Below are 72,089 nucleotides of genomic sequence, written 5' to 3'. Positions count from 1 at the left end.
AGTACACATTCAACAGAAAGTGTATTTCAAATTTTGAATTTTGATCTTTTCCTAAGCTAGCAAAATGCGATAGTCTTCTCTCATGATATTGGGCAGTAACAGCAAGCCAGTCACACAGTCAGGAGGGTCAACAACCAGTACACTTACAACCATTTAGTTTTTCACTTTCAGTATAATATTCAGTAAATTACATGAACTAGTCAATACTTTATTATAAAATAGGCTTTGTGCTAGATGACTTTGCCCAACTGTTTGGTAATGAAAGTGTTTTCTGAGCATGTTTAAGGTGGGTTAGGCTAGGCTATGATGTTCAGTAAGTTAGTCTATTAAATACATTTTTTTTTTAAGATTTTTATTTGAGAGAGAGAGTGCGCACAAGCAGGGAGGAGGGGCACAGGGAGAGGGAGAAGCAGGCTCCCCGCTGAGCAAGGAGCCCAATGCGGGGCTCCATCCCAGGAGCCTGGCTGGGATCATGACCCAAGCTGAAGGCAGATGCTTAACTGATGGAGCCACCCAGGCGCCCTATTAAATGCATTTTCAATTTATTTTCATCTTACCTGGGTTTACATAATTCCATCGTAGGTTGAGGAAGATCTGTATCCAAAATTGATTTATATATTGATTTGATTGCTGATATTTGATTATGTGTAGTAAAAGACAAGCAAATTTCAATTTAATTTTTAAGTCTAGTCAAATAATTAGGACTCTTCTACCCCTATGAACCTGAGGTGTTTTTTGTTTTCAGATTTTTCTATACCATTATTCTCACAAGTTTGCAATAGTGCTAAGAGACCATGGGATCAAAGAGAAGCCTGGCTGATCTGCAAACTAGATAATTCATTTCTGAATAGTAAGAATGAGACTTTTTTCAGTTGACAGTTTGTAGAACTAGGGTGTGATTATGAAGTGATCACCATAACTTTTTATAGAAGAGTCAACTAATACAAGGTCTTCAAGAAATTAGTTTTAAGTGAGAAGGGCTTGTGAAAGTAAAAGTCTGCCTTTGTTTTAGGTAAAGCTATTTAGATGGGACTCAGCTGCAAATATTTAATGTGTTTTTTGCATCATTAGTAAACTAGCTATTGTGTTTTTAGTGACTTAAAGTTGAATTGTTTTTAATCAGAATCCTTACTTTTAGGTTGTTACTAGAGAGTCCGATAGAAATTTGAGATTCCTAACAATACTGTGACAAGAATCATTGCAGATTTGGGCGCCTGGGTGGCTCACTCGTTAACGTCTGCGTTCGGCTCAGGTCATGATCCCAGGGTCCTGGGATCGAGCCCCGCTTCGGGCTCCCTGCTCGGCAGGAAGTCTGCTTCTCCCTCTTCTACTCCCCCTGCTTGTGTTCCCTCTCTCGCTGGGTCTCTGTCAAATAAATAAAATCTTTAAAAACAAACAAACAGTGTTCATTGAAGTCTCTCTTTAGTGCTTTAACCCAAAATTATCTCGAAATTCCATTTTAGTAAATCTTACATTGATGATTCGTTTGACACTTTAAAATCATATATCCTTTCATTTATATTTGCTAGCCTAATAATATCTTTCATTGAGGATATACTTTGGACTAATGATTTTATGTGTGCTATCTCATTAATTCCCATAACAAGTGTGAGAAGTTTTTCTATTTTATGATGAGGAATAAGAGACTCAAAAGCACTAATTACTCAAGATTAGGTAGAAGTGGTGGAGCCAGGATGAGAATCCAGTTTTTATCTGACTTGGAATTTCATATTCTGTCTATTATACCTGCAATTCTCAAATGGGAAGCATATCAGACTTACCCTTGTGCCATGTTTTTAACAAAATCACCATTACAACATCTCATTCTCCTGTATCTACTCCTGCCCATTCCCACCCTACATGTACACATTGGATTAAGATTTTACTGACAGGAATATGCTTTATGAAAACTTCTGTATCACACTATGTGCCTATCTAGATTTATAGGCTTTTATAGGGCAAACACTGTATTTTATACTTTGGTATATCCTCCACGTCCCCATGTACAACAGGGCTATATACCTTACACTGTATATGAGGGTTCAATAAATTCTTCGTTGACTTTGAATGAAATTTCCATGAATAATCCCATTAATTTAGAGAACTAACATGATAAAAGGAGTGGGAAAATAGAAAATAATTTTAAATTAAATCAAATTCTTTAATTTCAGCATTTATTCCATCCTATAATTACATATCTTAGCTGTAGTTAAATTATATTTTTTTAATAGACATTTCTCTTACCCAGTTCTCTGTATTTTCTTTTTTTCAGGTCAAGTTCCCTTTTCAATACTGGATTCCTCAAAAGAATGCTATTTGAATCTTTTCACCATAGTCTGGATGACATTCAGACCCTAATAAAGACATTAATCTTTGAATCAGAGTGTACTCCTCAAAGTCAGTTTTCAGTTCATGCACCTTCAAATCTCAACAAGCAAGGTGACTAATTTATATTCAGGGCCTGAATGAATTAACAATTTTATTAAGATACGTATATATGTATTTTTTCCCCTAACTTTAGTAGATTAAAAAAACTAAAAGTCTGTTGTGATTTTATTACCCTATATCTGCTTTCTAGAAAGAAAAACCTAGTGTGGCCAAAAATTTTCATAATATCCATTGAGACACGGAGGCTGTTTACACTTACTACTCATTAAAGCTGTTTTTTGTCCTTTATTTTCTTTAGTATAAATAGGCTTTTGTAGTTTTATCGGGCTACTGATACAAGGGTGGAACTATTAGACATTCTAGTATTCTCATAAGTCATTAGAAGCAGCAGTTATTGTTAGATAGTTAAAAAAAAATTCTTACAATCTTTTTACACAGAATCTCATATTTCATAAAAGCAATGTGGATAGAATTTATAGAATTTAATAAGCTTTTATTTAAACTTTGAATTGTTCTTAATGTTATCCTGTAAAATATTTTGTTATTCCCGTTTTATTTTAGAAGAATATGGTGTGTTTATTAAAACTACAGATGATACCACAACAGATAATTACACTGCACAAGGTATGTATGTGTGTGTATATATGTAAGTATGTATTTATCAGGGCAAAAACACAGGTAGTAAAAGGGTAGGAAGAGAAGAGGTTGCTTTGGTGGCCGACTCTAAAATGCTTTTTCATTATACAGAAAATATAATTAGAGTAAAACTTGTTTATCTGGCATTTGCACTGTTCACAATTTCTATTAACATGTATCTGTTCACATCTCTAATATATGATGATCCGCTTGAAAGAACTTTAAGACCTTGAAGAACCATGTGAACCAAATTAAAACCAAATTATATTCGATAGCTATAGATTGTTTTATTCTAATTCTTTAAACTTTCTCATCAGCATATGATTTATTATTTTTAATATTTTATTTATGTATTTAGTTGTTTGAGAGAACGAGCAGAGGGACAGAGAGAACAGCAGACTCCCTGCTGAGCAGGAAGCCTGATGCTGGGCTCGATCCCATGACCTGGAGATCATGACCTGAGCCGAAGGCAGACGCTTAACTGACTGAGCAAACCAAGTGTCCCTCAACATATGATTTATAATAATTCCATTAATTAACTAGACGACCCTGTTCCCTAGCCATAAGAATTTACTGTATGGCCTTATAATTTCAGATGTGTGCATGTACACTTTAAAATACGGTTATATTAGGCATTGCAAGTTTCCTTTCAAAAGGATTTTAAGATTTATATAAAATGTCAGTGCCTTAATGTCTAAGGTTTTGTTTCGCGCGTTTTTTTTTAAGTTATTTATTTATTTATTTGACAGAGAGACACAGTGAGAGAGGGAACACACAAGCCAGGGGAGTGGGAGAGAGGGAGAAGCAGGCCTCCCGCAGAGCAGGGAGCCCAACGTGGGGCTCGATCCCAGGACGCTGGGATCATGACCTGAGCCGAAGGCAGTCGCTTAATGACTGAGCCACCCAGGCACCCCATTTGTTTTGCTTTTTAAAAGACAACTTAGGGGGTGCCTGGGTGGCTCAGTCGTTAGGCGTCTGCCTTTGGCTCAGGTCATGATCCCAGGGTCCTGGGATTGAGCCCCGCGTTGGGCTCCCTGCTCAGCGGGAAGCCTGCTTCTCTCTCTCCCTCTCCTCCCTGCTTGTGTTCCCTCTCTCGCTGTGTCTGTCAAATCAGTAACATCTTAAAAAAATAAAAGACAACTTAGGGGCTTCTGGGTGGCACAGTCAGGCATCTGACTCTTGGTTTCAGCTGAGGTCATGATTTCAGGGTCATGAGATCAAGCGCCACGTCAGGCTCTGCACTCAGCATGAAGTCAACTTGAGCTTCTGTCTGTCTCTGCTCCTCCCGCTTGTGCAATCTCTCTAAAATAAGCAAATAAATTTTAAAAAATTATTAAAAGACAACTTGGACTTTAGTGGGGTTTTTTTTTAAGATTTTTTTATTTTTGGGGGGTCACAAGAGACATGGGGCTCCATCCCAAGACCCTGAAATCATGACCTGAGCCGAAGACAGACACTTAACCGACTGAGCCACCCAGGTACCCTCCAAATTGAAAGAGCAGAGGAATAGAATTATAAGCTGTAATTTTTAATAGTTGCTCAACATTTTAGAGTTGATATTCGAAGACAAGAAAACTTCAACTCCTTTTGATAGTATATGGTTTAGGGGCGCCAGGATGGCTCAGTGGTTTGAGTGTCTGACTCTTGGTTTCGGCTCAGGTCATCTCAGGGTCATGAGTTCGAGCCCCATGTCAGGCTCCACACTCAGCATGAAGTCTGCTTGAGATTCTCTCTCAGCCCTTCCCCCTGCTCTCTCTCTCCAATAAATCTTTAAAAAAATATATATGGTTTAATAACTACTATATGCTCTTTCCAAGAGTAATGTTCAATTGGCATCTTCAACTAGTTTTCTAACATTCAAATCACCTAAAATGGTTTCTTCTACTTAATTTCTCTGTTGGAGGGAAAAGGTTATGGTACATTGCAAAAAGCATTAGACTTAAGAGCATCATTTTACTTCTTTTTATTGTATAACTTCAGCCAGGCCACTCACCTTCAGCAAAGGTGTCTTAAATCCTTTTTAGAGTAAGGTAAAACATAAGTTTTAAAATCTTTAAAGTCTCTGAGCCTTTTTTATATATAGATTAATCTCTATGAATTGTTCTATAGCTCTAAAATTATTATTCTAAGACTGATCAACATTTAAACCTTTCATGATAAAAAATATCAGGCCAGGGGCGCCTGGGTGGCTCAGTCATTAAGCGTCTGCCTTCGGCTCAGGTCATCTCAGGGTCCTGGGATCGAGCCCCGCATCGGGCTCCCTGCTCAGCGGGGAGTCTGCTTCTCCCTCTCCCACTCTCCCTGCTTGTGTTCCCTCGCTCGCTGTGTCTCTGTCAAATAAATAAATAAAAATCTTAAAAAAAAAAAAAAATCAGGCCAAAAATAGTCATTATAAAGGTACTATATCTGATTTTGTGTATATGTGTATGTTTCAGGAAAGAGAAAAGGTAATGAAACAATCACAACTTTAGCCAAAAGGCAGAAGACTGATGTCAGTACTGAACATCCTCCCTTTTATTACAACATCCACAGACACAGCATTAAAGGAATGAATATGCCAAAGTAAGACAGCCAGTGAATGGCAAAATGTATATTTCATACTTTAATGACACTGTGATTTAAATAAGATGCAGAATCTAATTTTTTTTTTTCCTTTCCTTGCGGCAGGTTGAAAAAGTTTTTGTGCTATCTTTCTCAAGCAGGCTTTCGAGTAAGCCGGACTCATTTTGACCCAATGGGTGTTCGTACAGATGCACCTCTGATGCAGTTTAAGTCCATCCTTTTGAAGTACAGCACCCCTACCTATACTGGAGGACAGTCGGAGGGCCATGTCCAGTCAGCATCCGAAGATACAGTAGCTGACAGGGTTGAAATGTCAGTGAATGACAAAGCAGAAGCAAACAGTTGCAGAAGATGGTAAATGTAGAGAAGAGTTACTCAGATGTCTGTATAGATGGCCTAATCTCTATACCAACTGTAGTTTTTTCTATTCTTTCAATTCAGTGGTGTAAAAATAAAAAACAGTGCTGTTTTCATTCAGAAAATTAGCAGTCTCTAACTTAGTTTGGGAGCTATGCTTTCCAGGTTTTTCTTACTGTAAAGAAAACTTAAAATTTTAATGAAAACATTTCATATGAAGCCAAGTTTATGACTGAGATCACCCTACCATTTAGTAATGCAGAAAACCTTCACTTGCAAAGTGTTTGGAATTTTATGTCTGTTATGGAAGCCATCCTTTACTGTTCTTAATCACATGTCTACTTAAAGTGATTCATCTTTGTTTTTCTGTTTGTAGCACACAAAATGAAGCCAGAAGCCTTTCACTTATGAAATTACCCTGAATAGAACAATGTCCTTTCATATCACTAATGCTGTTTCACAATTACGAAGCTAAAATGTGTTCCCAATTTTAAGAAATCATACTTCTTTCCACATTCTAACTTACTACTAGCTTTTGAGAATTTAAATACTTGCCTGAGATAGAAATACATTTTTCTTTTAAGTTAGGTCTAGATGACTCAAGTCAGAGTAAGAGTTTGTCAACGTAAATTGAGACCACTGTTCTAATATAGTAATTGTTCATAAGCACTGAAATTCTGGAGAGTTTTTACTGTAAATTAAATTGGGTGATCTCAAGTGCCTCAGTTAATGCACGTACAATATTCATTTGCTTGGTTGTGCTACCTCTCAGAAGTAAAACTTATCAGCGTATGAGCTTTTGAAGTGAGGATTTTTGGGGGTGGGGGTGGGGAGGGATAGATTTGTTTTGTTTTCGGTGTGTGTATGTGCTCATTTTTTTTTTTGTATAAGTAGCCCAGGCTAACATGACTATGAAAATTAGTAGAAACTCCATTTAATAAATATTGTTCTTGCTTCATTTGAATGTAAGAGTTTGGATAAAAGGACTTGGTATAGAGTTTAGATTTTTCTCAAGGACTTAATCCCTATTTACCCTTAAGTATTTCTTAGAGGAAGTAACTTTTTACAAGTATTATTGGCTGGGGGGATGGAAGAGGGAGTTAGAACTGAAAGGTCTTAATAAACTATATAAGAAAAAAAGCAAGGACGCCTGGATGGCTCAGTCGGTTAAGCATCTGCCTTTGGCTCAGGTCGTGATCCCAGGGTCCTGGGGCCGAGCCCCACATCAGGCTCCCTGCTCAGCTGGGAACCTGCTTCTCCCTTTCCCTCTGCCTGCTGTCCTGCTCATGCTTGCTCACTCTTTGAGATAAATAAAATCTTAAAAACAAAAACACACCCATGACATACACAAAAATCCAGGGAGTGGGGCGCCTGGGTGGCTCAGTTGGTTGGGCGACTGCCTTCAGCTCAGGTCATGATCCTGGAGTCCCTGGCTCGAGTCCCGCCTCGGGCTCCCTGCTCGGCAGGTAGTCTGCTTCTCCCACTGACCCTCCCCCCTCTCATGTGCTCTCTCTCATTCTCTCTCAAATAAATAAATAAAATCTTAAAAAAAAATCCAGGGAGAGAGGTTAACATAGTATATTAGCAGAAATAAAAAAAAAAACTGTTATTACAGCATAGTTCTAGCAGGATATTTCTTCTTTTCTCCCATTAACAGAATCATGTTTTATTAAAGGAATAGGTGAAGCGCAAGTTAGTTTCTAGAATGACCATAAAAAAACTAATTCCTGCCCATTCAAATTATTACTCACAAATGAGCACAAAAAGAAAAGTTACTAGTTACTTTGGTTTATATAGTTAAAAATTACTATAAATCCAGAATTCAAACCACATGGACCATCTGATTTAATACATATTGTTAAATTGAATATCAGTCTCAAAGTTTGCTAAATGCTTATCAGCATAACATTTTGATCAGTGATAAAGTTGGGTTTTGTGCCAGGAGCCTAATTTGATATCAAAATGTATTAATTACTGTTATTTAAAATACATGTATTAATTTCACATACACAGGCAAATTTTCCAAAGAAGGTATGGTGGGAAGTAGTTAAGAACTCTGTTGAGGTAACGTATCAACCTACAGAGGAAATAATTTTAGAATTCCAAATAATGCCACATTAGCACCTTGTTCCTTTCCATAACAACTGTATTAGTTTGGGACACACAAATGTTGACTGCATTGTAAAGTAACATGAATGTATCCCTCCATTAAAATTTGATTAACACAAGAAACCAGTTTTTACTCTACCATCAGGAAACCAGTGTGTTGCTAGTTGCTTACATTACTACTCTAACCATACACTTGGGATATAGTAGGAGAAGGAAAGAAGAAATGGGTTTGGGAGCCAATGTGGTGGAATTGCATTAAAACTCCATTTATCACTTGAGTTCAGTCAGACTCCACTCTGAATAAATGTATGATGATGTTCTGGTTTCCAGAAAGCAGAAGTGGAGACCAGTTTAGTAATCCCAAAGGCCTAGGAATCTCTTTCCTCAGTGCATTATTGTTCTGGTAAATGGCCACAAGTTACTTTGGAGAAGGCTAAGAGGAAGATACATATTACATCTTTGTGATGTTATGGCAGGGTCCTTTACCAAAGTGCTCTGGGAATATGAATTAAATCAGGCCTGGGAATTGCTAAGGGATCATGACTAATATAATGGCTCCAGATGTCCATCGACAGATAAATGGATAAAGATGATGTGGTATGGGGACGCCTGGGTGGCTCAGTCAGTTAAGCGTCTGGCTTCGGCTCAGGTCATGATCCCAGCATCCTGTGATTAAGTCCAGCATCAGGCTCCTTGCTACACGGGGAGCCTGCTTCTCCCTCTGCCTGCCGCTCCCCCTGCTTGTGCTTGCTCTCTCTCCCACTCTCTGACAAATCTTAAAAAAAAAAAAAAAAAAAGATGTGGGATGTGTGTGTATGTGTATATATACACACACACAATGGAAGTGTATACACACACACACACAATGGACTACTACTCAGCCATCAAAAAAAATGAATCTTGCCATTTGCAATGACATGGATGGAAGTAGAGGGTATTATGCTAAGCAAAATAAGTCAATCAGAGAAAGACAATGATCATATGATCTCATGTGAAACTTAAGAAACAAAACAGCATCATAGGGAAAGAGAGGAAAAAATAAAACAAGACAAAATCAGGGAGATAAACCTTAAGAGACTCTTAATCATAGGAAACAAACTGAGGGTTGCTGGAGGGGGAGGTGGGGGGGATGGGGTAACTGGGTGATGACATTAAGGAGGGCACGTGATGTAATCACCACTGGGTATTACAAAAGACTGATGAATCACTGACCTCTACCTCTGAAACTAGTAATACATTATATTTTAATTGAATTTAAATATTTTTTTAAAATAATTTAAAAACATAGTGGCTCAGGTTAGACCTGTAGTTTTCAGTTATATAAATCAAATAGGATCACTGGCCCTTTGATTCACATAATCAATTAGCCAAGGCCAAAAAACTCCCTGTCGGACTATACTGATCATCCTGTCAGTCTTACTGCCTATTACAGTAACTAAAATTATGTCCACCTTTCTGGTCTAGCAGCTAAGGGAACTAGGTTTCTGACACAGTGCTGCCTGGGCAATGCCCACTGAATAAGGAGAGCCATTGCAACAGAAGCATCTTCTACAGCATCCCTGGCCAATCGACATCCTATAAAGCTTTTCAAGGATGCTCTGCTCACCACCGTATTTCCCAATGCCTATGTAAACAGTTGACCAGGCTCTCATAAGATCTATAGTGAGACTGTGGGTGAGCAGATCACCTAATAATACATCCTCTCCAACATTCCTCTAAGTCTTTGATTTCCTTTCTCTACATTGTATCAAAGAATTTCTAGCATCTTACCTTCAATTTAGATGAGCCAGTGCTGAGTTTTTCTTTCAACCAAGTAAACAGAGTGACATCCTGCTGTTCAAGCTGACAAATTCAGCCAAAATTTCTGGTACAAGTGTATTCATATCAATAATTTAACCCAATTTAAAATTACGTTCCTACAAGATCCAACATAACCTATTTACACAGGTATACTCCAAATATCATTAATATATTTGAACAAAACAGCATTTTTTTCAGGTCACACTCTGTACTTGTTCCCAAGGACATGCTGGGATCTGACTCTAATTATATCCTGCAGGCAGTAAAGGACTGTAAGGATACAGCAGATGGGTGCTTTTTCCAAGGGAACTCCATAAATTAGTGAAGTTAGAGGTCATCTGCCAAAGCAGCAGACATCCAAGGGCTTTCTTCCATTTTAAGTGAGGCTCAGTGGAGTTTAAGATTTAGGACAGTCATTCATCTAAACCTTTCCAAAATTCTTATTCCAATTTTCAAAGTACTCCTGTTTGGGGCACCTGGGTGGCTCAGCCAGTTAAGCGTCTGCCTTCGGCTCAGGTCATGATCCCGGGGTCCTGAGATGGAGCCCCACATTGGGTTCCCTGCTTCTCCCTCTCCCTCTGCTGTTCACCCTGCTTGTGCTCGCTCTCTCTCAAATAAAATCTTAAAAAAGAAAAGAAAGAATGCTCCTGTTTCCTGACCAGCGTCTCTACTCTTGCTTGAAAGACACAGCAACATAGCAAATTCAGCCAATTCACAAGAGCAAACTGTTTCCAGTATCTCAGCCTTAAAGCTACAGGGGAGGTTGAAAAGTGAACACCTCACAATTTTAGTCTCCACACAGACTGACTTTCCCTCATTAGGGAATTCACAAAGCCCACAAGAGGTTACAAAGGCTGAACATCTTTAAAAAAAAAAAAGTGTCTACATTTATACATTTATCTATAAGGCCTTGTCATCCACAGCCATATGAGCCCTTTCTTTGCTGCCACCCTTTCCCCACCCAGAAAAGAACCCCTCTTCTAGCCCAAAGATCCTTTACCAGCTCTGAAGAGACAAAACCGTTAACTTTAAAATGCGAGTAAACGTATATTTGAAATCCCCAAACTGCAAACCTCTTCAACCTACTTTATGCGATTGAAATGGGATGAGAATTTTAGATCATGTAGGCCAGAGAATAAAATTTGCCAAGTTATAACACTTCCTAGGTAGTGGCATATTAATTGCAATAACTTATTATTTGTATGAAACTTAGAACGACACAGTGTTGTTTTCACATAGATTATATCCTATAATTTATAGCAAGGCTAAGCAAGATCAATTTATCCAATGCCATTCTAAAACTGGCAAGTGAAAGAGCCAGGATCCAATATCAGGCTCACCTCAGTGCCCTTGCTTTTAGCCACTTGGTGATCTGTCTTTAGTAAAGGAAATACGTACATAAAAGTTTAGGGCGCCTGGGTGGCTCAGTCGGTTAAGCGGCTGCCTTCAGCTCAGGTCATGATCCCAGTGTCCTGGGATCGAGCCCCACATCAGGCTCTCTGCTCAGCAGGGAGTCTGCTTCTCCTTCTCCCTCTGCCCCTGCTCTAATAAATAAGTAAAATCTTTTAAAAAGAAGTTTAATTGTAAATTTGACCAAAGGCAGTCCCATAGGAAATTCTGGTACAGATTACAAAATTATGGTTAACCACTGGTCTACTGTACATTTTCTATCTGAAACCCTTTAAACCAGTATACTTTATACTCGATAATTATCTGTGCAGATGCAGAAAGCACTTCCAGCTTCATTTCCATTTTCTACCACCAAGAATTTCCCAGAACATAGTTTTTGATAGCAAAATCATCGCAAACTACACCACCAGCATTCTGGGGACTTTATGTTGAAAGGGACCAGTCATCTCACCATAATTATGGGGCCCCCTCTACTATGCCTGGTATCCCAAGTCTCACACAGCTCTGGTTCATTTTCTGTAGAAAACTTATTGCCCCTCTCCTGCTGGATCAGTGGATAGTGATCTGGTGGTAAGGGAATGTTTCTGTGGGTCCAAATACTCCTCAGACACACCATTAACCTATCTCATTTTCACAGCCATTTTACACACTTGTCTTTCCAGTAAGTCAAAGTCTCCAGTTGTTAAGCCTTTTGTGATGTTTGTTTTTGATCTTGTTTCATCCAGCTTAAATCAGTTACCATCGACTGTTCATCATCTGTGTGAAAACACCTAACTTCCCAAGGTGTTGACAACTAACATCTATTATCTATCTCAACAATCCTTGCCTTTGACCTGTCAAATTTATTCATTAAAAAAACAAAATTATTCCTTTGGCATCATCTTAATGGGGTTTGGTTTAAACTGGGCAGTTTACATTTTAATCCACAGTCTAAAGAGAAAGAATACATTTTTAGCAAATATCTTTTGCCAACTGAACAGTACCTCCTTCAGTGTATTTTTATTACTGGTCACCAAATAAAATTTAGCCATCTTATTTTTTGCTAAGAGATTAATTTAGTGTAACAGAGTAGTATACTTTCATCTTTACCTTGGGAATTGCCTAAATTGTGTCTAGGCCCATAATAGGTATTTTTGTTCCCCCAAAACTCATGTTTGAGTCCTACCCTGAGTACCTCAGAATGTGGCTGTATTTGGAAGTAGGGTATTTAAAGAGGTAATTTGAATTAAATGAGGTCACTGAGGTTGGGCCCTGATCTGATAGGACTGGTGTTCTCAGACACACACATGCTCAGGGGAACAACATGTGAACACAAAGGGAGAAAATGCCATCTACAAGCCAAGGACAGAGGCTTCTAAAGAAACACCACCACCTTTGATCTTGGATTTCCAGCCTCCAGAACTGTAAGAAAATAAATTTCTGTTGTTATGTGGTACTTGTTACGGCAGCTCTAGCAAACTAATACAGTCATCTAAAGTGGAAATAGGTAGTGAATGTTATATATATAATGAAAAAAAAAATCACTTAAGATTTTGAGGGGTTCAAAATTTAGTGTAACTTAACACTGAAAAGAACTCTCCAATTACAATCTGCTAAAATAACCATAGTTTAGCTATACAACTAATTTACTTCTGAAGTCAACTCCTAATTATAATTAGAAAAGGAAATTTGTGATTTCTAGCTTTAAATTTCCAAAAGTACAGCAACTTGGGGAGAATTTAATAGGAAGGAAATGTATAGCCATATTCAAAAAGGTCATAGTTTTACACCAAATAAATCATCTGTGATAAAAAGACATCTATTTATAAGCATTAGAATGCATCATTAAATGTTTAAGCTGGAAGCAACTTTAGACACTAATACTTATTGGGCCCAAAAGGCTAGGATGGTTAGACCAGAGTATGCTAAATGACAAAGTTTAACAGAACACCCATTTGTCTTCTACATTTTAAAAAATAACCTCATTGAGGGAGAGGGCACCTACCATAAAATGCACCCTTTTAAAGAATTAAGGAATGGTTTCTGAGATTTTAGAATATATAGAGTTGTGGAAGTACCACCACTCATTTTAGAATTACTAATTTTCATTACCCCAAAAAGAAACCCCATACCCATTAGCAACCAGTCACTCCCCATTCACTCCTTCCCTAACCCCTGGCAGTGACTACTTTCTGTAGCCTATTCGGGGAGAACACTACTCCATATTCCTGGAAGAAGTCCTACATTAACTTTTATGTTATTGGATTTGGCATGTTAGTGGGGTTTCTGTTTTTAGATGTAAAAATACAGAATACAGAATCTCTGTATTCACAAGAGATAATGATCTGTAGTTTTCTTGTGATGCTTTTGTCTGGTTTTGGTACCAGAGTAATACTAGCCTCATAAAATAAGCCTCAATTATTTCTTGGAAGAACTTATGAAGGGAAGGTTTTTAATTTTTCTGTAAACATTTGGTAGAATTCACCAGTATAATATTTGGGCTTGAGCATTTTTCTTTGTGGCAAGTCTTATTACTAATTCAATCTCTTATTTTAGGTCTATTCAGATTTTCAACTTGTTCTTGAGCCAGTTTCAGAGTTTGTGTCTTTCTAGGATTTTGTCCATTTGATCAAGATTATCTAATTTGTTGGCATATAGATATTCATGTTATTCCCTTATAATCATGTTTCCTATAATGTTGATAGTAATTACTCCTCATTCATGATTTTTAGTATTTGGTTTTTTGATCAGTCTAAAAGTTTGTCAATTTTATTGTTTTCAAAGAACCAGCTTTTATTTTCTCTATTGCTTTCCTATTACCCATTTCACCTTTTTTTTTTTTTAAGTCCTTGTTTGCTTTGTGGTTTGCTCTTCATGGTGTCTTAAGGTAGAAGGTTATGTTGAGATCTTCTGTTCATATACATATCCACAGCTATAAATTTCCATCTAAGCACTGCTTTAGCTTCATTCTGTAAATTCCAGAATGTCGCGTCATTTTCATTCACTTTGAAGTATTTTCTAGTTTACTTTTTCTGACATTATTTTTCTAGGTTTATTGTTTAATTTCATTTGTGAGTTAACCAAATTTCCTTCTATTGATTTCTAAATTCACTCCATTATACCCAGAGTCTGTATGCTGCTGTTTGTGTATGTCTGCATGTGTATTTTTTGAAGTTTACCAAGGCTTGTTTGATGTAAACCTGCCCACCCTGGAGATCATTCCATGTGTTCTGCTACTGTTGTGTAAAGTTTGCTACAGGTATGTTAGGTCTACTTGGTTTTACTGTGTGTTGTTCAAAAGTCTTCTATTTCCTTGCTGATATTCTGCCCAGTTGAACTGTCCCTTATGACAAGAGGTATTAACATCTTCAACTATCATTGTTGATTTCTCCCTTCAATTATGCCAGGTTTTGCCTCATCAATGTATCTTAAGGTCCTATTGTTTGAATACATGTTTATAATTATTACATTTTCCTGAACTCTTTGATCATTATAAAACATAATCTGTCTCCAACAATTTTTGTCTGAAAGTGTATTTTGTCTGATATTAGTATAGCTACTCTGGTTCTTTTGGTTACTGTTTTATGTTCTATCCTTTTACTTTCAACCAATTTGGTTCTCTGAAACTAAAGTATGCGTGTTTTTAATCTGCCATATCTGCCTTTTAATGGCAGTCTATTCACATCTAACATAGTTAAGGGTAACAAGACCTACAATCTGAGAGTTTGTTGTTATGTCTTATTTCTCTATTCTTCCACTACAGCCTTCTTTTGTGTTAAATGTTACTTTCTTTTATGCCATTTTGTTTCTTTTACTATTATTTTGGGGGGATTTATTTTCTTAGTGGTTGTGTCAGGGATGACATCTTAATTTGAAATATTCTAGTTCAGATTAATACCAGCTTAATTTCAATAGTCTAGAAAACCTTTGCTCCGATATTGCCCCATTCCCTCCTTGATGTTTTATGCCATACAAATTACAGCTTTATACATAAGGCATTCAACAGTTCTACATTTATTACTTTATACAGTTTTCTTTCTAAATCAGAGATGTAAACAAGCAGTTACAATTGAACGTCTGAATCCCTGTGAGCCCCAACCCTAATGTGGTAGTATTTGGAAGTTGGGCCTACGGAAGGTAATTTGTTTTAGATGGAATCATAAAGGTGGGCCTCCATGATGGAATTAGTGTCCTTGTAAGAACAGGAAGAAACCAGATCTCTCTTCCTCCCTCTACCATGTGAGGAAACAGTGAGAAGGCATCTGTCTGCAAGCCAGGTAGAGGGCCCTCACCTCCTGGAACCAACCTAACCTATCCACACCTTGTTCTTGGACTTCCTAGCCTTCAGAACTATGACAAAGTCTGATGTTTAAGCCATCCAAACCATGGTATTTTGTTATAGCAACCCAAGCTAATACATTTATACCTTCCTTTTTATTTAATTACGTAGTTAACTTTACCAGTTCTACTTACTTGTGTGGATTCATGTTACTATCTAATGTCCTTTCACTTTTGTCTAAGTGACTCCCTTTAGTACTTCTTAAAGAGCAGGTATGCTTAAGACAAATTTGTTGTTTTCATGTGGGAATATCTCAATTTCTTTCATTTCCAAAGGATAATTGTGCTGCATATAGATATTCTTGATTTTTTATTATTATTTGAGAGAGAGAAGGAGCAGAGGAAGGGGCAGAGGGAGAGAGAGAAGCAGACTCCCTGCTGAGTGGGGAGCCTGACCTCGGGCTCGATCCCAGAACTCTGGGATCATGAACGGAGCGAAGGCAGATGCTTAACCGACTGAGCCACCCAGGCACCCCCTTAGTTGACTTTGTCTTTCATGACTCTAAATGTCTGTCATTCACTACCTTCTAGCCTCTGTGACTTCACATAAGGAAGCTATTAATCGTATTAAAAATCCCTTGTATGTGATGAATTACTTTCCTCTTGCTGCTTCCAAGAGTCTTATTTATTTAGCATTTGTTGAGCTTCTTGGATGTGCAGGTTCATGTTTTTCATCAAATTTTGAAATTTTTTAGCAATTACTTCTTAAAATACTCTTTGAGCCCCTTTTCTTCCTCTCCTCTGGGACTCCCATTATGCAAGTTAATACACTTGATGGTGTCGCACAGGTCTCTGTAGCACTTTTTCCTTCATTTCTTTTTCTGACAGGATACTCTCAATTGAACTGTGTTCACATTTGTTGAATATTTCTACCAGTTCAAATCTGTTAGCCCCTCTATTTTTAATTTTTTTAAGTAAGCTCTATGCACAATGTGGGGCTTAAACTCACAAACCCGGTATCAAGATCACATGCTTTACTGGTTAAGCCAGCCAGGCATCCCAAGATTTCTTTTATGAATTTATTTCACTGTACTGTTTCAATCCAGTTCTACATGGTTCTTTTACCATAATTTCTACCTCTTTAATGTTATTCTCTATTTGGTGAAAAATTGTTCTCATATTTAGTTTTTAAGATATGGTTTCTTTTAGTTCTTTGGACACAATTTTAGAAGATAACAAAGTCTTTGTTTAGTTAAGTCCAACATGTGGGTATCTTCACACTTCCCTGCTTCTTCACATGTATTGTAAATTTTTGTTGAAACTAGACATTTAGGGCGCCTGGGTGGCTCAGTTGGTTAAACGACTGCCTTCAGCTCGGGTCACGATCCCAGGGTCCTAGGATCGAGTCCCGCATCGGGCTCCCTGCTCTGTGGGGAGCCTGCTTCTCCCTCTCCCACTCCCCCTGCTTGTGTTCCCTCTCACGCTGTGTCTCTGTCAAATAAATAAATAAAATCTTTAAAAAAAAAAAAAAAAGAAACTAGACATTTAGAACAATACAGGCAACTCTGGACAACAGAACCCTTTCACGTCCTCAAGGTCTACTGTGTTTGTGGTTTGTTGAGTGACCTTCCTGGACTAATTCTAGTAAGACACTGCATTCTTTGCCATGTGTGACCACTATATTCTACTTCATTAACTTAGAGGTCAGCTAATGCTAATGCTTAAATGCCTTGAAACAATGACATAATTCCCTCGGCCTTGTTGAAGTACTCTGTAAATGTGCTGGGATAGGCCTTCAACACCACAACATGTAGTTTTTTGTTTTGTTTTGTTTTCAACTCTACCTTAGCCTTCACTTCCTGCTTGCAGAGGCTCACATTGTGCCACAGGTGCGATTAGTGACTTCCTGTTTTTTTCCCCTTGGGAACACATATAGCCTTGCACATGCATGTAGCCTTCGATATTCACAGGAATATGCTGACGCTTTTCAAATCCTACACGGACATGTCATTCCTCAGCTTTTCCTTTTATTTTTTGGCCACCTTCTTTTTAGTCCCAATTGGTATCATTGCCTCAAAAAAACCCTGCTACGTTAAAAACTGAAGCTGTTTTTAACAAAAAGGCTGTAGATAGGGCTCTATACACATGGGCAGAGTCAGATCAAGTAAAGACAAGTTCTGGGAATAGAGCTATTCAGTGAAGGACCAGACAAGTCAAATGGTGATGATGATTCTCTGGGATGGGCTTTTTAGGGAGCTTTAAGCCCCTTCCAGTGGTTACAAGGCTGCTGATTTTCACTGCTGCCATAATTTCAAGGCTATTCCTTTTCAAGGCTACCCAGGAACTAGGGGGAAGGGGGTAGGGCAATCTATAATGCTATGGAACTTGTATTATAGTTTTTATTACTGATAAATATTTAGATTATTGAAAGCCTTTAGTTCAGTTTTAGAGTTTTGAAAAACTTGATTTTGACTTTTACAGTGTTCTCATCACTTTTATGGAAGAACAGATTTTCAGCGGTCCTTACTCTTTCAGAAGCATTCTCAAGGAAGTAATTTTTATAGTGACAACAACTGCACACAAATATTCCTTTCTTAGAAATATGCTTCTATTTTTAGAAAAGTGTTTCTAAATAGAAATGTGAGGGGATTTTAAAAAGACACCTTTTCTCATCTAGCATTTCAATTATTTCATGTTTAGTTATCCGAATCAGAATCCTGAACCTCAATTTCCTAAAATGTACAAGGGAAACATGGTCTTCTTCAAAGGTTCAAAGAATTTAAAATTATAATGTAAAAGTTATAACAAAGCTACAGTAATCGAAACTGTGGTAATGGCAAAGGGACAGTCATATATATATAGATCAATGGAATACAGAGCCCAGAAATAAACCCTCACATACATGGTCAATTAAGTTCACATAAGACTGCCAAGACAATGCAATGGAGAAAGAGCATGTCTTTTCAAACAAATGGTGCTGGGAAAACTGGATATCCAAAAGCAAACAAAGCTGAATCCTTTCCTTTTACCATGCACAAAACTCAAAATGGATCAAATACCTAAATGTAAGAACTAAAACTATAAATAAAACTCTTAGAAGGAAACATATAGGAAGATCTTCCTAACACTGGATTTGGTAATGCTTTCTTGGATAGGACACAAAAAGCACAGGCAACAACGACAACACAAATAGCCATACTAGACTTCATCAAAATTAAAATTTTGTGCACCAAAGGCGCTATCAAGAGTAAATAGGCAACCCACAAAATGGAACAAAGTATTTGTACATCGTATATATGATAATAGATTAGAAAACTCCTACAACTCAACAAACCACCACCCAATTAAAAATGAGCAAGACTTAAATAGACATTTTTCCACAGAAGATATACATATAGCCAGTAAACACATTAAAAGATGTTTAGTTAGTATCACAAGCCATTAGGGAAATGTAATTCAAAACCACAATGAAATAACACTTTACACTCATTAGGGTAACTATTAAAAACAACAAAACAAAACAGAACAAAAATAACAAGTGTTGGTGAGAATGTGGAGAAATTGGAATCCTAGTACATTGCTGGTGGGAATATAAAATGGTGCAGCCCCTGGGGAAAAAGGTTTGGGGTTCCTCAAAAAATTAAACATAGAATTACTGTATATTCCAGCAACCTTGCTTCTAGGTATATACTCAAAAGAATTTAAAACAGGGACTCAAACAGATACTTGTACAAAAATGTTCATAGTAGCATTATTCAAACAGCAAAAAGTGTCCATCAATCTGTGTCCACCCAAAGATAAATGGTTAAACAAAATGTGACATAAACCTACAGCATGGATGAACCTTAAAAACATTATGCTAAATGAAATCAGACAGACACAAAGGACAAATATTATATGATTCCACTTATAAAAGGTGCCTAAGATAGTCAACTTCAAAGAGAGAAAGAATAAAGGTTACCAAGGGCTTGGGGGATGAGGGCGGGGAGTTACTGTTTAATGAATCCAGAGTTTCTGTCTGGGATGATGAATTTAAAGTTGTGAACTAGATAGTAGTGATGTACAGAACACTGTGAATGTACTTAATGCCACTGATTTGTACACATAAAAATAGTTCAAATGGTAAATTTGGTTATGTGTATTTTACTATAATAAATTTTAAAATGATAATGTATCCAAAGGCCCTACCGCATTTGGTGAGCCTTTTGTTCTTCAACTGAAAGGGTGGGTACAGAAGTTACTTAGAGAATACTTTACAAAACCTTGGTTGGTAGTGATGGTAAACTGTACCCACCCACCAAACACATACACACACGTGCGCGCACGCACACTCCACTCAATGCTCTACCAAATACCTATTATATTTTGCAAAGAATTACACATCTAATGAATTCACTAATGATGCAAAGAGTTTACATCCTCCCATACCGACAGACAGAAACACATTCTCTAAGCACAAAGCTTATATTCACAAATAATTTTCTGCTTCAAGACAAAATTTCAATTAATCACAACGGGAATTTAGTTATTTAATGCAACCACTAATCTAATATCACCAATAAAATCTAAGCAGTTGTATCACAAAACCAGGGTTATATTCAGTGGACATGCATTAATAATCTATACAACTTAACATTACACCAGAAAAGGAACTGAATACAAAATTTCCCTTGATTTTTGGTGGTCTTCAAATTTCATGGCACAGATTACCAATAAAACTGTAAAAACAGATTTTAAATATTTTCAATAAAATGCTAAAAAATTTAATGAACCTTTAAGTTTTCATACTGGACTGAAGATTTAAAACATCAAGCTGGCCCCAATCTGTCAAAAACGACAGAAAATATTTACAATGACTAGACAGTTATTTAGTTACAATGGTACTGGAGGACTACTCACCCCTGGAAAAAAAAACAAAAACCCTTTGGGGTTAATTTCTCAATGCAATCGAGTCTTTGTAAATAGTGTGATAATTATAAACTTGGAAACATACCTGGAATCAGGACAGTGATGAAAAGAAACACACAAGTCAATCTTATTTCTGATCTGTCTTCATAAGGCCTTCTGGCTCCCAAAGCCCAACACTGTCCCTCAATATAAAACTAAATTAAGAATAATAAAATGACTTTACCCTACTTGCTGACATTCTTCTACAGAATAATCTTTTACTAGGGCAGGGCTCAAGCTCCATTAACTTGCTTCTCTAGAGTGTGATTAGCAGAACACCAAACTGATAAACTGATAGGGCCACCCAAAATGCTGAACACACTTTTCAAACAGAAGCAAACTTTTTTTTCCAGTTGTTAGTTCTATGTGCCATGTTATTCTTGAAACTTACGTGGCTACGAATAAGAAAAGAATCAGGGAATCTTTGAACATATCTTGTACTTTTCATCAAGGCTAAAGTGCAAAATATCTCCATATCTCTGGTATTTTAATAGGAAAAAACATCAAACACACATAATAAAGGAACTGAAGTGACAGTAAAGCTAATACAAAAGACCTCTTTAAATATACACTTGAAGACTATGTAAGACCAATTTTTCTTTCTTCAGTGAAATCTGTAAATGAACCAAGTTCTCATAGAACTTGACATTTTGTTTCTCTTTCCCAGGATCAGAAATTCCAAAATTAGAGGGGAAAAAATGGAAAAAAATAACATTGCATGACAATGGACACTAAGTTCATAAAGAACCTTTTTTAAAAAAATGAGTATTATGGAAGAAAATACCATGAAAATAATAATCCTATGAGAATTGTTTTTTAAGCACAGTAAATTTGAGCCTTGGTCTTCATGAAGATACTACAGCTTATATAGAAAACTATAAATATACAAGACTCCAGGAAAAAAAGTCAAAATACATATTATTTAACATTCTGTAGGCCTAAAAAACTTTTGAAGGGAGGGAAAAGGATAGCCAACTGAACCTTAAGAACACAGAACTATGAAAAATTCCTGGGTCACAAGGGTGCTCCAACTGGAACCATACTTCCTGGAAACATACAACTTAGATATACTTTTAAAGGAAAGAAAAGGTCCTGAATAACTGCAGTCCCTTCCAAAAAGGAAATCTTAAATTAAGGGGAAAAGATTCTAACAGTGTAAACGAGTCTGGCTCAGAAAGAAAACTGAACAACATATCCAAGATTCTGTCCATAAAAGTAAAGACGTTACATCTTTAATATTAAAGAAATAGGCTATAAAAAAAGTTCATTCTCAGACTTGGTTTTAGTAAAAAGCTCATTTGTGCTCCTTTGTGGGTGCATAATAAAGTTCCATGGGTTTGTTCACTTTCCAGTATTTCTCACTGACCAATTCCAAAGAAAAAGAGCCATTTAATACCTAAAACAGAAAAAGAAAGAATTAAAAAACTGCTCAAAGCAGAGTAGTGAGATGAAACAAACATCAAAGTCCGTTTTTTTTTAATCTTAGGATAAAACTTGTCACTTATACTATTCATAAAAGGACAACCAAAAGATATCAAAAAGGTAACCCACTGCAATTTCTCATTCTGCAGGGTCTCAGGATCCCGAACCACTTTTATTAGGCCCCACCAAAACACCTGCCAGTCTCAGATGGTGAATGTGCTCCCAGTTTCAACAGCCTATTCTTTTAAATACTCACAGTGAACTGCCCACTGGCTGTTGCTATGTAAATGGTATACTGCTTCTCACTGGCTGTATCAAGGTTCATCTGATTTGATTCTCCTTTGCTTCGAAGTTCTTCCAAAGCTAACCTCACAGCCAGATACTTGGATAAGTGATCAACAGTGGCATTACCTGAAGTCTTTATGTATCTGGAAAAATAAATTAATAATTTAATTTCTACATTAATGATAAAAACATACTCAAATTATAGAATACATTTCTAACAAGCTAAATAAAATGTAAATGTCTCAATTACTGATGAAATAGCATTAAAAATTTATTCCTCTATTGCCTAAACATTTTTTATTGAAAGGTACAGAAGAGGGGAAAGTACACAACTCACCATCTGTCTACAAGGGCAAGAAAGCTCTACCTACCTTACCATCCATAAATATGACATAAAATGACAAAAATCAAACAAATACAAGGAGTACGGGGGAGGGAGGGAGTACCCCTCAACCCCAAGAAGCAGAATTCTGCCATCTACAGCAGCAAGAGGAATAACAGAATTTTGAGCAAATTTTATACTAAGAACTGATCAATTTTCTGGTTTTTGAGACAGAGCCAAGAAGCACTAATCTTGAGACTTTTTTGAAAAGCATGATTTATAATTCACTCACTGAACGAGTTAAATTTAAAGGGCTCTTCCTCCCCCTATATCTAGGAGGCTCATTCCTATTATTTTCTTTTTAAAGATTTTATTTGAAGAGAGAGTGAGTGAGAGAGAAAGCATGAGTGGGTGGAGGGAGGAGCGGAGGAAGAGGGAGAAGCAGGCTCCCCACTAAGCAGGGAGCCCGACACAGGGCTCCATCCCAGGACTCTGGGATCATGACCTGAGCTGAAGGCAGACACTTAACAGACTAAGCCACCCAGGTGCCCCAGGGTCACTCCTTTTAGATACACAAATGTGGGTAGGAAGCACACAAAGAAGAAGGAAAACTACAATTTAGGCAGCCAGAACATCCAAAAGAACCCTGGCAATCAATGGTATGACAAATAAGGTCCTTACTTCTTACACAAAATTGCCTTTTAACTCCAAATTAAGTATTATGAATTCAGATAATCTGAAGCTAACCTACACACTTACCTTGTCTGTGCACTATCATCTTTTTCCATTAGTGTGGGATGAGGCCTGAATACTAATTCAATTTCACTAGCACCATCCATTACTGGATCAATTGCCACTGTTGCATTGTTATTATCAAGCTCAAGCCCGGAATCATCAGATGTTTTGGTCCGTTTGTTACTAGGTCCTGCTTCCTGATTACTGTGTGTGGAAGCATTACTACAGTGAGAACTGTCACCATTGTCTTCTGCTCCACTACCATTTTCAATCTGTTGTTTCTTGCCTCGCTGTAATCTAGTGAAGGAAAAATAAGGGGTTGCATAAAATTTACATTTGGACCTTTTCAATGCATTGATTTTGAAACATGTTTACTGAACTTTAGAATTCTAAAAAAGTCTTCATAATTGAATTTGCTCCACGCTAGATAATGGCATTTATTTTGAAACTTCATGTCCCAGAAAGTTCTAAAGAACCTCACTCACACACATACATCTGAATGACTTAAACAAATGTTCATATTCACTTAATAATTTTCTTTGTTGACGACAGGAATTATTGGCCTATATTGGCCTTATTTACATGTTGATAAATTTTTTTGTTATGAGATTTTAAATCTAAAGAAAGACATGATTCAGAAATGAAAATGTAAAAGTTCTAAGGGAAGATATTCATGCCTCTTTAATTAAAGGTTCTTAAGGAAACAAGACTTAAGAGGAACGGTAAGCAGCCCCTCCCTGCCAACCTTACTCAAAGTCTGCTAATGCAATTTAAAGTTACGCTAGTGAGAAAAATGAGATGGATAGCTAAATCAAAAGACTGGATACAGAAGCAGTCTAACAAGCTCAAATATTAAAAAAAAAAAAAATAACTGGGCAAGGTGCTTTGTGTACAGATCTGATTTACTCATCAAAACAATCATCAAGGTAGTTAACATTATCGTCATTTTATAGTTGAGAAAACCAAAGAAAATGAAGTTCGAAGCTCCATGGTTATAAGCTAGTAAGTGCCAGAACTAGAGCTAGGATGTGATAACACATTCTGCCACACTGCCCCCCTCTTTATCTGTATATGAAAGAAATATGAAGAAATGACCTGCACTTCTAAGATAGTATCATTATTACATGTTTACTGCCAGGACAAGGAAATCACAACCCACTGCCTAGGAAACATGCTTAAAAACTTCTACTTTTTAAAAAAACAACAACAACCAAAAAAAACCACAAAATAATGTTTATGAAATCTACAGATCATTTTAAAATTAAGAGGGATCATTAATATGTCAAATGACTAAACTATGATCCAAAAAGATATAAACAGATACAGTGAAATATTATTTAGTCTTAAGAAGTGAAATAAGCCAGTCATGATTCCATGTCTATGGGGTATTTAAAGTAGTCAAATTCATAAAAACAGAAAGTAGAATGGTGGTTGTCAGGAAATGAAGGGAGGAGGAGGGAATGAGATGTTTAATGGGTACAGAGTTTCGGTTTGATAAGATGAAAAAAAGTTCTGGAAACTGGTTGTACATTAATGTGAATGTATTTACGATACTGAACTATACACTTAAAAATGGTTAAGATGGTAAGTTTTACATTATATCTTTTTTATCACAATTTAAAATACATATATATGATATGAACATGCCAAAATAATGAAACAGAAAAATTCAACAGTGAAAATATAAAGACCATACTTATATTTTCCTAAAATCTACAAGTAAAGCAAAAGCAAAATTGTTTCAGTTGACTATAAAGTAATCTAAACAGGGTTACTTGTCTTAATGTATTTATTTTCATCCCAAACTTCTTTCCAAAAATTTTTGAGGTTGATAGAGCTAATTTATTTCAGGCATCATTCTTAAAATAATGTTCATAATAGAGATTAAGAGCTTATTATATTTTGCACTTATCAAATCGTATATTACATACTATTCTAGAGGTGTATTTCAAGACCTACACCATCAAACTTGAATGTCACATGAGGAACAATAACAGTAATTAGGAATGTCAATATTTAGCCTTTATCCTTGCTCAGCAGGGAGCCTGCTCTCCCTCTGCCTACTGCTTCCCCTGCTTGTGCACGCTCTCTCTGACAAATAGATAAAATCTTTAAATATATATATATATATATAGCCTCTACTATTTAAACTAGTAGACAGAAGTAGAATCTGAAACAAGTATAGAATCCAACGTAAGTATTTTGACAAAGACAGATCAAGACTGCTACACGTAAGAAACTAATTTTAAGGGGTGCCTGGGTGGCTCAGATGGTTAAGCATCTGCCTTTGGCTCAGGTCATGATCCCAGGGTCCTGGGACTGAGCCCTGCATTAGGCTCCCTGCTTGGTAGAGAGCCTGCTTCTCCCTCTCCTTCTACTGTTCCCCCTGCTTGTGCTCTCTCGCTCTGTCAAATAAATGAATAAAATCTTAAAAAAAAAAAAAAACTAATTTTAATTCAATATAAAAGAAAAACTTAAAAAAAATTCACACATTCAAAAATATTTACTGAGCAGCTACTTGAAGCCAAGCATGGTTCTATGCACTGGAGTTATAAGAATCAGTAATACTGACAGTCTCTCTACCCTCTAAGGGCTTATATTGTTCTAGTGTAGCAGGTAACACATACATGTCATAAAATAAGTGCTGTGGAGAAAAATGAAGAAGGGAGGGTAAGATGGTTGGATTCCTGAGGTGGAGATGGGAACTTAGCAGACATCTGAAGAAAGTGAGTGTGCCACATGGATTATCTGGAAGAGGGTTCCTTAAAGAGAGAACAGTAAATACAAAAAAGGCCTTGAGACAAAACCACTGCTTCAGAAGTTTGAAGAACAGCAAGGAAGCTGTAATAAAGTCGTGAACAAATGAAGGAGCTTCTATCACATACTCTCACCACTAGAAATGTTCAAGCAAAATCAAAGGACTGTCTATAAAAGATTTTGGAAGGGGACCCTTTGTCCTGCTAAAAGACTAAAATGAACACCATTCAAGTCCCTCAAACTCTTAGAAGTGCATAACTCTTTAAAAATAAATACATTCAGGGGCGCCTGGGTGGCTCAGTCAGTAAAGCGTCTGCCTTCGGCTCAGGTCATGATCTCAGGGTCCTAGGATTGAGCCCCATGTCTGGCTCCCTGCTCAGCAGGGAGCCTGCTTCTCCCTCTCACTCTCCCAAATAAATAAATAAAATCTTTAAAAAATAATAAAAACAAAAATAAATACATTCAACACTTAGTATTTTATTTTACTTTGCTAAACAGAGTTGTAGGTCAGTTTAATATAGTTACAATGTAGCACATCTTCTTCAAAACCACTTCTGGAACCTTAAAAACAGCAATGCTTGGACCTCAATCAAAGATTCTGATTTGGGGTGCCTGGGTGGCTCAGTTGGTTAAGCGACTGCCTTCGGCTCGGGTCATGATCCCAGGGTCCTGGGATCGAGTCCCACATCGGGCTCCCTGCTTGGCGGGAGGCCTGCTTCTCCCTCTCCCACTCCCCCTGCTTGTGTTCCTGCTCTCGCTGTCTCTGTCAAATAAATAAATAAAATCTTTAAAAAAAAAAAAGATTCTGATTTGCTTGGTTTGGGATGATACTGGAGGTCCTAAAATTTTAGAACTTCCCGTGATTCTGATGTTCAGCCAAGGTGAGAAATACCAGACTGAGATGGGGCTTTACTGGCATCTCCTACTTTGGAAAATGATGACTCTCACTGAGGCCTGAATATATTAGTAAGTATCAGAAAGGAAACAAGAGGGCGCCTGGGTGGCTCAGTTGGTTAAGCGACTGCCTTCAGCTCAGGTCATGATCCTGGAGTCCCTGGATCGAGTCCGCATCGGGCTCCCTGGTTGGCAGGGAGTCTGCTTCTCCCTCTCCCACTCCCCCTGCTTGTGTTCCCTCTCTCGCTGTGTCTTTCTCTGTCAAATAAATAAATAAAATCTTAAAAAAAAAAAAAAAAAAGAAAAGAAAGGAAACAAGAATGAGGGTAAGAAAGTGCCCAAATAGTGCAGGGTGTTGAGAGCCATCATTAAGGTCTTTTATCCTGAAAGTGAAGAGAAGATAGATATAAGAGGCTTCAAAGCAAAGGAGAACCATGATCTGACTTTCAATTTAACAGAATCACTCTGGCTGCTGTGCTGAGAATAGACTTTGTAAGGAAAAGCATGGAAAATAGAAAGATCAATTAGGAGGCTATTTCACTTCAAATGAAAGATGGTGGTGGCCTAGACCAATCTGGATAAATTATGGGAAAAGTTAAAAATATATTTATTCACAGACTGGAATATACAATATGTGAGAAAAAAGAGAAATGTTAAGGGTGACTCCAAAGTTTTTGGCTAAAGCAAATGGAATGACAAAGTTGCCATCAACTGAAATGAGCAAGAATGAAGAGAAGTAGGGGGTTAAGAATAAAAAGTTCAGTATTGGACATGTTAAATTTGAGTTAAGGAATAGCTAATTCATACAAAAGAAACCAGGAGAATATTGTCTCCTGAAAGCCAAGTGAAGAAAACGATTCAAAGAGAAATTAACTGTGTCAAATGCTGCTGAGGAAGACAGGAAAGTGAGGTCTGAGAATCAGCTATTAGATTTTGCAATCTGGAGGTCACTAAAAATTTGATAAAGTGATACGGAGGTGGGGGAGGGGATAAAAGTCTGACAACAGGGGGTCCAAAATAGAATGGGAGAAGAACTGGAAATTGTGAGCACAGACAACTTTTTCAAGCAGTTTTGCTATAGAAATAAGAGAAGGAAAGAAATGGTAAGTGGAGGGGGAAGTGGGTACAACAGAGAATAGTACTGTAAACAGAATACCCTATTAATGCCTGGAGGTATGTATTATGCCTGCATGGAAAGGTAACCATGCAGAACTACTATTTGTTACTATGCTGTATCTTTTTCAAAGTGGAGGCTATTAAGTAAATTTAGTATTTTAATAAAAGTATTCAGAAAAATGGCCACCATCCCTGGCCTTCTTTCCCATATACCTGTTCATGGCCTGTATCTTCAGTCCTTCCTCAATGCTGTGACTGAGTGCTTGCTGATTATTGTGCTTGTTGATCCTGGCTAATACTCTCTCTTGATGAGCTTCATACTCATCACGACTTGGATAAATTTTGCTGATGAGTGCATCAAAGTTTGGGTCTGGCCTTAGTGATCTTTTAGAAACTAGCTTTTTCCGACAGGTAGGACATTCTTTATTGCTAAGTAAAAAGAGGGGAAAGAAAATGTAAACAATGTCAGTATCTTTCAGCTAACAACAAAAATATCCAATTTCTGGATAGTTACCTCTATTCCAATACCTTTACCCAGTGACAGAAATTTAAACTGATTAACTTAATTTCTTTGAAAATCTGATTTGAGGGTAAGCAAGATTTTGGGGAATTTCAGGCAGTATTTGCCAACAGGCAAAAATTCGAATACTTCCCAATGATAATTTATGTATAATCATTTTAGAAATAAAATCTATTCCTTGCTAATATAAATTTCCCTTGATATCTATGCCCTACAAGGAAAATTTACCCACTAACACATATTAATGTTATCAATTATTTTATTAAAATAGCATTCATAAAGATTTTTTTAATATAATTTAGAAGTAGAAGAACCATAGTTCCATGCTTTGTAATTTCCTCAAAACAAATACTCATGCTATAAAGCTTTTAAAATTGTATAAAATCAACTTTTTCAAAACAAAGATTCCCCAATAATTAAAACTTAGACTTTAGAAAACCTTCCAGTTCTCAAATGAATACTTTTAGAGAGTGTATTTCTCAAAACCCATATAGCACCATCTTGGTATAATTAAATACCTAATACAACTCATTTCAACATACCCACTTCTGAGGGCTGTGATAATGCAGTCTGCACAAAAACGATGTAAACACTCCTTTGTAGTCATGGTGTTCTTCAACATATCCAAACAAATTGGGCACATTAATTCACTGTGTAGACTTCGAGGTGAAACCACAATTTCCAAGCCATCCGTTATTGCCTCCTGTACAAGAGTCACTTTAAAATTAAATGCTACCTATTTTTTTTTTATTATGGACAAGTTGAAACATACAAAAGTACTGAAAATGACAAAAATGAACATCTATATACCCATCACCCAGCCACCATCACTGTCAACTCTGTTTTATCATAACCTTCCCCAACCACCCTCATCCCCACCACTGTATTATACCAATGTTCTTATTTTAATGCTAAAAATAATATATTAACGTGTTTAAAAGCCAAGTAACATAATAAAAAAAAACACACTGAATTTGGAATCAAATGCCTTAAGTTCTAGCCATATTAACATGACTCTAAATAATTAACATTGTCTTCTTACCTTCAAAATGAGGAAATTAAGGCTAAATAAACTAATTCTTCTACCTTCACAAACTCCACCATTTTGATAACAAACTATGTACTTCATGTCATCCATTTAAAGATTTTAAGATTCCAATATAAGTATTTCTAATTTACATACAGTTTAACAGGATTTCATTTTAAAATCACTTCTTGAACCTTAAGTCTTGATCCACAAAAGCAGTTTTATACAAAGTGGTCAGGTTCTCAGGCTAACCTACAAACTAGTTTAATCCACTGTACCAGTATTAGTATTTCTAACTGTTACATGTAAAAACGTTTCAGTGTAAAAATGCATTTGGAGTTCCAGTGTAGAATTCCAGCGCATCTCTCCTAAGTGCAGAGATGAGTGACTCCCACGTTCTTCACCACTACCTACTTTTCCCACAAGGTGGCACTGAGTACAAATTTACCTCACTTTCCAATACTGGTTCCTATGGATTGAATAAAGAGGTGTAGTAGGTGGCTACTGAAGGGGAAGGTGCAGGTAGAAATAAAAGGCTTCCCATATGTTACTGACACTTCCTACTTCCACTGGCTCTCCACACTTGTGTTTCCTCTACAGGGTCAAAGAATAAAGACCCTACAAGGAAAGACAAAGAAACTATAGATATTGTCCATGAAGGACTCAAGTAAACTATCTTTACATTTACAGTAACTACCACTATTTTTGAGTGTCTTATTATGTCTCAACCTCTCTTTAGAAAGCACTTTCTGGGGTGCCTGGGTGGCTCAGTCGTTAAGCGTCTGCCTTCGTCTCAGGTCATGGTCCCAGGGTCCTGGGATCAAGTCCCGCATCGGGCTCCCTGCTCGGCGGGAAGCCTGCTTCTCCCTCTCCCACTCCCCCTGCTTGTGTTCCTGCTCTCGCTATCTCTCTGTCAAATAAATTTAAAAAATCTTTAAAAAAAAAAAAAAAAAAGAAAGCACTTTCTGTATTTTCTTTTACTTAATTCAATACACACACAAACTTTTGATTTAGGAATTACAACCTCCATTTTACAAATGAGGAAACTATGAGTATGATGACGACTCAGCTAGTAACCAAGTCTGTCCTCTCCTTCTTTAGAACTTGCCTTGCAAAATCCCAGCCCAGGATAAACTCAACCATCCATGTTCTCCATCTATGTACCTGTGCAGGTGTGTAGTACTGTGGGGAAAAAAAAGGGGGGAATCATACAACCAGACTGGTATCACTAAAAAATTTCACCAGTTTCAAATGGGCGTTCAACACTGCTCAGCAATTAGTTTCTCTTGTAACAAACTTGTTTTTTCTACGCTATTTCACACCTTTTCTTCTATCTGCAGAACTTCCTACATCTGAACATTCAAAATACTACCTTACCTCACGTTTCATTGAGAGCTCTTTCATTTTCTATGACATCTTTATAAATCATCTTCTTTCTTGCTACAAAGAGAAAATATGCCTCTTCCTATAAAATTACCTTCCTTCCTCCCTTTTCAAGTATATCCTTTTGATTATTTTATTTGCTCTCAGGCTTCAGCAATCTCGGACTCTCCACTAAATCAGCCTACAGTAGTATCTGCATGGGGTTGCTGTATAGTGAAACATAAACGATATACCTTAGAGCCATGCAGGGCACCGGGATGTCCTCGGTGCACCTCATCTCCCATCTTACAAACAAAATGTAAAACTTCCCAATTCCATGTTCCCCTCCAGTTTCTACTCCATTTCTCTGCTTCTCTACAGAACCAAACTTCTCTGAAAAATTACCTACACATTTTCACTTTTCTCCCCCTTCAACATAGCACAATCTATTCAAGTGAATTTACTCCTGCCAAGGTCATGAAATAGAAGTACACACTGCCACATACAACGTACACGTTTGTAATCCTCATTTTATTTATCCTCTCAGTAGTGTCAAACACAGGAATTACATCCTCCCTCTTCAAGAAACCTCTTAGATTTTGATCCTCTCTCTCCATATCCTATTTTTCTTTACTTTGGCTGTTCCTTCTCAGTCTCCCTTGCCAGCTTTTCCATTTTTTCCTTTATTTCTAAATGTTGAAGCTCCTCTGGATGAAATTCTGGGCCCCTCTGCTTATCTCTCTTAAAATGTGCTGACAACCCCCAAAATTTTATATTTGGTCCAGACCCCTAGGTTAACATCTCTGCCTGCCTGACTTACAGGCATCTCAAAATGAGTTCAGTCTTAAGCATGTTTATCTACTTCAAACCATTACCTTCTTAATCCACCCAGTGCCTCCTCCCATTATTATTTATTACAGCACTGAGGACGTTCCCCCTTTACACAACTTCTCAAATGTGTACTTCTATGGATATTTATTCATTTAATGTCTCTAAACTCCATAAGCTGGTGCCACATCTTTTATTCACTTCACCTAGCGCCTAGCATAGAATCTGGTATACAGTACACACTAAAATTATTTGTTGAATCAATGAATGAAGTGTAAACCAAACATACACAAGACAACCTGTATATAAGTTCATTATTACCATTATGTTCTTTCGAGTTTTCATTTTCTAAAAATGTATCCCAGTTTCCAAACATGTCTTACTTCCCCTAAGTTCATCTTAGTCTACGTTACCTGAGGTGTTCGTTGTAATTCATATAAACTGAGTTCCCATGTTTTGCTTAATGGTTGAGTTCCGTTTGCCTGCACAGCCTGAGACATTGCTAAGAATAAAAAGGAAAGAAAAACAATTTTAGTACCTGGAAGGAAAGTAAATCTCAAAATTGATTTTCTGGAATCGTGAATCCTGAAAATAATCAAAATAGAAATGACACACACACCTCAAAAATTAAAAGCCCAAGAATCTTTTCATTTATAAGTACAAGCTATCTCAGTGCAAGAGCCCATCAGTGATCTCTGAATGCCCAACAGGTAGCACACAGAAAGAGCTAATATTATTACCATATATACAGAAATCTGTCTTAATCCTAAACAATAAATATGCTTCTAAAATTCACGGTCATAGAACTTAGAACTATATCAGGAAAATTTAATAAGACTCTCCAGTATGGTCAATTCTTGCCAGAGATAACAAAATCAACTTTACAATACTTTAAACTCCTGGTCACTCTGCCTCTACTTTCACAGCTCCACTCATGAAAAATCCCCTACTTGATATAGTAAGTCAGCTTATAATGTTCAGAAAGCTCTTCCTAATGCTGAACCCAAAATGGCACCTCTTCATCCTACAGCTGCCCTCTGGAGGCACAGTGATTAAAACTAATTATTTTTCTACATGACAGCCTTTCAAATATTTGGGTACTGTAATCATATCCCACTTGATTTTTCTTTCTTTTTGGCTAAATATTCTAGTTTCTCCTATTGCTCACAATCTAATGTGATTTCAAGGTCTCCTCACCACCCTGATATTAATTATGCCTCTCCCCTCTAGTTATGAATAAACTGAACAATGTTAAGGCCAATTTCTGTGCTTCTCTTTGAATAGGGGAATGGGATCTAGGACACATGTGAGGAAGATGGTCTTAGAAAACTCTTATGTAGCATAGGAAAAAGAAGGGGCTCCAGGCATTAAAAATATTTATCTATTTAGGTAGGTATCTATTATTAGCCAAGCAGAACTGCTCTAGGTCCTTGCTTCAGAATTCATAGCCTAAAAAGAAGGAAATACATGTAAGTTAAGTAAACTACAATCTGACAAGATAAAGTCTAAGCAGCAGTATGGAATAAACAATAGGGAATTACAGAAGAGGATTAGGGAATTTGAGGAGTCAGGGAAATCTTCAGCAGAGATGGAATGTTTTAAAAACTAAGAGATCACTACACTGGAATGGGAGTAGAAAAGAGGGTTCCAGACAGAGTAGAACAGCATGTATGAAGACAGGCACGAAAACCAGGTATGCCTGTATTTGGAAGCTATTGGAAGTTTTAAACAAGAAAGTTATGTGATCAAATAGTTTCACAGAAACTCAAGGAGGAGTGCAGAAGGTAGAAGAACAAAAAGTAAATAGTGGTAAGAAGACAGTGAGGAGGCTGTTAACAAAAACCTGAGTGATGTTAACTATCTGAACCAAAGCAGTTAAACATGGGCAGAGAGAATGAGACAGACTTAATGATACATTTGACATTGATATAAGACAGGAGGGTCCAATATGACTTCGGGAAAGCAACCATCCCTTTACTGAGATGGAGAATATAGAAGGAAGGTGTGGGTTGGAGTTGCTATAAATACTGAGTTCCAGTTATTTATGGGCCACCGAAGTAGAGTGGTCCAGTAGACAGAAAAATCCCACACCTACCAGAAGACACAACCTGCATATTTAAGTAAATCATATATTCTACATTGGCATGTAGACAGTGAAGGACATGACCTATTTATATCCAGGAAGCTAAACTTCCCATTTCCAGCAAACACCGTTTAAACAGATCTGCTATCAAGAACTTACCCAATCAGCAATTAGCTCAACTTTGCTTTGAGAAGTAAAAGCACTTCACTGAAACTTAACCTCTATTCTAGCCCCCTCTAAAATTCTGCATACCTTGCCCTCTTCCTTTAACAAAAGCCACATTCCACATGAAGTTTCTCCCTTGCCCAAGCAAAAATTTGAAATAAATATGATCAAATGTTTCAGATGAGAGAGCTGTGACTTTTTTTTTTTTTTTTTTTTAACAATTTCAAGGCTGGGGCGCCTGGGTGGCTTAGTCGGCTAAACCTCTGCCTTCAGCTCAGGTCATGATCCCAGAAGTCCTGGGGCTGAGCCCTGCATCGGGTTCCCTGCTCAGTGGAGAGCTTGCTTCTCCCTTTGCCCCTCCCCCTGCTCATGCTCTTGCTCTCAAATAAATAAATTTTTAAAATCTTTAAAAAAAAAGTTTAATGATTTCAAGGCTGTCCACTGAGTGTACCTTGAGTATTTTGACTGGTTTTGCTTATCAGAACTAGTGGACTCCCAAACAAGCAAAAATCCCTTGAGCCTTTGGTGTTTCCTGGTAGATACATGTGCCATTATTTCTACCATAAATCCTACCACAACATAATGAATCTCTCAGAGGACTAAAATTACTCAGGGGGAATTTCTAATAATTCCAAATCCTACTCCCATGTCCCAACCTGTAACTGTTAACCTGAGGCCCACTGTAAACAGAATAGTCCTTTCTTGTCTCCAGAAAGCTCCCCCAGCAAATTAATGGGAACCATCAAATAAAAAAAGCCTTCTGCTGATGGCTCGTTTCTAGAAATACCAGTTCTCCTGCACATAACCAAATTATATATGATTTAGATATTTGTATTCCTGTGACAACAAGATTCAAGAAGTAATTCACAAGTTAGTTGTAGTTGATTTCCTGGTATTTGGAAAAACTAGGATTTCTGTGGCTTTGAAAAGTTTTCCAGTCACTCTGTTTTTATCTATATTACAATCATATGTTTCCTGGTATCTGAAGTCTTAACTGCTACTGAATGGATGCTATCTTACCAAATAATGCAGCAAGTAATCCAGAGACCAAAAAAAAAAGGATACAATCTTGCTAATCTCAAAACCACGAGCTGTATTTTTTAAGAATATATCAGCAGTGTAGATCTGAATAATATTTAGTGGCCTCTCCTGTGACCTGGCCAAGGAGGGTCAATAGGGATCTAAGATTTTAAAATTCCATTTTTTTTGCCTCAAGACATAATTCACACACACAGAGGAAGCATACACATAATACATGGCTTAAAGGCCATGATCCACCTGTATAAAAGGAAGCTCAAATTTCTACTTTTGGCAGTCACTGAACAGATAAGCTTTTTTGTTGTTGTTGTTACTGTATCTTTTTTTAAAAAAATTTTGTTATGTTAATCACCATACATTACATCATTAGTTTTAGATGTAGTGTTCCATGACTCATTGTTTGTGCATAACACCTAGTGCTCCATGCAGAACATGCCTCTTTAATACCCATCACCAGGCTAACCCATCATCCTTCCACCCCCCTCCGCTCCAGAACCCTCAGTTTGTTTCCTGAGATTAAGAATTCCTCATATCAATGAGGTCATATGATACATGTCTTTCTGTTTGACTTATTTCGCTCAGCATACCCTCCAGTTCCATCCACGTCGTTGCAAATGGCAAGATCTCATTCCTTTTGATGGCTGCATATATATATATATACATACACACACCACATCTTCTTTATCCATTCATCTGTCCATGGACACCTTGGCTCTTTCGTTTGGCTATTGTGGACAATGCTGCTATAAACATCAGGGTGCACGTATCCCTTTGGATCCCTACATTTGTATCTTTGGAGTAAATACCCAGTAGTGCAATTGCTGGATCGTATGGTAACTCTATTTTCAACTTTTTGAGGAACCTCCATACTGTTTTCCAGAGTGGCTGCACCAGCTTGCATTCCCACCAACAGTGTAGGAAGGAGGGTTCCCCTTTCTCCGCATCCCCGTCAACATCTGTCGTTTCCTGACTTGTTAATTTTAGCCATTCTGACTAGTGTGAGGTGGTATCTCACTGAAGTTTTGATTTGGATTTCCCTGATGCCCAGCGATGTTGAGCACTTTTTCATGTGTCTGTTGGCCATCTGGATGTCTTCTTTGGAAAAATGGAACAGATAAGCTTTTAAGAATTAGTTCCTCTTTCTTTAGATCAATATATTACATTGTTTAAATTTAATCTAAATTCTACCCTTCCCCAAAATCACATATAACCTTTCTGAGAAGCTGTATTTCTGCTTGTCCAAGCCAAGAATGTGAAAACACATTTAGCTTCTGATTTTCATGGGAGAATGAACTGTCATTTTAATGAATAGTATTTGGGAGTTATCTATGTATAGATACTACTAATATATAGACAGAGAAAACAAGAATGGGTCACCTTGGAATAATTATAACCTGAAAGGAGAGAAGAGAGAGATGAGATGAAGCCAGCGAAGATGAGAAATGAGGTCAGAAAAAGTAATCTTAGCGATTCTTTCCAGCAACAGGAATGTGCTTCCTAGATGACTACTGCCTGATGAACTTTGTAGTACAAAAGAAAAAGATCTAGGGCTACCTGGCCCAATTCCCAATTATAACACCTCAATTATACTTCCGAATAAAGAGATATCCAACAAAACAGAAATGTTTCGTGCATAAAGTAGGCTCTCACTTTTGTGGAGAGAATGTACAAATGAAAAGTGAACATTAGTCTGGATAAGATAACTTGGCAGAAACAGAAAATAAATCTAACAACTTAGTTACAGGCAGATCTTGAAAGCTTGCAGCTTCAATAACCAAAAGAGAAGAAATATCAATACGATATTCAGAATGTTCTTTTAGAGACTGCAAATACCTGGCACTTTCATACTGACTTTCTACATCTTCACATGTACGGCAGATCATGCAATCCTTTTGCAGGGGCTCATGTGGTCTCAAAAGTTTTTTTTTTCCCCCCCAAAAGTTTTTTCAACACAGCACCCCCAAGAAGTGACTACCCACAAAGAGCAGAATATGCAAAAGAGATGAGAAATTCTTATGCATTCTACATAGAAAGATTTAGTAAGTTTAACTTTTTTTTTTAATAAGATTTATTTGAGAGAGCTTGAGAGATCACGTGTGTGGGGGCGGGGAGCAGAGAGGGAGGGAGAGGGATAAGCCGACCCGCACTGAGCACAGAGCTGGCCACAGGCAATCCCAGGACCTGGAGACCACAACCTGAACTAAAAACCAAGAATCAGACACTCAACCAACTGGGCCACCCAGGCACTCCAAGTTTATCTTTTCTACAAGAAGAAGGTTAGACTTCTGGTTTCCAGTTCCACATGTTAGTCACCACTTATCCTAACAAGTAAAAAACTATAGAGGCTAAAAAAATCAACAACTTTTCTTGGGTCCATAAGCAAGGGGAGGACACGAGAAAACCACTGCCCCCAAGAGAGGAAAGACAAAATACAGGGAATCTCAGCTTACCAAAGCAATTGAGGAGTGGAAACTCCAACAGCAATTAGTGTCAAGTAGGTAAATCTCAACTACAATCAAAAAATTGCTGGGAGCCTGGGTGGCTGAGTTGGTTGAGCATCCAACTCTTGATTTTGGTTCAGGGCATGATCTCAGGGTTATGAGAGAAGTCCCGCATCCCTGCACTGGGTGTGGAGCCTGCTTGGGATTCTCTCTCTCCCTCTGCCCCTCCTCTCTCTCTCTCTCTAAATAAATAAATAAATAAATAAGATCTTTCAAAAATTGCTGGAGGCTCAGTGCAGAGAAGTCTGATAGTTAAAAACTCCAGGAGGACTCAGTCATAGGAGAACCCCCAAAATATTATGAAATTTACCTCCACAAGCTTGACCAGATTCCCACAGGAAATAATAGGAAAAATCCCCCTTACGCTTGTCAGATCAGTCTGTTCTTAACAAGGTCTACTCTTAGGAAAAACTAGTTCATCAAAACCTAACATGCTGGGATATTATCAGAAGCTAACTGACCTAGAGAAGGGCAATACCCAACTCCAGCCCATTCTAGCCATCCTGTCCCACCTAAGGGGGGAGGGAAAAAAACTGAGAACACTAATGAAGCTCACAGTCCAGAGTATTAGTCTCACTAAAAGACTGAGACCTAATTATAAGACTATAGAGCCCTTCCTCTCCCCTTACACCACACCACCACATACCTAAAGGCCTATTTACAGCCGTTCCTTTTACCCAGTACATCATGTCTGGCCATCTAGAAAAAAATTACAAGGCATACCAAAGGCAAAGAACACAATTTGCAGAGACAAAGCAAGCACTAGAAGTCCTGGAATTATCAGATCAGGAATTTAAAACTATGATTAATATGCGAAGGGCTCTAATGAGTAAAGTAGACATAAGAACACATGGACAATGTAAGCAGGGAGATAGAAATCCTAAGAAAAAAACAGTAAGAAATGCTAGAGATCAGAAACACTGTACCAGACATGACAAATGCCTTTGATGGGCTTATTAGTAGCCTGGATACTGCTCAGGCAAGAACTCTTGAGCTAGAGGATGACAGATAAACAGAATCCTCAAAAACTGAAAAGGAAAAAAGAACAAAGACTGAAAAAAAAAAAAAAAAAAAAACAGACTAGAATATCCAAGAACTGTGGGTTTTCCTCAGAAGACTTAACATACATGTAATGAGAATATCAGGAGGAGAAAAAAGGAGAGAAAGAAACAGAAGAAATAACTGAAACAATAATGACTGAGAATTTCCCAAAATTAATGTCAGATACCACACCATAGATCCAGGAAGCTCAGAGAATACCAAGCAGAATAAATGCCGAAAACACTACACCATGGCACATCATTTTCATATATAGAAATTCAAAGATGAAGAAAAAAAAGCCAGAAAGAAGCCAAAGAAAATGGTTACACTTGCCAAAAAAAAAAAAAAAAAAAAAAAAAAGCCAAGTACAAAATACGTCCTGCACTTTGGACTTACTTATATTGCATTACAGTTGCTTACATATCTACTCCTCTGACTTGACTGGATATATCTTAATATTTTCTCCCACACCTAGAAATGAACCTGCTTTTCAACAGAAGTTAAATAAATGAGGGACTCCTGGGTGGCTCAGTTGGTTGAGCATCTGCCTTCGGCTCAGGTCATGATCCCAGGGTCCTGGGATCGAGTCCCACATTGGGCTCCTTGCTCAGTGGGGAGCCTGCTTCTCCCTCTGCCTGCCGCTTGCCCTGCTTGTGCGTGCGCTCTGACAAATAAAATCTTTTAAAAAAATAAATAAAATAAATGAGTGAGGGAAGATATTTAGAAAGGAAAAAATGAACCTTAGATGATACATAACGGTAAAGAATTACTGTTTACTAAAGCTGATCTTACATGATTTAACTAGGCATCTTCAAATTGGGGTATGCATGTGTACTCCTGACCTACACAAAAGCTTTCCAGGGCTAGGATAGTTTTCCAATAATTTAATTTACAGGTTATCAATTTTCCTGAAGTCCTCCTATTCAAATCGACCTAAAAACAGGCCTATGTTTCTGGGTGGGTCCCTCTCCTTCCCTAAATCCTTTCATAAGATTAGGAATCAGTCATTTACTCAAATATTGATTTATCTACTGCACCCCATGCACTGTACAAGGTGCTAGAAATACCAACAATAAACAGAACAAACATGCATACAACAAATTAATAATTCTTAAGTGCTATGTAAAAGATACAAAAAGGGGCTCTGGGTTACATAATCAATAGGAGAAAAGGAGCTATTTAAGACAGGGGAATCAAGGGACGCCTGGGTGGTTTAGTCGGTTAAGCATCTGCCTTTGGCTCAGGTCAGGACCCCAGAATCCTGGGATCAAGTCCTGCATCTCCCCACATCGGGCTCCCTGCTCAGTGGGGAGCCTGCTTCTCCCTCTGCCTACTGCTCCCCCTGCTTGTGTGCATGCGTGCTCGGTCAAATAAATTTTAAAAAATAAAAAAAGAGGAATCAAGGACGGACTTTCAAATGAATAGACATGTTGTGGGGTGGGGAAGGTCATTGTGGCTGGTAAGGAGGAAAATATACAAGAGTTTAAGAGAGGTGATCTTCTCAAGAATCAAACAGGATTTAAGAACATACAGGATGTGGGACGCCTGGGTAGCTCCCCTGGGTGGCTCAGCTGGTTAAGGAGCTGCCTTTGGCTCAGGTCACAATCCTAAGGTCCTGGGATCAAGTCCTGCGTAAAGCTCCTTGCTCAGGGGGGAGCCTGCTTCTCCCTTTGTCTGCCACTTACCCCTGCTTGTGCTCACTCACATTCTCTCTCTCTCACTCTGATTAAAAAAAAAATATATATATATATATGTAAGATGTGTAAGGAGTAAAACCTCCCTCAGAAATATTGATAATCTTTAATTTTTAAGTACTAAAACCATAAAAACTGAAAAACTGAAGCATCAGAAATTAGAATATAAATCTAAAGAAAGTAAACGGAAAAATGATCATTATAAAAGCATAAATCAAACAGCAACAGCTAAAAAACAAAAGATTTGTTCATGAAAGCAAAATTTAAGTTATTTGATAAAGCTAATACTATAAATTTCCCACAAAACCAAAAAGAAAAAAATAAAATGCACAAATAGATGTAAAATATATTAAGTTAGCTTAACAGAGACTGCTATATTCTACTTTATATCAATAAATAAATTCAACTATTCCTTATTAAAAGTCTTAGTAAGTTAGAAAGAGATGGAAACACTCTTAACTTGATGAATATATACCAGAAGCCCCAAGGTTAAAACTTTCGAAGATTCCTATTTAAAAAGTCAGGAAATAAGACTGTCCTTCTGCTAGAAGACGTCCATAATGCCACCAAAAAATAAATAAATAAAGGGAAGGCCCGCAGGGCACTGGAAAAGGAAATAACAAAAATATCAGCAGTAGATAATACAAATACCCCAAAAATCCAGGAAAATCAAATGAAAAGTTATTATAACTAAAAAAAGGCAGCAACATGGTGGCATGAATAGAGAAAAACATGCCAAAAAAAGCCATAGATTTCTATAAACCAGAAATAAACATTTAGAAATGCATTTTTTTAACGATCCCATTTACAACCATTCACAATAGCAACAAAAGCTATAAAATATGTAGGAGTAAATTTCACAAAGTATTGACAACACAGAACTCTAGAACTTAACTGAAAGACATTAAAGAGGACATGGATTGGATAAACATACACATAAACCAATCCAATGCAATGCAATCCCAATCAAAATATCAATACACAAAGTGGTTCTAAAGTTCACCTGAATTATGCACAAGAACATCCAAGGTATTTTGAAAAAGAAGAATAATCAGGGAGACATACCTTACATCAAATATTAAAGCTCCATGAAAAGCAACACTATGGTCTAAAGAAAAGATGATCAGATTAATGCAACAAAACAAAGGGTTCAAAAATAGACATGTGAATTTATGTAATTTAAGATATTTTAAAGGATTTAAACAAATATCGAAATTTTAAAAATTAAATCAGATGTACCTAAACAAATAAATTAAAAATTCCAGGGCGCCTGGGTGGCTCAGTTGGTTAAGCGACTGCCTTCGGCTCAGGTCATGATCCCAGGGTCCTGGGATCGAGCCCCGCATCGGGCTCCCAGCTCAGCGAGAAGCCTGCTTCTCCCTCTCCCACTCCCCCTGCTTGTGTTCCCTCTCTTGCTGTCTCTCTGTCAAATAAATGAATAAAATCTTTAAAAAAAAAAAATTAAAAATCCCAGAAGGATTGGGGCACCTGGGTGGCTCAGTTGGACTCTTGATTTTGACTCAAGTCATGATCTCAGGGTCATGAGATCAAGCCCCACGTGGGGTTCCCTGCTCAGCAGGGAGTCTGCTTAAAATTCTCTCTCCCACTCCCGCTCTCCCCCACCCCATTCTCGTTCTCAAATAAATAAAATTTTTTAAAAATTACAGAAGGATTAAGGGCATTAAAAAAAAACTACACAGATATATATATAAAAAAAAAAAAAGAGGGTAGAAGGCTGCATACTATTAAGATTAGGAAGGCAGGCTAATAAGCAAGATTCAATACCAGAATACTTTAAAAGCAGTTCACATTTCACCTAATAAATTTTTTAAACTTCTATACAAAATCAAGGAAAGACATCATAAGCAAACTTAAAAGATAAGCGATAGACAAGGAGAAAATATTTGCAACATGTATAAGGCAAATATCCATAATGTACCCTGAATCGTCCCTCAAGACAATTTAAAAGGCAACTTAATATAGGCAAAATGACTATACTCCACTAATAATCACTAAATTGCAAATCAAAACACTGCTATTTACATAAGCTCTATTTTTTGTTTGTGATACTGACAAACAATTAAGATGACTAATAATATCTGGTGTTAGAGTAGGGAGAAACAGGAATTCTTAAATCACTAAAGTGTACAGTGGCATGGTTTTGAGGACAAAGCAATTTGGCATTTAGAGCATAATTACAGTATGTGGCCTTAGGAATGTACTCGAGATGAAAACTGGATAAATTAAGCTATGTATGACTATTACAGAAATCTCTATGGAAACGCACACCCCATTTTTAAATTTATTGTCTTTGAACAACATACAATTAAGAACTTACTGGTTGATGTCATTATTCTATCCACATTCTTTAGAAGTATAATAGTAATGGTGTTGGGAAAATTGGACAGCCACATGCAGAAGAATGAAACTGGACCATCTCCTTACACCATACACAAAAATAAGACTCAAAATGGATGAAAGACCTAAATGTGAGACAGGAATCCATCAAAATCCTCAAGGAGAACACAGGTAGCAACCGTTGTGACCTCAGCCACAGCAACTTCTTGCAAGACACATCTCCAAAAGCAAGGCAAACAGGGGCAAAATGAACTATTGGGACTTCATCAAGATAAAAAGCTTTTGGCACAGCAAACCATACAGAGCACATATGACCTGTCCTCATCAAAGAGCATTTCCTGGGGCACCTAGGTGGCTCAGCTGGTTAACATCTGCCTTCAGCTCGGGTCATGATCCCAGGGTCCTGGGATCAAGCCCCACATCAGGCTCTGCTCACTGGGAGCCTGCACCTCCCTCTCCTCCCCACTCGTGTGCTCTCTCTTTTTCTTTCAAATAAATAAATAAAAACCTTAATTTAAAAAAAAAAAAAAAAAGCTTTTGCACAGCAAAGGAAACAGTCAACAAAACCAAAAGACAACCGACAAAAAGGGAGAAGATATTTGCAAATGTCTTATCAGATAAAGGGCTAGTATCCAAAATCTATAAAGAACTTATCAAACTCAACACCCAAAGAACAAATAATCCAATCAAGAAATGGGACAGAAGACATGAACAGACATTTCTCCAAAGACATGGAGATGGCCAACAGACACATGAAAGTATGCTCAACATCACTCGCATCAGGGAAATACAAATCAAAATCACAATGTGATACCACCTCACACCAATCAGAACTGCTAAAATTAACAAGTCAGGAAAGGACAGATGCTGGCAAGGATGCGGAGAAAGGGGAACCCTCCCTACACAGTTAGTGGGAATGGCAACCACTGTGGAAAACAGTATGGAGATTCCTCAAAAAGTTAAAAATAGAGCTACCCTATGACCCAGCAATTGCACTACTAGGTATCTACCCCAAAGATACAAATGTAGGGATCCAAAGGGGCACCTGCACCCCAATGTTGATAGCAGCAACGTCCACAATACCCAAACTATGGAAAGAGCCTAGATACCATCAACAGATGAATGGATTAAAAAGATGTGAGGTGGGTGGGTGGGTAGGTGGGTGGGTGGGTGTGTGTTTGTGTGTGTATGCAACGGAATACTACTCAGCCATTTAAAAAAAAATGAAATCTTGCCATTTGCAATGACATGGATGGAACTAGAAGGATGGTATTATGCTAAGCAAAGTAAGTCAATAAGAGAAAGACAATTATCATATGATCTCACTCATGTGGAATTTAAGAAACAAAACAGAGGATCACGGGAAGAGAGGAAAAAATAAAGCAAGATGAAATCAGAGAGGGAGACAAACCATAAGAGACTCTTAATCGTAAGAAACAAACTGAGGGCTGGTGGAGGGGATGGGAGTGGAGAGATTGGGAAACTGGTTGATGGACATTAAGGAGGACATGTGATGTAATGTGCACTGGGTGTTATATATAAGACTGATGAATCACTGACCTCTACCTCTGAAACTAGTAATATATTACACGTCAATTAACTGAATTTAAATTTTTTAAAAATAAGAAAAAATATGATTTACTTCAAAAAAAGTGCAATAGTAGACAGACATATTAGCTCAGAACTTCAATACATATATTTTAACATACACAGGTACCTTAAACCCTAAAATAATCTCATTTATCCTTTTTTAAAAAATTCAATAAAATTAAGTTACAAATCAAAAAACAGCAACTGATAAATAGAAAACATACCAAAAGAACTGTCTCTGCTCTCTGGCCAAATCAAAAAATAACACTGTACTGTACTGGCTGAATCTTCACCTCTCAAATCTGCCTGAATCTGTCAAAAGTTCTGACCTTGTAATGGTTCTCTCAGGAAATCTATCCAACAAAAATTCTCAGACAGATATGTAATAAACATATATACAAGAATGGTGATCACAGCATTGTTTGTGATAGCAAAAAATCGTAAAAGTCTATATATGTCTGTCAATAGGAATATGGCTAATTAGGATATAGCCAAAGCTATAGAGCTTATACATGCTGACATGGAATTCAACATATGTATATAACATACATTAATTTTTTAAAAAAGCAAGTTGTAGGGCAAAATATATATAACGTGATCCTATTTTAGCAATACAAAAAAAAAAAAATCCAAACACCTAAATGCACTTTGTGATTTTGAGTTCTGTTCACTATGTTTCAGCCACATTTGCCATCTTTCTCTTTATCTATCTTGCCAAGCTCATTCTCATTTTAGAATCTTTTTACTAGTGCATCCCTTCCATCTGGAACAGAACGCCTTCGTCCCCCCATCCCCCCCAAGATTTTGCCACTGCTAGCTCCTTCACGCATTCTAACAAAATTCTAACTTTGCCATTTTCTCATGTCTATTCTCTTTTCCTTTTTCACCACAGCACTTCTATAGTCTCTAAGTCCCTTGAATGCAGAGTATTTATCTTATTCACCACAATATCCCCAGAACCCTGCACTGTGCCTGGCATATAGCAGTTAATCAATATTTGCTGAATAACTCTATAAAGGAGCTCAAGTTAGACAATCTTAACATTTCTTATTTTCATGACCAAACACACATACTTCAAGATAACATAGGGGGAGGAAAAGCAAGACAAAAGGAAAATTTATCAGTTGGTCTATTTTCTATGTGTAGAGAAAATATTTTTATGTATCTGCATAGTTAGGGCTATTTGAGCATACAAATCTGTCCTGCAAAAGAGAAGTCTTGAAAAGTTAAAGATAACTGAATAGATAAAAGAGATTTACCTCTTTAGAAGTATGTATTTATATTTCAGGGGGTATGAGACTATGGAGACATTCATGGGTTGTTAAATTCTGACACCTGTCTTATCTCCCTACCCCTCCCCACATTCATTTACATTCCAAAGATTAAGAACCTAGGATCCTCCCCTTCTGTAACCAAGGAGAACTTGTTTGTTTGTTTTTAAAGATTTTATTTATTTGACAGAGAGAGACACAGTGAGAGAGGGAACACAAGCAGGGGGAGTGGGAGAGGGAGAAGCAGGCTTCCCGCTGAGCAGGGAGCCCGATGCGGGGCCTGACCTGAGCCGAAGGCAGATGCTTAACGACTGAGCCACCCAGGCACCCCACCAAGGAGAATTTGAGAAGCAAAGGTCTCCCTCCCTCTTTTCAGGAGGTGGGCAACACCTATACAAGCTCCCAGATTCATGTTTTTCAGGTTCTTTAACTACCAAATGAACATCCAGGTCTCACTGCATCACTGAGAGGGAACAACTGGAGCAATGGGGTTATTGCTGTAATAATTAATCCATCCCTGCCTGAGAAATTTTGTGTTTACTTTCAGGAAAATATGAATACAACTATTAAAAATTTATCATTCTATTATAATTTGGCTCCTAAAATTTATCATGTAACTCAAGCTTTAAGAAGAAGAATAATTTTTTAAATGAATGTAAAAATTACTTTTTCAGGACAAAAATTCACTAAGTCCCCAACTTAGAAACTAAAATTTCCACTCTAAGTTTTTCCATTAAAAACATACTATAGAGGTGCCTGGGTGATTCATTTGGTTAAGCATCCAACACTTGAATTTGGCCCAGGTCATGATCATCCGCCTCCGAGATGAGCGGGGCTCTGCTTCTCTCCCTCTACTTCTGCCCCTCTCCCTGCTTACATGGTCTCTCTCTAAAATAAACAAAATAAAATCTTAAAAAAAAAAAAAAAGATACTATAATTAGGGGCACCTGGGTGGCACAGTTAGTTAAGTGTCGGACTCTTGGTTTCAGCTCAGGTCGTTGGGTGTGGAGCCTGCTTGGGATTCTCTACTTCCCTCTGTCCAATCTCCCCACCCCACCACCTCACGCACGCACGTACTCTCTCCCTCTAATCTTAAAAAAAAAAAAAGTTATACTTAAGTTATGAATTTAATGAAGTATATGAACTACTGGAAAATTTGTATACTAGGTTTAATTACACTATGGATTAGTCTTCTGAAGACTAGTCTAAGGACCTAACCACTAATCACAACACCGTTCCTACATAAATTTCTTTTAATAGTGCCTGGCAACTAGAGGCTCCCTAAAGTGCCATTTTTTTAATCCCACCCCTAATCTACAATCCTTTAATTGGTTGAGGGGAGTATTAAAAAATCATGGTCAAGTCTATTAGAGATTAGATGGGGCAAAGAACAGGTTTCATGTGAAAAACTGAAAACAATAGTAATACACATTCCCATTCAACTCTTTGAGACCCCCAAGACCCTCAACTCCCCTGAATGGGCCATACATTTGCTCCCAAGACCATTCTCTAGCTCCCCTAGAAGGAAAAATGGATAGACTAAACCATAAATTCCTCAAGAATAAGGACAGAGAACTTTGTATTTTAGGTATGTCTTTATTTTATGATATAACAAATGAAACACCCAGGAAGTACAGTAAATGATTTTTGGAACTGGATCAGCTTGCATATGCATCCTAGTACTGGCTGCTACTGGTTATGGACCTATATCCAAATTTCTCAAGGTCTTTTTTTTTTTTTTTTTTTTAATCTGCAAAGTTACAGTCATTGGCAAAGTTAAATGAGATGTTCATATAAAGTGCCCGGCATATTTCATGAATGATGGTCATAAAATGGAGAGGGCATCATTTCCTTGATTTATTTCAATAAATAAACATTCTTATTTCTCAGCCCCCCTCCACCCAACATGTAGAAGATTAGGAAGAAAAATTACTTAGCCACTCCCTAACTTACTAAAAATTTTACATTAATCACCTTTTAAAAAGATTAAATTATTTTAGAAAGAAACATAAAAATGTTTGGTTATGTGCCTCATGTGATAAAAAAAAAAAAATCAATCAGCAGGCCAATTAATCCAAGACTACTCTTTAAGGCCTTTTCAGTAACAAAAAATTGCCAGAAAGAGATCTGTCAGCTGTCTACTGCTAGTAAACTGTATGTGGCTGAATACTAAGTGTAGTTCCTAGAAGCTTAAAAGAAAAAGAGAAATACTGGATAGAGACATTTCTGGCCCAAACTTCATTAGAAACTTGTGGAATCTTTATAAAAGGACAAAACATAACATAAAGAAGCTCATCTTCAACTACAGCTTTGCAGAACATTCAAAGACATTCAAATGGATGTCTCTTAGATTATCCCTCCCTCCTCAAACACAATCTTTGAAGGGACTAAGATAATACAGGCCAGGTACACTGGAATCTGATCATTAAGGATAGAGGACGAGGGGCGCCTGGGTGGTTTAATCAGTCTGCCTTCAGCTCAGGTCATGATCTCGGGGTTCTGGGATGGAGCCCCACATCAGGCTCCCTGCTCAGCAGGAAGTCTGTCTCCCCTCTGTCTGCTCCTCCCCTGGCTCATGCTCTAATAAAGAAATAAAATCTTTAAAAAAGAACTACATGGTGGCCTTTATCCTTTGGTCAGAGTCCCAATACATCAAAGTCTCAAGTGAGACCCTAGCACATGCTGGGCCACAGTGAACTCATAACATAATTCTCAGTAAGAGCCTCACATGTACATTTTCTGTAGTATAGCTGAAATAATTCATATTAAATAGCAGATGTGCAAGCAAAAAGGCTGACCCTGTGTTGTAAAATTTTAAGAGTCAAACTGTACTCTTACCAAAGTATAGCTGCAACAAAGCTACAAGTGAGCTTCCAGACTGGACAAAACATTTTTCCCAAAGAGGGGGGCTTTAAATATAAGTTATTTTGAGCTAAAACTTCAAAGTTCTGTGCCAAAGAACGTTCACCAGTTGCTTTAATCACAATCATAATCATAAAAATTGCCTGGTCTACTCAGAGTATTTTAAACAGAACTAAAGACTAATATGAGTAAGCTATAAATTATACCCCCCCAAAGGAGAAAGAGTTTAGGTAAATGGGGTGTTTAGAAACGTCCATTTACACTTTGAAAAATGATCGCTGTATGAGAGTTGTTTCCTAGAACTCTAACAAATTACCATACTCTCTTAATTCTGGAGGCCAGAAGTCCTAAATCAGTATCACTGGGCCAAAATTAAGGTGCTGGCAGGGCTGAGCTTCTTCCAGAAGTTTTATTGGAAACTCTGTGTTGTTTCTTCCAGCTGGCATTCCTTCGCTTGTGGCCACATTGCCTCCTCTACACATGAGGACATTTAGAACCCACCCAGATAATCCAGGATAATCTCTTCATAACAAGACCTGTAACTTAATGACATTTGCAAAGACTTCCTCACACATACACCTCAGTCCCGAAGTAACATTGCAGATTCCAAGGATTAGAATGTGGACAGCCTACGATACTTGCCAAAAGTAGTTTAAGTGTATAACCAATTCCTTGCAGCCAACACTTATGTCTTTATCCTGTACATGATTTGTTTCCTTAATTTGTTTTTCAAATTGTGAAATATGTATCAGAAAATACAGTAATTTTAGATTATCCCATCTTCCCATGAAGCACTTTTCCTCATTTGAGATTTGCTTCCCTAAGCACTATGAAACAAAACTTCTCTTTATTTTAAACCAAGAAATTTATCTTTTTCTTCCATGGTTATTGTCCCTTCTGAACATAAAGTAAATACAGGTCACATCATATTAACTCTCTCAATCTTTAGGACTTCTTTTTCCCTCTTTATACTACATGTGAATGAGCAAATTATTTGTTCCTTAATTAAAACACTGCCTGCTTACAGGATACAGGTGTTCGGTTTTAGAAATATATTCAAGACTAGGCAAACCAGGGAGCAGTAATAAATTCTGACTAAGCAATCCAAATGCCATCATAACATTGCCTGCAGTAAGTATCACCTTATAAAAACCACTTGCAGCAGTTTAATCTGAAACTACAGCTGTAAGACACATTAATTTTTGTAAGCTTCTAAAGTAAAGACACAAAGACAGTATTCTTTATTGAAAAAGACACCACTGTCCTAAACATCTGGAATACTCATCTAAATTACTTTGGTAACCTAACAGCATCTTTATTTAAAAAGGTAATATAATCAATTCCTAATTGGATTATATCTTTAAATATTGTAGAGCACAGAGCAGGAACCTTTCAAAGATGATTTATCAAATTTTCATTACCCAGTCTTAAGATTTTGAGTACTGGTAACAATATTTTCTAGTCTTATATAACTGAGTTATTATTAGAGGGAAAATTGTTTTAAGATTTTTTAAAGAACCAATTAAAATGCACATCTAGATAATTAGTGATCTGTGCCCATCCCTATCTCATCTCCTCTAATACTCCTTTCATTTTCCCCGAACCTCCAGCCCCCCGACCCCTGCAACAGTTTCTTAATGACCCAATTCAGTCTTTCCCCAAGGCTTCAGAATGCACCTACCAAGGTCTAATATTAGTCAACACCAGTTGTATCAGCAGCAGCCTTGTTTTCCTTCTGTCCCTCTGCCTATCCATATTAGAAGCTAGCTAAAAGACCCATAAAGAAACACAGCTGAGTTCAACAGTTTAGGAAACATTTACTGAGAACTACCATGTAATAGGAAAAGAGACCCTCCAAGAGCTTATAAGCTAGTGTGTCCTGAACATGTTTTCAATACAATTTGGTAAATGCTACAAGAGTACCAAAAAACCAAACCAAAACAACAAACAACAACAGTCAAATGGAAAAGCAGAAAAGGTTTCCCAGAGAGAGATTCCTCCTTGAAAGAAGAGACTTTAAGGTCAAGTGAAGTTAACCAACTGAGGAAAGGAAAGCAGTCCAGAAGGATCATCATAATAAGCAAAGGCACAACTCAGTATGGTGTGTTGGGGCACTCTAACTAGATCACTATTAAATGAGTGAAAAGAGATAGCGAGTAGCATGGAGTCAGGCTGAAGAATTAAACTGTGGACCAGATCAGGGAAGCCTAAAAGCCATGCAAAGATCTCAGGAAAAATCAACAACTGAATGACAAGGTGAGACTTGCTGCTGAGACAGATCAACTCTGGTAACAGTGGAGGATGGACTTGCAGGAAGCAAGAATACTAGTTAAAGGGCTTGTGCAATAATTCAAAAAGAAATTAATACAATGAGTCTGTTAATAGTAAGGATGAATTAGGGGCAGCAGAGCTACAAAATACTTAGGAGGCAAAATACATGGGGTGTAGGAAATGAAAAAGAAAGGAGAAGAAAGTCATAAACTCTCAAGCTTGTGGCTGTTAAGCTGTTGATGCTAAAAAAAAAAAAAAAAAAGTGAGAAACCAAAACAGGAAATGGTATTTTTGCCACTTCTATTCAACATATTATATTGGAAGTCTAGCCAGATCAATTAGGCATCCATACTGGAAAAGAAAAAGTATCTGTTTACATATGATACGATCTTATATATAGTGAACCCTAAAGACTCCATAAAAAAGTTAAAAACTAAACTGATAAAATGAATTCAGCAAAACTGCAATCAATATACAAAAATCAATTGCATTTCTATACATTAACAATAAATGCTCTGAAAAGGAAATCAAGAAAAAATTCCATTTGCAAAAGCATCAGAAAGAATACTACTAGGAATAAATTTAACCAAGGCACAGATTTGTACACTGAAAATTATAAAACACTGCTGAAAGACATAAGTAAATGGAAAGATACCCCATGCTATGTTCGTGGATCAGAAGACTTAATATTGTTAAGATGACAATACTACCAATCTACAGATTCAATGCAATTCCTATCAAAATCCTGATGGTTTTTGCAGAAATCAAAAACCCCATCCTAACATTCATATAGAATCTCAAGGAGGGGCGCCTGGGTGGCTCAGTCAGTTAAGCATCAGCCTTCAGCTCGGGTCATGATCTCTGGGTCCTGGGATCCAGCAGGGAGTGTGCTTTTCTCTCTCACCCCCCGCCCCATCAATACGTAAAATCATTAAATAAATAAAAGAATCTCGAGGAACCCCAAACAACCAAAATAACCCTGAACACGAACAAGTTAGATGACTCAATACTTTCTGATTTCAAAACTTACTACACAAAGGTACAGTAATTAAACTAACTGGGTACTGGAACACAGACAGACATATAGACCAATCAAAGGAGTAGAATACAAAGCCCAGAAGTAAATCCTCACATACATGGGAAGTTATTTTGACACAAATGCCAAGACCATTCAACAGGGGAAGGTCAGTTTTTTCTACAAAAAGTACTGGGAAAACTGGATATCCCCACATGCAAAAGAACAAGGTTAGACAATAACCTACCATTTACAAAAATTAACTCAAAACAGATCAAAGATCTAAAGGTTAAGAACTAAAACTATAAAACTCTTAGAAGAAAACAAAGGAAACTCTTCAGGACACTGAATTTAACAATGGTTTTTTTGGATAGGACACCAACAGCACAGACGATAAAAGAAAGAATTGATGAACGGGACTTTATTAAAATTAAAACCTTTAAGGGGCACCTGGCTGGCTCAGTCAGTATAGCAGGCAACTCATGATCTCAGGTGGTGAGTTCAAGCCCCATGTTGGGCTAAAGCTTACTTTAAAAAAAAAAAAAAAAAAAATCAAAACCTTTACTACATCAAAGGACACTATCAAGAATGAAAAGGAAACCCAAAAAATGGGAGAAAATATTTGCAAATCATGTATCTGATAATTAATATCCAGAATATATGAAGAATTACTACAACAACAAACAACTCAATTAAAACAAGGGGAAAAAGACTTGAATAGACACATTTCTCCAGAGAAGATATACAGATGGCCAACAAGTACATGAAGAAATGTTCAATATCACTAATCATTAGAAAGATGCAAATCAAAACCACAAGATATCACACTTTATACCCATTAGGATGGCTATATGACTATTATCAAAAAATAGAAAACTGAAAGTATTGGTGAAGATGTGGTAAAACTCAAACCCTAGAGCAATGCTACTGGAAATGTAAAATGATACAGCCATTTTTGAAAAAGTATGGCAAGTCCCTCAAAAAATGAAACACAGAATTACCAATATGATCCAGCAATTCCAATTCTAGGTATATACCTCAAAGAATTGAAAGCAAGGACTAAAACAGGTATTTGTATACCCATGTTCTTAACATTTATTCACAATAACCAAAAGGTGTAAACAATCCAAAATGTCCATCAACAGATAAATGGGTAAACAAAATGTAGTATGTATGTACAATGAAATACTATTCTGCCTCAAAATGGAATGAAATTCTGATGCATGAACCTTTAAAACACTACACTAAGTTAAAAAAAAAAAAAAAAAGCCAAACACAAAGAGACAAAGATTGTATGATTCTACTTAGATGAAATACCAGAATAGTCCAATTGATAAAAGGTAGAATAATGGTTACTAGGAGCTGGGGGGAGGGAGAAAGTAATGAAGAGCTCCTATTATTGAATACACAGTTTCAGTTTGGGATGAAGAAAAAGTTCTGGAGATGGACAGTGGTGATGGTAACACAACAATGTGAATGTACTTAATGCCACTGAAGTCTACAATTAAAAATGGCAAATTTTATATATTTTATCACATTAAAAAAAGTTTTAAAAATATTTTTAAACAGGAAATGGTATGCATTTTCTAGGAAGGGATGAAAAGTTGAATTCTGTTTTAGATTTGTTGCATATAAGCTATATGCAGGTCAATAAACACATCTGAAGCATGAAAGGTTCTGGTGGGAAATTTCAGCTTACAGTAGTCAAAACTGTAAGAAAAAAGAACATGCAGGGTTTTTTGTTTTTAAGATTTTATTTATTTGACAGAGAGAACACAAGCAGGGGGAGCAGGAGAGGGAGAAGCAGGCTCCCCGCTGAGCAGGGAGCTGAGCCCCATGTGGGGCTAGATCCTACGACCCAGGCAAGGATCACGACCTGAGCAGGAGGCAGATACTTAACCGACTAAGCCCCCCAGGCACCCGAAGAACATGCAGTTTAAAAAGAAAAAGTGGAATAAGGATCAAAGGAAACTCTGAGCTTGTTGACTGAACTCACAGGTATAGAAGAGTACTATTCAGGGCACCTGGGTGGCTCAGTTGTTAAGCGTCTGCCTCCAGCTCAGGTCATGATCCCAGGGTTCTAGGATTGAGCCCCGCATCAGGCTCCCTGCTGTGCGGGAAGCTTGCTTCTCCTTCTCCCACTCCCCCTGCTTGTGTTCCCTCTCTCGCTGTGTCTCTGTCAAATAAATAAATAAAATCTCTAAAAAAAAAAAAAAGAGTACTATTCAAAATTATCCCACCATATATCAATGTTATGAATTATCTGCATCTGGTTCAAAACACCTCATCGGCAGTACCTCAACCCTCCTATGCAAACTACTCTTGGAACACAAGACAAAAAGCAAAGTATGAAATCCTGCCATGGCTGAAATAAAGTACCTATTTCACAGAATCCTGTGAAGAATATATGATAGCTATTATTTTTGTTGTAATAAAAATGAGACAACACAGCCTATCCTATCCAACCTACATTTCTAACAACAAAGAAAAAAAAACTGCATATTGTTCCTGAGGGGACATTAATCATAACTTACTAATTTACTCTTTGGGATACACTATGGTAAGTATATATAGAAGCTAATTTACTCTTTGGGATACACTATGATATCAATTTAAGATAAACTAAGATATTTCATTTATAAATTTTTAGTGGCCTTCTCAATTAAGTCTCTAACTGTGGTACACTGTATGCCCCCCAAAGTGTCCACATCTTAATGCCCAAAATTTGTGACTATGTCACCTTACATGACAAAAAGGACTTTGCCAGTGTGATTAAATTAAGAATTCTGAGATGGGGAGATTATCCTAGATTATGTGAGTTTGGTCCAATATAATCAGAAGAGTCCTTATAAGAGAGAAGGCGATGTGATAGAGGTGACAGGGATAGTAGTCAAAGAGTGAAATCTAAGAAGCTATGCTTCTGATACGAAGATAAAGGAAGGACCCATGAGCCAAGAGGGTGTCAGCAGCCTCTAGAAGCTAGAAAAGATATGAATTCTCCCCTAGAGCTTCCAGAAGAAATGCAGGCCTGCCAACATCTTGATTTTAATCCCTTATGCCCCATTTTAGACTTCCGACTGTCAGAACTGTAAGCAACAGGAAACTAATACACCCTGAGAAAGCCAATGGCAGAGTGAGAGAAATTAAAAAAAATATGTTCATCAGTTTACTTGCCCAATGGAGTACTGGCTTTTGCCAAAAGAAAATTCAACACATCCACAGGAAAAACAGTCTTCCTCTAGAGGAAGTAGTTCTCAAATTTGGCTGCATATAGGTATCACCTGGAGATCTTTTCAACAATTCAGATAACAAGGTCCCATTTCAGACCAATTGAGTCATTATATCCGGGGCTCCTGACATCGTTAGAAAATCAGCCAGGTGGTTTTTATGTACAGTCAGGGTTGAAAACTTGCTGTTCGAGCTAAAGATTAGTTTTTAGCAATCTAAGGAAACCTATGGCATTTCCAAATACTACTAGAAGTTCCTGAAACTTTCCCCAATAAAGATGTGGTTCACCATTTATTCATTCATTGGTTTCATGTATGTTTTGCTAACTTTATCTTTGACAACAAGTTACCCTAGGTAAGAAGTTGCCTCAGCAAATTCCTAAAGGAAAAACTACTGGACCGAAAGGCAAATTTTTTTTATTCTGACAAATATTGCTAACTTACTATGCCAATTTACCCTTTTACCAATTAAGGATTAGCAACTTTTTTAAGCCTGCCCAATCTAGTAGGTAGTAAACAATACTTCACTGATGTTTTAATCTCAACGCTTCAATGATGAGTGATCGGGTATTTTTCACTGTTTTATTGGCCATTTTTTTTGCCTGTCAATTACTATATATCCATTTCTATTAGTTTTTTAAAAAGCTGGTTTGCGGGGCTCCTGGGTGGCTCAGTTGGTTAAGCGACTGCCTTCAGCTCAGGTCATGATCCCAAGGTCCTGGGATCGAGCCCCACATCGGGATCCCTGCTCCTTGAGGAGCCTGCTTCTCCCTCTCCCTCTGCCTGCCACTCCCCCTGCTTGTGCTCTGTCAAATAAATAAATAAAATCTTTAAAAAAAAAAAAAAAAAAAGCTGGTTTGCGGGGCGCCTGGGTAGCTCAGTTAAGCATCTGCCTTCGGCTCAGGTCATGCATGCTCCTGGGGTCCCGGGATGAAGCCCCACTCAACGGGAAGCCTGCTTCTCCCTCTCCATCTGCTCCCCACCCCTGCTTGTGCTAATAAGCTGATTTTCAAAAAATTTTTCTGTTAAAGAAATTGACCTTTTATCTGTCCATGAGTGTTAAATATTTTTCCCAGTTTGTTTTTCTGTTCTTTGGCTTTGACTTCTTAAGGTCATAGATTCTATTTTTTATTTATTTTTTTAACATATTTATCTTTCCCTATATGGCTTCTTTGAAAGCTAATCCACACTCTAAATCTACACTCTAAAATTATAAAAACGTCCACCATCCACCTAAAGTTTTCTCTAATATTTTCAGAGTTTCATTTTTTACATTTAAGAACTCAGAATCTGTGCCCCTTTCCCTGCCACCACGTAACTAACTGGCAACATCATTTATTGTTTATCTCTTCTCCACTGATGGAAGTTACCATGCTATCACTTTAACTCATTACAAAGATAAGGAGAAAAAAAATTTATACATGTGAATATATACATATACCCTAATATATGTGTGTATATGAAAATTTTTAAATACAAGCTTAACATACTAACTTCTTACACTGTCAACAATGTGCTGCCGAACTTACAAATTCCTTAATGAGGTTATGGAATATGAAAGTAAGCATCAGGCACACGTCTCCTCCTTTTCCTTTGCAAAAGCAATACAACTGTCACCAACCAGGCTGACTCCTCTTGAAAGCTGTGAAGAATAGTTTCCCCTAGCAGTTTTTCCAATGTTTGTAGGCAGCTTTGCAAAATATCTGTTGCCACTAGGTGGAGACAATTTAATAAAAGGAATATTAGTTACTGGAATACGAGTAGCTATAAATTCTCTACAAATATTCTCAAATGGTAAAGAAGTTCTGCCTCTAAATTCTTGAGTAAACCAGAGCTAGTTACTTTTGCTGAGGATCCGGTTTCCTTACTTGTAAATTTAAGAATTTAAATAAAGTATCATCAAGAGCCCTCTTAACTAGATCAAAAAACTTGCTTAAAAATGTCCCTAACAGTACAGTGCTTAGTCTGCCTTCAGCTCAGGTCATGATACCAGGGTCCCGAGATCAAGCCCTGCATCGGGCTCCTTGTTCACAGGAAGTCTGCTTCTCCCTTTCCCACTCCCCCTAAAGCTTTAAAAAAAAAAAAAAACCAGTACAGTGCTTAGAGTCCTGTCTTTTTTTTTTTTTTAAGATTTAATTTATTTATTTGACAGAGAGATAGAGAGCACAAGTAGGCAGAGTGGCAGACAGAGGGAGAGGGAGAAGCAGGCTCCCCGCTGAGCAGGGAGCCCGATGTGGGGCTCAATCCCAGGATCCTGGGATCATGACCTGAGCCAAAAAGCAGCCGCTTAACCGACTGAGCCACCGAGGCGCCCATTAGAGTCCTGTCTTCTTAAGCTAAAAAGGTATCCTACCTTCAGCAACTTCTTTCAACTTGAATACTTCAAACAATCATAACCAATTTCCTCCAATCTTTTCAAAGCAGGTCAAAAGAGACATACTGTTCACACATCTAGGATTCCAAGTTAAAGCCAAGGTTATCTGCACTTTTTTCCCTTGTCTTAAAGAAAATAGCTGATATCATACTTCTCCACATTCATCTGGCTTGTCTGTACACAGTGAACTAGCTTTTTCCTTTTAACTAGTGTCGTTGGTACTAGAGGCTATACATCTGGGGGATTTTGTTTTTTTTTTTTCTCTTGTGCTATTTTTTATTTCTTGCCTCATTTGGTCAGAACCTTCCATTTTTGTTGATTTCCTGAATTCTTAACTGTCCCTCTGTCAAGACATTCCTTTCACTGGTACTTTACCTTCTGGTTCTCATCTGCCAGTCTAGATTTTGTAACTCTTCTAAGGATGTCTCAACCTCTGCTTGCCTAAGGGTTTTCCAGTCTACTGCTTCATCCAATTACTGAATCTAGTGACCTACTGCCAAACCACTGACTCACTAGTAATTTAGATCTCAGACTCTGGCATAATCTAGGTTCTCAGCCCTGAACACACATCAACTCTATACCACAAACTAACCGCATTCTTAGAAAGGGACTACTTTTAATTCTCCCAGTACCCTAAGACCAAGAGACACAAAGGACATTGATAATTTCCTGAGCAGAGGGGGGAAAAAAAAAAAATCTTGAGTTCTAAAGTAGAACAAGGGAGGCTACCAACTTCATTTCACATCTCTCCCCAGATTAGAGGAAACTAAACAATGGAGCATATTAATGTGGCAGCAGTTAGCAGCTTACTATTGGGCTGTAGACTATTGCTGTGTCATCAGCACACGATTGGCCCCCCAAAACATCTGCAGATTTAATGGCACAGACAGATCAGTACCTCTATTTTTGAGAGGGAGATGTCAAACACAACTAAGGCATAAAGCAAAGCTTAAAAATTTACTTGTTTATCATTAATGACAAAGCTAGAAAGTCTAATAACTTGAGTTTTAGTCCAAAGCCCCATATGCCAGAACAAAAGCTAACTTTTGAAAAGTGGTATAGCAAGGTTGTTATCCTTTCCTGGGAAGAGAAATGTCCATAAAGTGCAGACTCCTGCCAGAAGCAGAAGTGCTGATGAACACATACATTAGCTTTAGCGAATAACTGCGTAGGAAAGCACAGCAACGCTCCTTTGTGTCACTGAAAATAACAGCAACAGGGTCTACACTTCTGGCAAAGGCCTATCTGTTGAAAAATTAAATTTGTGGGAAGGCAGCGACAAAAGAATATTGACTAAGGAAGATAAGACAGACAGCTAAAGGCTGATGCCACCACATTCTCTTATAACAGCAGCTGGAATAAGAGAATACCACTTTCAGAAAGAAAGCAGCAAGGCAATTCATTTCCAGAAATACAAAAATATTTGCATTCTTTTACTCAGTAATCCCAGTCCTAGGAAGTAATGTTATTAAAAACAGATAACAGAGGATTTACCACTTTCTCTGAAATTTTGCTTAATTCTAACAACCCTATGAATAGGTACTATTTTCCTCATCTAAGAAATAAGGAAATTGAGCCAAAGTGTAAATAAATAAATGAGCAACTTGCTTAAAAGTCTCACAGTAATAAGCATCAAAGGCAAGAATCAAATGTAGGTCTGTTTGGGGTGTCTGCCTTCGGCTCAGGTCATGATCCCGGGGTCCTGGGATCGAGCTCCCCATCAGACTCCCTGCTCAGCGGGAAGCCTGCTTCTCCCTCTATCACTCCCCCTGCTTGTGTTCCCTCTCTCGCTGTGTCTGTCAGATAAATAAATAAAACCTTAAAAAAAAAAAAAAAGTAGGTCTGTTTGAGTAAGAAGGCCATGCCCTTAACCACCATACCAAAGACTACTGGTACTACTACTACAATAATAACATCACCATCCGCAAGGAGACATTTGCAACATCAACATCAGGAAATTTCCTCAATCATTAACTATAATAGTTATTAATACGATATGCAATGACTAGTAATACTTGCAAGGTAAAATGTCAGAAGCCACGGATTTGCATCTGCGCTACAATTACAGCTATGTAAAAGTTACGTTCTAGAAGGTAACACAGAGCTGTTAGGAGTTTGTAGAGGGAGTTTCCATTTTAAGCACAAACTTTTAACAGTTTTTTTTTTTTTAAGGTCTTATTTACTTGACAGAGAGAGACACAGCGAGAGAGGGGACACAAGCAGGGGGAGTGGGAGAGGGAGAAGCAGGCTTCCAGTGGAGCAGGGAGCCCGGGATCCATGACCCGAACCGAAGGCAGACGCTTACCGACTGAGCCACCTAGGCGCCCCAACTTTTAACAGTTTTAAGACAACAAAAAATAAGAATAGAGAAATAAAAAATGTGTCTCTGGTATCCCTTTGTCACACAGGGTAGATTTTCTCTTGCAGGAAAAGAAAAACTATTATGCTCCTATACATATTCAATAGTAGCAGCCAGGCTGGGATTCAGGAGACCTCGATTCTCATTTTGGGTTATGGAAACAATTCCAAAAAATAAACGGATTTAATCTTTCTTCTGTCTGGACTTTATCTCTTGGTTTCTGCAACTTGCATCAAAAAAAAGTTTTAAACTGAAAAAAGCAGTTCCTGGGGTTTCAAAGGCCAGGATCTTAGAAGCATGAAAAAGAAATCAGAAACTCTGAGGATAGAAAGAAGTTTTACAGCTCTGATAAATCTAAAGATTAGCATAATCTTTATGTTCATGAAAGCAGCAAAAATTTGGCACAGCTCATAAATACTGGAAATCAACATGGTTTTGAGTTAGTCAATATACAGATTTAACCTCTTTATAAAATAAACACGTTTTGGGTGATGTACAAATGTATATATTTTATGTCCATTAAGGCAGAGTTCCTTATTAGCAATGAAAATATAGATATTTAAAGTGTATATATATCGAAATGTTTTTTAAAAGCTACTTACTAGCTATTAGACTTTGGTAATCTTAATGTGAGTTCAAATAATGTTAAAAAGAGAAAATCATATAATACTATAATAAAAACTTGGGGTACCTGGCTGTTTCAGTCAGTGAAGCATGCAACTTACTGGTTTCAGGGTTGTGAGTTCAAGCCCCACACTGTGTGGGGAGATTACTTAAAAATAAAATCTTTAAAAAAAAAAAAAAGAAAAAGAAAAAAAGACTTAAGTAGCTAAAGTAGTGAAATCATTCTCTCCTAAGCAAAACTGATTCTATATTATTAAACAATGAACAAAAAAGAAAACTGACATTAATTCAATACAAGATACTGTTTGCAGGCACTTTTTGTACAGCTTTCCCTCTACCTCTACTTTTTAACAAAATCCTGTAAGTACATGGTTCTTAACTTTTGAATCCACATCCCCACTGAGAATCTGAAAAAAGTTAGGAACTCTCATGGGGGGGGGATGCAGGGGGGAATACTATACAAAAGAACACAGGCCCTAAATCTCAGAATAATGGTGCCTTAAGAGAGCCCAGAACTGAAGGCCAAGAACGCTTGCTCTAAAAAAGAATTCCAACTCGGGGCACCTGGGTGGCTCAGTCGTTAAGCGTCTGCCTTCGGCTCAGGTCATGATCCCAGGGTCTTGGGATCGAGCCCCGCATCGGGCTCCCTGCTCCACGGGAAGCCTGCTTCTTCCTCTCCCACTCCCCCTGCTTGTGTTCCCTCTCTCGCTGTCTCTCTCTGTCAAATAAATAAATAAAATCTTAAAAAAAAAAAAGAATTCCAACTAATAAGCAGAAAAACCAGAGACTATCTTCTCTAAATCCTTCTCCGTTTTCATCAGCTATACTGCAACAAGCTACTGCCATGGATTACAGATTGATTCTTGCAAATTTATGGAGACAAAAGGTATTGCCTGTTAATTACTTCCATCTGGCTGTCACAATGAATTTTGGACCTCCCTACCACCAAGCTAAAAGGAACCCCAGGATCCAACCACTGTTACATCCATTTGAAGTATTTTGCCATTGTCAAAAATGTTACCAGACTGGTTATGACATAGAAAGTGTCTGTGATATCAAAAGAATTAAAATACACACATAAATTCAGATCTATAATATACAGTTAAAACTATGTTTTAAACAAAAGAAAAAATTCATTTCCAAAAGGAAATACATCGAAATATAAGAGGAATTAAAACTGAGTACTGAAAACATTTTTTCTTTCTACTTCTTAAATTTCCCCAAAAATACACTTAAAAAATTAAAGTGACAACTGAAATTATATTTAATAAAAAGACAATTTAGTAATTTATCGAGTTTCCCATCAGCTCCTAAGCTATTTTTGAAAGGACCAAGAAATATATTGAACATGCGGATTAAAACTAAAAACAATCTGGGCGCCTGGGTGGCTCAGATGGTTAAGCGTCTGCCTTCGGCTCAGGTCATGATCCCAGGGTCCTGGGATCAAGTCCCACATCGGGCTCCCTGCTCCTTGGGAGCCTGCTTCTCCCTCTGCTTCTCTCTCTGTCTCTCATGAATAAATAAATAAAATCTTTAAAAAAAAAAAAAACTAACTAAAAACAATCCATTTAAGAAATGAATAACATGAAGCACCTGGGGGGCTTAGTCATCTGACTAGATTTTGGCTCAGGTCAAGATCTCAGATTCGTGAGACTGAGCAGCACATAAGCTCGGTGCTTAGCCCAGTCTGCTTGAGATTCTCTCACCCTCTGCCCCTCCCTGCAGGCTCACAAGCACGTGCACTCTCTCATTCAAATAAGTAAATAAATAAAATCTTAAAAAAAAAGGAAAAACAGCTTAGTTACTGTGTGACACTTTTTTCCTCTCTAGCACACCAATATTGTCTTAATTTTCCTAATTATTGCAACAGATTATCCAAAAGTTTTCAGGATAAATTAAATTGGCATTGATAATCATGTTATCTATATTATACATTTGTAATATTACCTGTTCAAAAGTTATGGAGACTTCTGAGAAAAAAAGTATTTCAGGAGGCTACACTGGTAAATTATCACTGGTTAACCCAAACTGGAAACGAGACCTACATTTAAATACAAACATAATCAATTATAATAACATTAAGGACAGAGAAATTGAGTCTTAACACTTCAGATAATACTCAACTATCAATATTCAAGAGTCTTTAACATATTTCATTGCTTTATAGCCACATGAGGAAACATTCCTGGAGGACAGCACCTCATAAAAATAAAAAAGCTAGGAAAAAAGCATCTTTCCACTAATTCAACAAGGCAGTTTCTTCACAAATAGGCCAATTAAAATTTTTAAGATCAAGGATAAGAGGGTAAGTTCATGAAAAGTAAATAACAGATACAATTTTTAATTTTGCTAAGTGTATTGTGAAAAGCAGATAATTTCTGTAATTGATATCATAAAATAACGAATAAGTAAAACAAAACCACAATAGTTAGTTTCCAGTCAAAATAGTAATACCATCTGTTTCCCCTGCTCCCCCAGGCCCTTGTCATATAAACAATCTACAGAGTGGTAGTTTTGCTCCTAATGTGTAAGTAAAGTTTGGAATATTATTGTCTAATGATATGAGCGAGATATTTGACCCTGGTGTAAAGAAATTAATGAGACATGTCAACCTTAAAATACATTATTTAAGGGAGAGAGAATACTATAATATAAACCAGACTTGGGAAAAGGGTTATAGGACATCCACAACTCCTCCCACACTCCATTCCACCCTAATAACTTTGAAATATGAAAACTCCCTTGAAAGTAGTCACAGAACTATAACCAGGATCCATGCCAGAGATTAATCCATCTGTCTCTCTTTCTTCACCTACACCCCATATATTTACAATGTGCTTTGCTGTTTACAAAACCTTTTACCTACACTACCTCTTATGTCTTTACAAATAACCTGTGAGATCAGCGAGGGTGGTTTTTTTTTTTTTTTTAATAGAAAACAGGCCAGTAATCTTGCTTGTAGTGAAACCAGACCTAGAAACCAAGACTCCTGACTTCAATTCTGAAGCTCTTTCCACTATACACAACACACCCTTTCTGTAATATAATAAAGTCTTCTATAAAACATCTGGCTGGATTCCATGACAGCAGTCCCAGACTGAATTGGACTCTATATAGCAAATAGTGTAAATAGTGAGGGTTTAATGCAATTACTGGCATGGAGGCATACATCTTTTAAAAAGTGAAGAATCAGTTGGTTTTAAGTTGGTTTAAGTTAATGGTGTGTGCATAATAGTGGAAACAAACACTATTCTAAAAAGAAGTCAAAATGAAATTTTACAGATTTGCACATTTTACAATAGCTAATAGAGGTAGTGGTAAGTAACACATGAAATAGGAAAAAAAGGGAGACAAAAAATGGATAATTAAAAAGAACAATGTAAAAAGAAACTGCATGATATTTTTTATTTTTAGGAAATAAAATGAGGAGCTTCTGTCTTTTCTTTCTGCCAGAAGTAACTAAGACTTTAGAACATTAGGCTATAAAATAATGAGAGGTGTAAAAGAGGATTTTATCTAGCCATTAAATGAATCCCTGCCAAAATTGCTGGCTCTGGAATAAAAAATCCCAAGTCGTATTTCTAGATAAGCTACTGGTACTATACAGTTTAAGTTAACCAATTATTTTAATCCTTCAGTTATGACATCTGTAAAATCAAACAACACTCAAACTATTTTCTAATGACCTTGGAAGGAAGAAACAATGTCTGCAAAAGTAATGATGAATGTTTTAATTCCCATCAACTACTGCAAAAATAAGTATTTCTCGAACATCTTTTATGTTCACAGTACTAGGCTAGGCTAAAAGTGAAAAGAAAGTGATGGCCTTTACAATCTAAATCAATAAGGCACACAAATGCTTAACTAATGATTATGATTACATAACAAAATTGAAGCATCTCAGATAAAGAGCTTTCATAGGAGTTGAGCTGAACACAGCAGAGAATGAAGTTGGATTTGATCAAGATAGAAAATAAAAATAGTAGTCATTAAGTTTAGCAAGGCAGAGAAGAGGCAAGTAGGTTGTAATGTCCTTTGGGTTCTCAAAGCACATCACTCATCTGTTATTGCATTTAACACACTGTAAGATGGTTTATTTGTCATCCCCACTTAGGTTGTAAATTCCTCAAGGACAGAAACCTTGTTCAATTCATTTTCTATCCCTAATCCCTCGCATAGGGTCTGGCACACAGAAGATAATCAACACTTGTTTTTTAACAGGCAAGGTAAGGACAAGATTCCCTATTTAAATTATTATACTTTAACCTACACCATTTTGTGCAGATCACTGACTCATTGTCTCTCAACTCCAAAACCACCATTCTAGATTCTGCTCTTTGGTGCTGGGGCTCAGACTGCACAACTGTATTTCACTGACTCTTCTGCCACTCTCCCTGTTAGGCTTTGACAGTAGAGGTAGTAAAAGGAAAACTGGAAAGCAGAAAGAGGGGTGAAAGGACTTCCTTCCAGTTCCTGGCAGCAGCAATTGCAGCCCCTCACCCCAGCAGCAACAACAGGTTTCAGTCTCTAGCTTCTCTGGGTACTTTTGGGTACTTCCAGAACCTGATCAGCAGCTGAACGATGACCTCCTCAAAGGTTCAGGACCAGGCCAATGGAATCTCTTTTCTGAGCTCTTAGGTCGATTACACTGTAATGTTGTCTTTTTGCTCTTACAACCATTTAACCAACTCCCTATATTAAATCTCCTCTGTTGAAATTCTTATTCAAGTTACTATTTTCTCTACTAGAACTAATACACTGTCAAACAACTCTCCTTTGAGAGATCGTGCTGCTTCACTGAAGAGGAAAGTAAAGAAAATTTGGAACTACTCCTAAAGATAAAATCTATTTTAAAAAGGATAACTCAAAACCCTTTAAATTTGTCTGCTGAGGGGTGCCTGGCTGACTCAGTTGGTGAAGCATGCAACTCTTGATCTCGGGATGATGAGTTCAAGCCCAATGATGGGTACAGAGATTACTTAAAAATAAAATCTTAAAAAAATTTGTTGAGTTGGGGGCGCCTGGGTGGCTCAGTCGTTAAGCGTCTGCCTTTGGCCCAGGTCATAATCCCAGGGTCCTGGGATTGAGCCCCGCATCGGGCTCCCTGCTCAGCTGGAAGCCTGCTTCTCCCTCTCCCACTCCCCCTGCTTGTGTTCCCTCTCTCGCTGTGTCTTTCTCTGTCAAATAAATAAATAAAATCTTTAAAAAAAAAAAAAATTGTTGAGTTGTACCATAAAAATAATTTAACTCTTGTGTTTTAAACTACCCAACTTAGAAAAAAAGAGAGGAAATGAAAAATATTTAAATAGCACAAGGTATTCCAAGCACACACAACCACCTCCTTTTACTAGAGCACATATCCTAGAGAAAATGTGATATGGTAAAGCTCATCTGCTGCTCTTCAAAGGTCTCAGCTCCCACAAGCCTCTCCTCATGTACACATGACCAGCTGAATGTGATGCTTATATTTAAATACATTTTTGGCAGGGCACCTGGCTGGCTCAGTTGGTGGATCATGCGACTCTTGATCTCGGGGACATCAGTTCGAGCCCCACAATGGGCAGAGAGTTTACTTTAAAAAGTAAATAAATATTTTTTAAAATAATATATATATGTATTTTTTTGCTGTTGTTCAACATGACCCCTAAATGCAACAGAAAGCTGTTTCTTTTGTTGAACACTAACCTGTTCCAACACTAAAGCTAAAATGAACTTCCTGGCATATTGTTCTCTCTTCCTATAGGATTTTTCAAGCATCATTTTTTTTCTACCACGTGTGACTTTCATTTTATGCATCATCTTTAGAATCTAACCTCTTCATAAAATACAACTCCACTCTACAGCATAGAAACAAAAAGAAATTCCCCTTGCAGGAGTCTATAATCAACGCATCTGTTGAAAATAAATGACCAAAATGCTTCGATAGTTTTCACATGGTCTGTTACTTAATAAAATATCCTCATTAGACAATTTAATCTGAGGTTAGCTACAAAAATAATTTTTCATTACTTAGCAAACTTATTTTTCAAAATTATGACAAAATGGAAGATAGGGAGAAGCAGCAAACATATTGTTAATCCATTTCTAAATGAAATGGGAGAAAGCAAATTGAAGCAATAGGAATCTTTCTTGGAATTTTTAGAAATGTATATAGCTGAGCTTCCAACATGACTTATCACTAGGCCCAGACATACCAGTCCACTTCAACTGCCTATAACATCTATAAGGCAAAAGTGAAAAGAATTTTAAACTTGAAAATCCATGGCCAGTTCCACTGGAGTTCCTCCTAGAAGCATAAAACTGGATAGTGGGCCACCTACTCCCCTTACCATCGACATCTATAAAGTCAGGGACTCATTACCCAGCTCCTGCTCTAGTTGTAGACATACTAACACCACCTTCTACTTAGTACCAAGAGTCCTATTACCACAGTCAGTATGTCCATGTAAAATCAACCAAACTGTATTCCTTACAAGAAACACCCAAGGACCCATCTGACACATTAGGTGGAAACCTAGGGATGAGGGGGGATAAACAGGATATCTTGACCTACAGAGAGGAAATGGACAGGGCAAATGTTATTGTACCTTTGTACCCCCAAATTATATGGGGATCTACTCAGTTAAATGCAAATAAACATTCAATAAGTTACTATAATAACGAAGATTTCAGAGAAATGGAAAAAAATGAGGAAATTAACGTGTCTAATGACAAGGTCTTCACACCATGTGTAATAAACACTAATCAAGTGTAGATCTGTATGTGGGCAGAATGTGCATAATCCCACAGTATTTTTCCTTTTAAAAATGACAAACTGTGATGCATTGTTTAATTTCTCCAGATTTAATGAGTTGCTACAAAATTATGAGGTGCTTTAAGTCATACTAAAAATGTGTCCATAACTTTAATAAAGTACATTTTAATGTTAACTCATTTCTCTTGCTGGAAGGAATTATGCTTCTTTGCTAATGTATAGAAATGAAATTGTCACTAAAACATCTGGTTATATATTATTCATTAGACATAAATCACCTTTACTCCAAAGACCACATAATGAAAACACAAATCATGAATAAATCAGAGAAAGACCTGACACTACACACTTAAGGTCAATAATACAAAAATGAAATTCCTAAGATATTTGCTGACCTGCTCTATACAGTATTCCTATCCACATAAACCTAGGAACTAGCTGTCTGAGTGCTCAATACAGGCAGAGAAAAACTCAAAATTCTTAGAATGTCTCAGTATTTTGAATGTCTGCATTGTCTACATATTAGTGGCTCTAATTTGAAATTTTTCTGTGTAGTACATTTGAGGACCACCAGCATATTTTTAAAATACTCAGACTAGCCTACTCAGGCAGTTTCCTTCATAAATTCTCCATTTCACTCACACCTACTATAATTAACCTCAAAGGTGGATTCCACAAGGGTACCTGAAGGAAATAACTCAAAACCTCCAGAAAAGTAAGGGGCCATATTTGCTGTGCTATCTCTAGAAAGTGGAGTCTTATATAACTACCCATTATTTTACTTTAAACACGTTAAATGTACAATCAAGATTTTAAAAGGTACCTGTTGATTGTGACAAGTAGAAATTTCAGTGGAAAAAGGGAATCACCAAAAGTCTTATTGCTGCCATTTAAATTCTTTGTAAATCAAAAGGTCAAATATTCACTATAAAAAGCCTGATCTGACACCAATCTAAGTTATTAAAAATTCAACAACTATACCCCAATGCAAGTAGGAAAAAGTAGATTATCTACCAATTACACTAAGTATTCCAGCTTATCGTCTTGGAACTCACCAAAAGTAGATCATGTAATGCAAATCACTCAGACATGAGTTTTAAACATAATTCTCATCAAAGCCACGTCTCAATTTTTTTTAATTTTTAAAAGTAAAGCCTATTACCAAAACACTGAATGCAAGCCTGTTCTTTTCAGAGCAAACAAATTTCTTCACACACCTCAAGGAAACCTAACATTTTCAAACCACTTTACTTACCCCTTAAAGACACACAATCTCTCAAACTTTCTGACAGCCATGCAGTATATACCCAAAAAGGCTTGAAGACGGTAAGACCATAATGGTCTTAGCGGGCAGATAATCGGAACGAACCTCGAAGTTTCAAAGACCAATTTTTACTAACAGTATCTCTGGGAGCAAGGAGACTACTTCTACAGGAGGGAAAGTATCTTGACAGCCTGGGCTAGGGCTCCCTGGCGACACCCAATACCAAAGATCTCAGCGTCAACGACTGGGTTCAAAACGCGAAGCTTCCATCAGAAACAAACCAAGACAACCCCTCCCCCCACGACTCCTTCGGGGCAGCCTCGCGGTTTTAGAAAGCAGCAACAGATACTCGCCGGCAGGCAGGCGGCACTCCAGGAACGTTTTAACCAGGAGGGTCTCCCGGCAGCCCACCAGGAACCCCGACGCCGAGCAGCGCCTCGCGAACCCAGACTCCAGCACCGCGGGGGTGAAAAGGGGCATTCTGCACAAAGCGCCCCCACCCCACCCCCACGGTGCAGACACATACCCCTGGGCAGCGAGGGGGAAGCCCGGAGGAAAAACCCCGCATTCCACGCCGCCGGCCTCGGAGAGGGGCCGCAGAGAGGCTGGAGCCCCCGCCCCGGGAGGCGAGGGGCCGCACGGCGGCCCCGGCCTCCGCGCTGAGGAACGGACAGCGAGGGGTTCCCAACGAAGGAAGGAATTCAATCCCTGACCTTCTCCCACTGGGTCCTCCGCAAGCCGGACCCACCACCTCCGCCGAGACCCTCGAAGAAATGGGAACAATGAGAAGCTGCCTCCCCCGCCATCCCCGCCCCGAGAGCGGCCGGGGGCGGCGGCGCCATCTCCCCTCACACCCCCGCGGGCAACACACCCCCGGCCCCCAGGCCGCCGTCAGCCGCCCGCAGCCCGGCCGAACCGACGCACGTCCCGGCCCGCAGTTCCCGCGCCCTTCGCCTCCCCGCCCGCCCCACTCACCGGCTCCTGCCCCAGCCCGGGACTCCGCTGGCCGCGGCCAGACCGAGACTCAGGTACAAGCCGCCGCGGCTGCCGGCGCCGCCGCACAATATGGCGAGCCTCGGCTTCCGCAATGGAGCTCGGGAAATACAACAGGGGCCGCTCAATATTCATGAGAGACCGAGGGGAAGCCGGCGCGGCCGGCGCGGCAGGGAGGGCGGGAAGGAACGAGCGAGCGAGGGGGCGGAGGCGCGGGACGGGGACGTGCACGTCGCGGGGAGGCCCGCGGCGCGAGGGGAGGGGGCGCCGCCCCGTGCTGGCGGGGAGGGCGCGAGCCGCCCCTCCCCGGGCCGGCCGGCCCCGCCCCCCGGCGCCCTCGGCGGGGTCGACGCAGCCCCCGGGCAACGCCCGGATGTCGACGGCGCCGCCTCGATCTCGTCGTTCAGGCTGCTGGGGCTCTTCTGCCCCTGCCCCGGCCCACCCGTTACACCTCCTTGGCCGGCTGTCGGGGTTTGGCCTCAAGAGTTCTGCTCTCTGCGACTGCCTCCTCCTCTTACACCCGTCCCACCTGGTAGACATCGTCAGTAGGCATTCAGCTCTAGAGCTTCACCTGAGCTTCGGCCCTCTGCCTCCCCGTTCAACAAACACGTACCATCCTGGCAGAGTGAACCTACAAGATCTAATTATTCCAGGGAAAATGACCTTCCATTCTAGAAGTATATTGTTGGACGTCTGTAAGTGTTCCGATTGTTTTCAGCAGCTCTTACTGTTAGACCTTGCCGTTTTATTCCTACCTTCTTGGCCCCTTCCAGTATTATCTTCTGAACTTGAGAATATAAGAAGTAATAGATTAAATAGATGTAATCATTACCTAAAACACAACCAATTGGTCTACCAAAAAATTATGTAAAAAGCGTATAAATTAAGCGATAAACTGAAGAAGTAACAAGCGAAAGAGTTCCCTGACCTCAAGGTACAGTATTGGTGAGAAGTCCTTTCCTCTTGAAAAGATAACCAACAAAATCAGACAGTAAATGTGAAGGCATTTGTGACCTAAAGAAACGGACCGCCCTATAAAACTAGGTTTGTAGCCTCCAGGTTGTCTCTAACCATTTGACTTAAGTAAATTGCATAACCTCTCTGGACTTCATTTTCCTCATTTGCAAAATGAGAGGATTGTGTTGGATGATTCTTAGGTCTTTTCCAGCTTTTGAACTTTCTAAAACTCTCCAAGCAATGCCAAATAAACGGTACGAATTTACATAGCATTTTGGAAAAGAAAAGGATCCATTCCAGCTGGTGTGTTGAAAGAAGATGTCCTAAGGAGCTAGGATTTGAGTAGTGCTGTGGCAGATAGTTTTTGGATGGGTAGAAAGAAAGAGGACAGGTGTTAATATATTAAAGACAACACATTATGTATCCTACCTAACAATCCATTAAAGTAAGCGAGCAAAGCATTATTCTTTTTCAGTGACTTGAAAACTTTCACCTACTATCTATAGCTTTAAATAAAAAATGACAATTCTTGGGAGCCTGGCTGGCTCAGTGGGTAGAGCATGCAACTCTTGAACTGGGGGTGGTAAGTTCCAGCCCCATGTTGGGCTTGGAGCCTCCTACTTAAGAAAGAAAGAGAGAGAGAGAAAGGAAGGAAAAGAAATGACAATTCTCAGACTCTACAAGCCCTTCAAGGGTAAGCTCTTTCTCCAGTATGAAAAAAAAAAAAGTCAAAATACAGATGGTCCCCAACTTACAATTCCATGTATGAGTTTTCATCTTAACAGTGGTTGAAAGTGATACTATTCAGTAGAAACCGTACTTCACATTTTGAATTTTGATCTTTTCCTGGGCTAGCTGTGTGTGGTAGGATACTCTTGTGATGCTGGGGAGCAGCAGTGAGCCACAACTTCAGTCATCCATTCGATCGGGAGGGTAAACAACTGATAAACTTACGAACACTTTGTACCTACCTATATACAACCATTCTATTTTTCATTTTCAGTACAACATTCAATTATATGAGCTATTCAACACTTTATTATAAAATAGGCTTTGTGTGAGATGGTTTTGCCCAGCTGTAGCTAATGTAAGTGTTCTGAGCACATTTAAGATAGGCTATGATGTTCAGTAGGTTAGGTATATTAAATGGATTTTGACTTACAATATTTTCAGCCTCCACCAGCTTATCAGGACGTAGCCTTTTCCGTGAGTCCAGGAAGAACTATAATCAAGGCATGCTTCTTATAAAGGTCCTTATGAAGGTCCACTTTCTAGAGATAGTGCAGTTGCAGAACCATCCCTTCTTTATTCATGACGACTGCATGTGTAGTTCAGTTAAGGGTGTTGATAATTCAGAACCTTTTGCTCCAGTAATGCCTGTGAAGATAATGTGTGGTTAGAGTAAGAAATTCAATTGATGTTGCAAAAAGTGATCATTTGTAGAAGGCACAGGAACTTTATGGATAAAAGTTAAATATAGTACTTAAAAAAGATTCACAGGAGAATTAGTGGGAAAATGGAAAACTTATGGGATATCTGGATTAAATGTGATTAAAAAGCTAGACCTCAGGCTAGCATCCTTAATATGAAAGACACTACTGTCAAATTAATGGAACTCGTATTATCTATTATATCTCTTACTCAAAAACTTGGCATTGAGGGTGCTATGGGCCTCTCCTGACTATATTAATCAGGAAAGATTTTGTTATGGTATAGTAATAAAATTTCCAAAATCTCCATGCCTTAACACAACAGAAGTTTATTGCTTGTTCATGCTTCATATGGATCAGACTCCCTCTGTTCCGGTCACTCCAGGAACCAGATTGATAGAGGGTCCACCATTTTGTAGCTATCTCACCTAGATCACAGCTACTGAGTTTCTGTGGCAGAGGAAGAGACTAAAGAATCCCCATG

At 38.0% G+C, this 72,089-nt stretch overlaps 2 protein-coding genes across 6 annotated transcripts in view; one reads left to right on the top strand and one right to left on the bottom strand.

Moving 5' to 3' along the window:
* The window catches only part of TRMT1L (tRNA methyltransferase 1 like), a 51,244-nt gene extending 45,221 nt beyond the window's left edge, over window positions 1-6,023 (top strand). For both annotated transcript variants that reach the window (XM_035010666.1, XM_035010667.1), the window contains exons 12-15: window positions 2,273-2,439; window positions 2,950-3,012; window positions 5,460-5,586; window positions 5,692-6,023. In XM_035010666.1, coding sequence (XP_034866557.1) covers window positions 2,273-2,439; window positions 2,950-3,012; window positions 5,460-5,586; window positions 5,692-5,944 — 610 coding nt within the window. In that variant the 3' untranslated portion in view covers window positions 5,945-6,023. The remainder of the gene's footprint in view (window positions 1-2,272; window positions 2,440-2,949; window positions 3,013-5,459; window positions 5,587-5,691) is intronic.
* A 13,136-nt stretch (window positions 6,024-19,159) lies between these two features.
* On the bottom strand, window positions 19,160-69,420 carry RNF2 (ring finger protein 2). 4 transcript variants are annotated; one of them, XM_035010659.1, is made up of 9 exons: window positions 69,201-69,420; window positions 62,155-62,248; window positions 56,380-56,562; window positions 32,148-32,236; window positions 29,060-29,220; window positions 28,211-28,426; window positions 23,255-23,527; window positions 22,145-22,316; window positions 19,160-21,862 (listed from the first exon to the last, which is right to left on the bottom strand). In XM_035010659.1, the coding sequence occupies exons 4-9, from the start codon at window positions 32,232-32,234 to the stop codon at window positions 21,761-21,763; spliced, it is 1,011 nt and encodes a 336-aa protein (XP_034866550.1). In that variant the 5' UTR covers window positions 32,235-32,236; window positions 56,380-56,562; window positions 62,155-62,248; window positions 69,201-69,420; the 3' UTR covers window positions 19,160-21,760. The 4 variants fall into 4 exon arrangements, with proteins under 4 accessions (XP_034866550.1, XP_034866548.1, XP_034866549.1 ...); XM_035010657.1 differs by lacking the exon at window positions 69,201-69,420 and having other exon boundaries at window positions 62,155-63,035; XM_035010658.1 differs by lacking the exons at window positions 56,380-56,562; window positions 62,155-62,248.
* Window positions 69,421-72,089: the final 2,669 nt, after the last annotated feature.

Source organism: Mirounga leonina, unplaced genomic scaffold, assembly GCF_011800145.1.
Source record: "Mirounga leonina isolate KUSES-001 unplaced genomic scaffold, KU_Mleo_1.0 Mir_154, whole genome shotgun sequence".
NCBI classification, from domain to species: domain Eukaryota; kingdom Metazoa; phylum Chordata; class Mammalia; order Carnivora; family Phocidae; genus Mirounga; species Mirounga leonina.
Note: the sequence above shows the minus strand (reverse complement) of the source record. Positions and strands in the feature narration are given on the sequence as shown.

What these genes read in the sequence shown, in the direction of transcription:
- RNF2 (XM_035010659.1), bottom strand. Translation starts at nt 32,234, where the DNA reads ATGTCTCAGGCTGTGCAGGCAAACGGAACTCAACCATTAAGCAAAACA. An exon ending in ATCACAGCCCTCAGAAGTGG is followed by an intron (nt 28,427 to 29,059) that starts GTATGTTGAAAT and finishes CTTTTTACTTAG; the next exon opens with CAATAAAGAATGTCCTACCT. An exon ending in GATGATAGTGCACAGACAAG is followed by an intron (nt 22,317 to 23,254) that starts GTAAGTGTGTAG and finishes TTATTTTTCCAG; the next exon opens with ATACATAAAGACTTCAGGTA.